Source organism: Rhinolophus hipposideros (genome assembly GCF_964194185.1).
Source record: "Rhinolophus hipposideros genome assembly, chromosome: 22".
In the NCBI taxonomy this organism is placed as follows: Eukaryota; Metazoa; Chordata; class Mammalia; order Chiroptera; family Rhinolophidae; genus Rhinolophus; species Rhinolophus hipposideros.
In genome coordinates, this window is record NC_138068.1 from 42,066,174 (window position 1) to 42,138,262 (window position 72,089).

At 38.3% G+C, this 72,089-nt stretch overlaps 1 protein-coding gene and 1 pseudogene across 2 annotated transcripts; one reads left to right on the plus strand and one right to left on the minus strand.

Annotated features, from left to right (window-relative positions):
• Positions 1-14,216: 14,216 nt before the first annotated feature.
• Positions 14,217-15,267, minus strand: LOC308491078 (bifunctional methylenetetrahydrofolate dehydrogenase/cyclohydrolase, mitochondrial-like; annotated as a pseudogene). The gene has a single exon. The product of its transcript is annotated as a bifunctional methylenetetrahydrofolate dehydrogenase/cyclohydrolase, mitochondrial-like (transcript).
• Positions 15,268-43,798: 28,531 nt separating this feature from the next.
• LOC308491101 (elongation factor 1-alpha 1-like) lies at positions 43,799-45,500 on the plus strand. Its single transcript, XM_081034024.1, has one exon. It carries the CDS (start codon positions 43,814-43,816, stop codon positions 45,200-45,202), a length of 1,389 nt encoding a protein of 462 aa, XP_080890150.1. The 5' UTR covers positions 43,799-43,813; the 3' UTR covers positions 45,203-45,500.
• The last annotated feature ends 26,589 nt before the right edge of the window (positions 45,501-72,089 follow it).

Consider the following 72,089-nt stretch of genomic DNA (forward strand, 5'->3'; position numbering starts at 1 on the left):
CATTACTAAATAATGAATGGGTCAAGCAGGAGATCAAGGAAGAAATCAAAAGATATCTCGAGACAAATGAGAATGAGAACACGACGACCCAAAATCTATGGGATGCCAGGAAAGCAGTCCTAAGAGGGAAATTGATAGCACTGCAGGCCTACCTAAAGAAACAAGAAACATCACTAATTGACAGTTTATCTTCACACTTAAGGGATCTGGACAAAGAACAGCAAAATAAGCCCAAAGGGAGCACAAGAAAGGAGATAATAAAGATCAGAGCAGAAATAAATGAAATAGAAACCAGAAAAACAATACAAAAGATCAATGAATCCAAGAGTTGGTTCTTAGAGACGATAAACAAAATTGACAAACCTTTAGCCAGACTCATTAATAAAAGGAGAGAGAGGACCCAAATTAATAAAATCAGAAATGAAAGAGGAGAAGTGACCACAGAAACCGCAGAAATACAAAAAGTTTTAAGAAATTACTATGAGCAACTATATGCCAACAAATTTTACAATCTGGAAGAAATGGACAATTTTCTAAAGGCGTACAACCTTCCAAGGCTAACATAAGAAGAAACAGAGAAGCTGAATAGACTGATTACCATCAAGGAAATTGAATCAGTAATCAACAATCACCCAACAAACAAAAGCCCTGTACCAGATGGCTTTACAGGTGAATTTTTCAAAACGTTCAAAAAAGAATTATCACCTATTCTCCTGAATCTATTGCAAAAAATCCAGAAGGAGGGAAGACTCCCAAACACTTTTTACAAAGCCACTATCACCCTGATCCCCAAATTAGAAAAAGACACCACAAAAAAAGAAAAGTACAGGCCGATATCACTAATGAACATAGATGGAAAAATCCTCAACAAAATATTAGCGAACAGAATTCAGCAATACATTAAAAAGATTATTCACCATGATCAAGTGAGATTCATCCCTGGTATGCAAGGGTGGTTCAACATCTGCAAATCAATTAATGTGATATACCACATTAACAAAATGAAAAATAAAAATCACATGATCATATCAATAGATGCAGAAAGAGGATTTGATAAAATCCTGCAACCATTTATTATAAAAACTCTTAAGAAAGTGGAAATAGAGGGATCATATTTCAACATAATAAAGACCATATATGACATTCCCTCAGCTAACATAATACTCAATGGGGAAAAGCTAAAACCATTCCCCCTAAGATCAGGAACAATGCAAGATTTCCCACTATCTCCACTTCTATTCAACATAGTGCTGGAAGTTCTAGCCGCAGCAATCAGACAAGAAAAAGAAATAAAAGACATCCAAATTGGTAAGGAGGAAGTAAAATTATCATTATATGCAGATGATATGATACTATATAGAGAGAACCCTAAAGACTCCACCAAGAAACTATTAGAGCTGATAGATGAATTTAGTAATGTAGTGGGATACAAAATTAATATTCAGAAATCAGTTGCATTTGTATATACCAATGATAAAATATCAGAAGGAGAAATTAAGAAAACAATTTCATTTACAATTGCTCCAAAGACTATAAAATATCTGGGAATAAATCTAACCAAAGAAATAAAAGATCTGTACTCAGAAAATTATACGACACTGAAGAAAGAAATGAAAGAAGACATAAATAGATGGAAACACATTCTATGTTCATGGATAGGAAGAATTAATATAGTTAAAATGTCCATACTGCCTAAGGCAATATACATATTCAACGCAATTCCTATCAAACTACCAATGACGTTTTTCACAGAAATAGAACATATAATCCTAAAATTTATATGGGACCATAAAAGACCCCGGATAGCCTCAGCAATCTTGAGAAATAAGAACAAAGTGGGAGGTATATCGATACCTGACTTCAAATTATACTACAAGTCTACAATAATCAAGACAGCATGGTACTGGCATAAAAATAGACACATAGATCAATGGAACAGAATGGAGAGTCCAGAAGTAAATCCATGCCTATATACCCATCTAATCTATGACAATGGTGTTGGGAAACCTTGACAAACACATGCAAGAAAATGAAGCTGGACCACCAACTTACACCATATACAAAAATAAATTCAAAATGGCTTAAAGACTTAAATGTAAGATCTGAAACCATAAAATATCTAGAAGAAAATATAGGAAGAAACTTCATGGACATTACCCAGAGTAAGATTTTCACTGATATATCACCTCGCACGAGGGAAGTAAGAGAAAAAATAAACACGTGGGATTACATCCAACTAAAAAATTTTTTCACAGCAAAGGAAACCATCACTAAAACAAAAAGGGATTCTACATAATGGGAAAGGATATTTGCCAATGATATATCTGATAAAGAATTAATATCACAAATCTATAAAAAACTCACTCAACTCAACTCCAAAAAAAGAAACAACCCAATTAAAAAATGGGCAGAGTACATGAAGAGACATTTTTCTAAAGAGGACATACAGATGGCAAACAGACATATGAAGAAATGCTCAACCTCACTAACCATCAGAGAAATCCAAATAAAAACCACAATGAGATACCACCTCACCCCAGTCAAAATGGCTATCATCAATAAATCAACAAACAACAAGTGCTGATGTGTGGATGTGGAGGAAAGGGAACGCTTGTGCCCTGTTAGTGGGATTGCAGATTTGTGCAGCCTCTTTGGAAAACAGTATGGAGGTATCTCAGAAATCTGAAAATGGAATTACTCTATGATCCAGTAATTCCACTCCTAGGCATCTACCCGGAGAAATCCAAAACTCCAATTCAAAAATCTTATGCCCTCCTATGTTTATTGCAGCACTATCCACAATAGCCAAGACATGGACACAACCGAAATGCCCATTGGTAGATGATTGGATTAAGAAACTGGTACATTTATACAATGGCGTATTACGCAGCCATTAAGAAAAAAGAAACCTTACCATTTGCAACAACATGGTTGGATCTAGAGAACATTATGCTAAGTGAAATAAGTCAGAAAGAGAAAGACAAGTACCATATGATCTCACTTATATGCGGAATCTAAAGAAAACAGTAAGTGAATGAAATAGTCAGAAACAGTTTTGGGGACAAAGAGGAAAAACTGAGGGTTTTTAGATGGGCGGGGTGTTGGGGATAAGGGGAAAGGTGAGGGGATTAGAAAACAGTTGGTAACCACAAAATGGCCTCAGGGATTTTGAAAAATAATTTGGGGAACATAATTAATAATGTTGTAATGATTTTGTAGGGTATCTGATGGACACGTGTCCCACATGGGAGACCACCTTAGGGAACATGTAGGTGCTTGATCAATGTACTGTACATCTGAAGTTGAACAATAATGAATGCCAACTATAATTTTATATATATAATATGATGGCTCGGTGTGAGGTCGGAGGGATAGTGGATGGGGGGACAGGGGGAGGGTGGTCCACAGTGTGAAGGATATAAATAATGAACGTCTAAGTATTACCTTGTCTTGTGCACCTGAAACTAATAAAAAAAAAATAAAGTGAGTCTCTTGTAGACAGCATATCTTGTTTTCTATGTCTTTGATTGGAGTATTTAATCCATTTACATTTAAGTAATTGTTGATAAATATGTAGTTATTGCCATTTTCTTATTCATATTTTTTATTTTTCCCCCCTCTTCTTCTTAGGGAAGTCCCTTTAACATTTCTCGTAATACTGGTTTGGAAGTGATGAATTCTTTTAGATTTTTCTTGTCTTGGAAGCTCTTTATGTGTTAGTTGATTCTAAATGCTAGCTTTACTGGGTAGAGTAATCTTGGTTTTAGGTCCTTGTTTTTCATCACTTTGAATTTTTCCTGCCACTCCCTTCTTGTCTGCAAAGTTTCTGTTGAGAAGTCAGTTGACAGTCATATGGGAACTCCCTTGTAGGTAACTAACTGCTTTTCTTTTGCTGCTTTTAAGATTCTTTCTTTATCTTTAACCTTTGGAATTTTAATTATGTTGTATCTTGGTGTGGACCTCTTTGGGTTCACCTTACTTGGGACGCTCAGCACTTTCTGGGCTTTTATGTCTGTTTCCTTCACCAGGTTAAGGAAAGTTTTCATCATTATTTCATTAAGTAGGTTTTCAATTCCTTGCTCCCTGTCGTTTTCTTCTGGTACCCCTGTGATGCAGATGTTGGTATGCTTATACTGTTTCAGAAGCCCCTTAAACTATTTTCAGTTTTTTGCATTCTTTTTTCTTTGTACTGTTATGATTGAGTGTTTTCTGCTACTACCTTATATTCCAAGTCTCTGTTTCTATCTTCTGCTTCATCTAATCTACTGTTGCTTCCCTCTAATGTATTCTTCACTTCTGACTGCTTCTTTTTAGTGTTTTCTATCTCCATTTTTATCTTTTCTATCTCTTTGTTAAAGTTCTCACTGAGATAATTGGGCATCCTTAAAACCAGTGTATTGAACTCTGCATCTGGTAGATTGCTTGTCACTGTTTTGTTTAGTTCTTTTTCTGGAGCTTTGTTCTGATCTTCATTTGGGACATGTTTCTTTGTCCCCTCATTTTGGCTACTTCCCTGTGTTTATTTTTATGTCTCTTGATCTCAATAGAGAGGCCATATGTAGTAGGTGTCCTGAGGGGCCTAATGGCACAGTCTCCTGGTCTCCTGAACTGGGTACTCCAGGTGTGTCTCTTGTGTGGGTTGTGAGTGCCCTCCTGTTGTATTTGAAGCTTGATTGCTGTTAGCACATCAGTGGGATGGACTGACCTCCAAGTTCATTAGTTGTGAGGACTGGCTGTGACTACAGAGGAAAAGCTGTTGGCAGGAGCTGACTCTACAGAGCAGGATTCACATTAGTAGGGCTCTGGCGTCTGTTGAGTCTATTCTTTGTGCGTGTCATTTGTGCAGGTGGTTGGGTGGTGCTCTGATGTGGTCTGAAGCTGACCATTGGGTGTGTTCTTTCTGAGGCCTCTTGGGAGGGGCTTTGATGCAGGGCAATTTCAGCTGCTGCTTGAGTCCTGCCTGGGGCCATTTAGTACAAGCTACAAAGTGATCTTTCAATGGCTGCCACTTGTCCTGGGCTTGGAAGTGCCTAGGGGAATCCGGCTGCCTAAACCAAGGCTGGTTGCCCCTAGGACTTGGCTTGGGGCTGCTTAGCAAGAGGTACAGGGCATGTCAAAGCCAGATGCTGCTTGTCTGAGGTTTGTGAACCTTTTAGAGATTTTTAGGAAAGTCCACAGCATGAGCCAAGACAGGATGTACCAGTGGAAAAGCCAATGGAAGTAACTTGGGTGGGCTTGCAAGTTGGGGGTGGGAAGTGGGCTCTCAGGGAATCACTGATTGCCTCAGGGTGGGGCAATTGGTGTGAGCCAGGTTGATAGGATCTCAGACTTAAGGACTGCCTGTGTGTGCAGGCTGAGTGTGGGGAGGGATCAACAAAGGAACAATGGCTTCTGCCAGCACTTCTGTCTTGGAGAAGATTCTCCCTCCTGCCCTCTCTCTGAAGCCAGACAATTCAGTTTCTCTCCATATGACCCTGGCACCTTTCAAGCTACTTTTCCAGTGCTGGAGCTCAGAGAGAGTGAATCCATCTCTGAGTAAGTCAGCGCATAGTCCCTTTACAAGGAATTCCTGGGACTCCTGCAGCCCTCCATGTCATTCAGCCAGAATCTTCCTTGTTTTCACAGCCAGAAATTGTGGGGATATCTCTTCCCAGCACTGGAGCCCTGGGCTGGTGAGTCCAGTGTAAGGCTAGGACCTCTCATTTCTCATGGGGGATCTCAGCAGTGGATATATATCTCCCATTTCTTAACTGCCACACGTGAGTGTGGGATCAGCCCGATCTGAGTCACCACCTCTCTTACCATTCTCAACATGGCTTCTTCTGTATATCTTTAGTTATAGGACTTATGTTCTACTAGAATCCGGGCAATTCTCAATGATAGTTTTTCTGTAGTCTAGTTGTAATTTTGACGTGGTCCTGAGCTGTGGGAAATACATCATTTATTTCCTCCACCATCTTGACCAGAAAGCTAGTTATCTTTTTTATATTTTTTTCTAGCTTAAAGCTACTGTCATCAGAAAACATGCCATCTTTGGTTTAAAATCTCTGGCATGTATTGAGACTTGTTTTGTGATTCCCCATACTTAATTTTACTTTAACATCTACTTTTGTAATCTTCCATATGGATTCAAAAAGGATGTAGATTCTGCAATTTTCTATCCAGATTTAATAAGTCAAATTTGCTAATTGACTCATTAAAATCTTCTGTATTCTTACTGATTTTTTCCCCCTGTTTGCTCTATGTAACAGCACCATGATAGGCTAGATGTGGTTTTCTTTGTATGTTTTTCTGTTTGGGTGCCTCGCCCTTCCAAATCTAACACTTGATGTCTTACATCACTTTTGGTAGGTTTTTGGTCATTATTTCTGTAAGTAATGTTTCTGCAACATTTTCTCCTTTACTTCTGAGATTCCAGTTATATTATGTTATACTTCTCTGTGTCACATATTTCTTTTATGTTTTTTTTTTTTTGTATTTTCCATTTTTTTTCTCCCTGTGCCTCAATTTGGCTAATTTGACTGATCTTTCTTCCAATTCTTACCTGCTTTTGAACTCATTTATTTAGCATTTATTTTCAGTTTATTTTTTATTATTGAATCTGCATTTAATTCTTTTTAAAATGTTTTTTAATTATATGCTAATATCCTCCCTCTTTTATTTTCTAGAACATGTTTGTCACAGGTGTTTAAAAGTCTTTTTCTGGCAACTCTTTTACTTAAGTTTTCTGTAAGCTTAGTTTTTAAACTTGTGTATTGTTATGTTGACTCATGTTGACTTGTCTCTTGGTAAATTATTTTAATTTTTTTCAAATTAAATTTTATTGGGGTGACAATTGTTAGTAAAGTTACATAGATTTCAGGTGTACAATTCTGTATTACATCATCTATAAATCACATTGTGTGTTCACCCCCCAGAGTCAGTTCTCCTTCCATCACCATATATTTGATCCCCTTTACCCTCATCTACCACCCCCTCCTTCCTTATCCTCTGGTAACCACTAAACTATTGTCTGTGTCTATGAGTTTTTGTTTCTCATTTGTTTGTCTTGTTCTTTTGTTGTTTTTGGTTCATATACCACATATGTGTGAAATCATATGGTTCTCTGCTTTTTCTGTCTGACTTATTTTGCTTAGCATCATACTGTCAAGATCCATCATGTTGTCACAAACGTTCCTATTTCATCTTTTCTTACCGCCGAATAGTATTCCATTGTGTATAATGTACCACAACTTCTTTATCCATTCATCTATGGAAGGACATTTTGGTTGTTTCCATGTCTTGGCCACCGTAAATAAAGCTGCAATGAACGTTGGAGCACACGTGTCTTTATGGATAAATGTTTTCAGATTTTTTGGGTAGATACCCAGGAGAGGGATTGCTGGATCATATGGTAATTCTGTTCATAATTTTTTGAGGAACCTCCACACTGCCTTCCATAGCGGCTGCACCAGTCTGCATTCCCACCAACAGTGTATGAGGGTTCCTTTTTCTCCACAGCCTCTCCAACACTTGTTACTATTTGTCTTGTTGACGATAGCCATTCTAACTGGGGTGAGGTGATATCTCATTGTAGTTTTTATTTGCATTTCTCTGAGTGATATTGAGCATTTTTTCATATGTTCATTTGCCATTTGTGTGTCCTCTTTGGAGAAATGACTCTTCAGGTTTTCTGCCCATTTTTCAATTGGGTTGTTTGTTTTTTTGTTGTTGAGTTGCATGAGTTCCTTGTATATTTTGGATATTAGCCCCTTATCAGAGGCACTGTTTGCAAAAATCTTCTCCCATTCAGTTGGTTGCCTCTTTATTTTATCGATGGTTTCTTTTGCTATGCAGAAGCTTTTAAGTTTCATATAGTCCCATTCATTTATTTTAGCTTTTACTTCCCTTGCTTTTGGAGTCAAATTCATGAAATGCTCTTTGCACCCAAGGTCCATAAGTTTAGTACCTATGTTTTCTTCTATGAAGTAGATTGTTTCAGGTCTTATGCTTAAGTTTTAGATCCATTTTGAATTATTTTTGGTACATGGTGACAGATAGCAGTCCAGTTTCATTCTTTTGCATGTGGCTTTCTAATTCTGCCAGCACCATTTATTGAAGAGGCTGTCTTTTCTCCATTGTATGTTTTTTGCTTCTTTGTCAAAATTATCTGTCCATATTTATGTAGTTTTATTTCTGGGTTCTTAATGCTATTCCATTGGTCTATGTTTAATTTTTAATAAATGACAGACATAATTTTTGGTAAATATTAGAGATAAATTGTGGCTCTGGAAAGTCTTATTTTCTTCTCCATAGACTTCACTTGTGCTTCATGCAGACTGCTAAAGAAAATCATCCTGGTCTCATCAGGCGCTGCATCCAGCTTTGTCCTACTGGTTTATTTCTGATCTGCCTTTACTTCCATTGTGTATATCTCCTGTGGTCCCATCCCAAAGCCCGTGCTGTTACTCAGGGCTTCTCCTTTTTGGCATGCTCATTCTAATTTTTGATCCCTCCACCCAGCTTTGTGTAACTGCTTAACGTGACACCTAACATAATATATCTCAGACATCTGGCTGTCATTTTCTGCTTTTTGTTTTCTTTTTCCCCCACTGAATTTTCAGGACATAGGCGGCTGCTTCGGAATCCAGAAATCTCTCAAGGAGACAGGCTCTACCAAATGTATACTCACCTCTGTTTTTCTTCTTTCTTGGATCATGACCCCTCAAATTCTTGCTGCCTCCTTAACTCACTGATGCCTCCAAACATGTTTTTAAATATTCTATCTAACTTCTTTAGTTGTCCTATATGGGAGGTTTGGCTTATTATAAGCTAGTCCACCAAAGCTGGAATCACGTATGAAATTTTTAGTAAAAATTCTTACTTACCCTCATCTTGCAGGTCATAAATCTGAGAGTAAGAGGACTGACTGATTTTCCCAAGGTGACATGTCTAGTTAAGTGCAGAACCAGAATGTGGACTGGGTTTCCTTCCAGTTGTCTTCTCAAGATTTCACAGCTTCCTGTAGCAACCACATCTAAAGATTGACACTTCAGGCATGGCAACAAAGAGAGTGTTTGAATATGTCAGAAGGGGAGAAGAGAAGCAAGCTGAGTTGATGGCTGCAGTGCCAAAAAGGGTCAACCAGCTTGTTTGTTCACCTTAGCTGCTATTCTCATCCTGAGCTTGGCCAAAGACACACTTTTAATTGAGACAGTCACATTTATCACTCATTCATGGATACAACCTAAGACTTGTGGCCACACCTGTGACCACCTGCATCTGAAGAGGTACAAACAGTAGGAAAGCTTCTCAGGTGATATTGGTCTCTAGTGATTAGTTGATTTAGAAAACTGGGCAAGGATTTATATTGCCTTTTGGACATGTATTTTGTGAGGCAAATTTTACCTTGGGCATGAAAGACAATTGGCTTGGCCTAAAAGAAATTAAGCACATAAGTGCTTTATTCATAACACCAGGGAGTACAAGCCACAGAACTCCCTAGTTACCATTTTTTCTTCTGTAGGAAATGAACCAATAGACATCACCAATGTGACTTGAAGTCTGACTTTAGTTGGCGGCTGAATAGAGAATGCTATGTCAGGGCAGAGTGTGGAAGGGGAGACAGCAAGAAGAATGAAGGCAGAAGCTAGTCTGATATTTTATGGAAGAGGTTAAATCATACAACAAATTTTCAGTGGCCCCCAAATAGCTTGGGATGGCATGGTAATGGTTATTCCCATTATTTCCCCCCCAAAAGTCACGGTGGCTGACTAATGGTGATTGTCAAGATGGGGGCTGGGATGAAGTTCTTGCCCAAATTCCTTCCCTCTGCATCCTCAAGAATGAGAATGTCCATAATTAAAATAGTATCATAAATGACCTTACCCTCTGACAAATGCATGTAAAATGGGCACTTATTTCACTCCTCACATTTTATCTCCACTTTTCAGTGGGGGAGCAAATACAGAATAGAAACTTTCAGCCTCTCCCTTGCTTACTCTTCCCCAGAGGAAGGAGCCAATATGATTGGTGACAGTTTGCTGCCCAAGGGTGGGGTTACTGGGCCTCAACAGCAAAAACAAAACAACAACAAAAAACAAAACCCAGGCCCCACTTTTTCCTTCTCTCTTGTGCTACCTCTATAATGAACCAAAAAGTGTTCCAGGACCCCTTACTCCTATGCTATTAGCAGCCCAGGACAAGTCTTTTTCTTCCTCTTTTCACTTTCCTGAAGCCTTGTGCAGGGAGATGCAGCTACCTTATCTGGAGCTGGATGTGGAGCCATGAAGGTGTGAATCACTAATTTCAGGACAGGCCTAGGAAACTCATCTTGGCCTCTAATCCAATCTATATCCTCCTGTCCAACTACTGCCATATGGCCTACTAAAACTACTATTTTGATCCCCATTGGGTCATGTAACATTTTTTGGGGAGAATCACCTTGAACATAATCCCTCACAGGAAGAACAGCTGTTCCTACTTTTTCAGGCATTTTTGTTCCCAGTGTCTAGATGTGCATTTACTGGGTCTTTGACAAAAGTAGGACATGCTGTTAATATTTCTTAGTGTGCTTATGTATTTATTCAACATGTATCATATAAAAGGCTTAATCATCATGTTGTAATTATAAACAATATTATATTTTAAAACGTGTCATCTTGGTATTCTAGGTTCCTAAAATATAAGTCTGAAAACATTTCAGTAAATTGATATACCAGAACATTACAATTGTGACTATCAATAAGAGAAAGAAAGGAAAAAGAGAAACCACAGTGGAAGCAGGACTGAACAATCCAAGCAAACATGTGTGAAGAGAAGCAGCATATATAATGCTGACTGGTGTTCAAGCAGCCCTTTGAGCTCCTTAGAGGAAAGTGCTACCTGAAATAAATATAAAATAGATATTTTCCCCACATTCCTCATATCCTTTTTCTGGTCATAGTCACAAAATGTATAGGGCTTCAGGTTACTGTTCAACCAAAATTATGTTATGGGAGAACTTAAAACAGTTTCTCTTCAGAACTTGTAGGCTAATCCACTGTATCTTAAGATCACCTTATTTTTCCATCAGTTCCCATGCCTGAGGCCTCTGGCAGTGAGATATCTGGATTTTTGGAAGAGGAATTTGAAGACTATGTGCCAAGCTGCATCCTTGTCAAATCCTCATTCAGGGCAGTGACTTGCAACGTTATTTACATTATCCAAGGACACACATCCACAGTCATAATGATGGAATTACTGTTGGAAAACTGGACTGAATTCCTCTGACTTAAATTGCAGATGGTTGTGTGAATTCTACACTGGTGAGGCCAACAGATTTTGGAATTCTGCTCTCATTTGTCTGTCTTGCTCAGCAATGAGTCCCTAGCACCTGGCAGGGAGACCTGGAAGGTAACAGTTACTCAATTCTACTTGCTGAATGAAGGCATGCACAATTTACCCACTGAACTCAACCTATGCTGAGTGGGAAAGGGATACGTGGAAAAGGTGAGAAATTTACAGCCTGAAGGAGGAAAAGGGGTCATGGACCAAAGGGGTGCTCCTCTGTAGGAGCTGGCTTTATCTGAGGGCACCACCAATTTTCCATCTTGTCTCCAGACCATACACATATTCTATGTGCATGTTGACTCATCAACACCAACTAGGTCTCTAACATCCTCCATCAAAGAAAGAATTTGTTTCTCAGTTTTTGAAGCAATGACATCCTGAATGGCTTGGAGAGATTCAGCAACCAAAAATTGGGTAGAATATATTCAGCAACAGAAAATATTCAAAATATCGGCTCAGTTTGATTTCCCCAGTGAAACCCCAAGAAGCACCTTCCTGAAGATTCAAGAAGACCTCCACTGATTCTTTCTTCTCTGTTCATGCTCTTCTATAGTACATCTCCCTTGGGTAACCTCTGACCCCAAGCGAGAGGAAGAACTATAGATGTTTCTCTATGGGCTTCTGAAACAACACAAACATTTGTACTTCTTCTAACATGTTCTTGGTTAACTCTATGCTCATAGTCTGTATTTATTTCAACATTTCTTCAAATGCTTTTCTTTCATAGTAATCATATCTCCTAAGACCCCTGGGCTATTTGACCCCTCAGGGAATGTATCTGATTCCACATTAAGAAGAATATGCATGATTTAACCAATTGTTTTAACATAATTTATTAAATATTTTCCCCATCTCATTCATGTTTGATAATTCTTTTATAATATATTAAATTAAAGGTGTTTGTTTCTGGGTTGTCTATTTTACTCACTGAGTTTGCCTGTGTATTTTTGCGACATTACCATACTCATTGGATTTTTGTGCTTTTTCTGGTATGTTTTGATATATAATCAATTATAGGGATATTTGCCTCTCCTACTCCTTCTCCCCCTCCTCCTCCTCTTCTTTGTTGTTCTAAAAGTACTAGCTTTTCTTGTCAATTTATTCTTTCTCATAAAAAAATAGAGATTAAAAGATAGGTGTGAAGAAATTATAGATCACATAGGATTCTGTAGATGTTAATTACACAGCTAATTTCTTTCTTGTCTTGCACTCACAATTAGTGCCTTTCTTTCCTCCTTCCACTCCGCTTTCTTCTTTCCTCTGTTTTCATCTCTCTTCCTCTGTTCTCCACTTATATTCTTGAGTTTGCATTTCTTGCTTATTGATTTGCTGGTGTTCTGTTTGATCTTTCCTGCATTTACTATCTCTTATGTCAGAGTTATTTACAATCTCTTAATTGTTTATCAGTCAAAAGTGTTTTATTTAAAAAGAAGGAAAGAAAGAAAAAAAAGAAAGAAAGGAAAATCCTTTAATCAGAAAGTCTGATTAAATTCAATATTAGCTCAAGCTCTCAGAAACCTATCAGAGAAAATCAACAGGTGCTTCAGAGAAAAGCAGGCAGCTGCTGACAATTCACTTGTGGAAAAGTAAGTGGCATACTTATACAAGCTGCCTTAATGAATATGAAGCCCAAGTTTTTTGTTTTTTTTTTCCAAAAATAGGTTTCAAGATCTACCAAAGAAAGCATATATACACTTCCACAGTACAAAAATTTAACAATGAAGTTTATGAAGTTTAGGATTGCAGTGAAGTTTATTAAGTTTATGAAGTTTAGAATTGAAGTTTAGGAAAAACCAAATATGACAATACATACAAATTATTTATAAAACAAGCCTTTCAAGCCTTGCATTCTATTTATTCCCATATGGAGAGACTTCATGAATGGTAACACACATAAGACAAAGGCTAATAGCACATGGAAAACTAGACATTTTTCCAATGACCAAGCCATAAAATGACAATTCAGGATACTAATAACATGTAGTTTTTCTTCTGGTTATCAGTCAATAAGTATAAAATTAGGGTAAATTTTTTTCTATTCAATCATTTCTTCCTTTTTACCTTTTCCCTAATTTTCTCTAGCAACATTTTCTCTTTGGTTTGACCAGTTGAACTCAGAAAGTTTGGAATTTAGAGTATCAACTCTTATTGGAATAACACTTGGGAAATGCAATCCTAGAAAAGGCAAATTGTAACTGAATTGGTCTGGCAAAGTTAAGTAGCCATTTTCAATGTGACACTGTCCCCCATGTTAAACATGAGGATAATGGCTTATCTTATGGCTAGATCACATGATCCAGTATGATACTGGCATGTTCCATGGTGAGGAGCTGCAGAGCTATGTGCCCAAACACCCACCCATTTAAGCTTTCAATAAATGCAAAGTGTCGTGCGGGGTGTCCGGCAAGGCAGCCTGCGGGGTCTCTGCTCCCGCTCCCCACATAAGAACGCAGGACATGGTGAGGCCAAAAAGGAACATCCACGGAGCCATAGGTAGGGAAGTCATACCACTATGGACTCATTGAAGGGTTTACACGACGTGTGACCTGCTGTCCGCTTTGCTGCCAACTGACCAACTCTCCTCGACTCTCCTTACTCTCCTTTAGTCTCCTCCTTCACTCTCCTCGGCTCCCCTCCATAGCCGCGGCAGTTATATCAGTGGCCAATGGCTTAATGGCTACAGCTGATGGCCAACCAGCCACAGCTGACGGCCATCCACTATCTGAGCCAGCACCTCTCCACATGAGGCCGAGAGCCTGGAAACTGCTTTCTGGGGCTCTGTCCCCACACAAAGCATCATTTAAAAGCATTTCAGTAGAATAAATAAAAAAACATTGGATTTCTATTGGCCTGTTTTCCTCTTGAACTGGCATGGATTATTGTTCACAACACAGAAGACACAACAGTTAATTAGTTTCCATTCCAAGCTCCTTAGATTTCAGTATTTCCCAATCTTCAAGTTCCAGAACCTTTTTTGCAGTGATAATGGCACTCTTAATTAGCATTGCCACTGTCATGGGACCATTACCCCCAGGGACTGGAGTGACCTAACCAGATTTCTTCCTGACTCCTTCAAAATCCACATCTCCAACCAACTTGGGTTTAGCAGTGATAGGATCTTGCATTCTATTTATTCCCATATCAATGACTACTGCTCCTTTCTTGATCATATCTGCTGTGATCAGATTTGGAACGCTTGCAGAGGAAGCCACAGGGTCTACAAGAATTGTATGTTTCTTCAGCTGCTCTTTGGAAGTGTATTGAGGAGATATGTTAACAGTGGCATCACCTCCAGGACATTCCTGCACCCCATTTGTGTGTAGTAACATTGCAATGGGCATTCTAACTTTTTTTGTCCTTTCAGATACAACCACATTCTTCCTTAGGATTAGAATGCCAGGTTGCTTAATTATTTCCCACACACCCCATGGAGTAGCCAGTAATATGGAATACTGGTCCAAACACATTCACTCTACATTAATTACATGAAAGCCATCAATATCCTTGTCTGGAGAAACAGTATCACAGATTTGTCTCATCAGTATGCTCTGGAAGAGGCAGGTGAACAAGGAGACCATCTATATTGCCATCATTATATAGTTTATTGATAAAATTCAACAGTTCTTCACCTGCAATTGAAGCTAGTTTCACAATTTTCTCACTGTTGATTCCCACATCTGCAGCAGCACTGGTTTTGTTGAGGACATAGGAATGATTTGCAGGATTCTCTCCAACCAGAACCATGCTCAGGTCTGGCTGTTTGTTGTCTGATGCCACCCACTCTTCCACCTCCTGCCACACTTCCTGCTTGATCTGCTGGGCATGTTTCCTTCCAGAAATGAAAACAGTTTCATTTCAAACTTCTGAGAGGTAGAAGAGACGATGGTGGTCGTGGCAGTTTTGTGCAGGCCAGAGCAGCTTGGTTGTGAATGTAGACACCAGGGGAGCAGTAGCCATGACCCACACCGGTGTTTGTGCTGAGAGAGCTCTTATTTCTTTATTTTAAATATTTAAAAAATTGAAGATTAGCATAGATACAGTAAAATGTAGTACTAGTACACTAATCTGAAGTGTACAGCTTGATGAAATTTTAAAAACGTGTACATCCATGTAACCACCACCAAGATTAAGAACCTATAAGGTTCACTCATTCATCTTCCCAGTTTATCTCCATCTACACCCGGAATTAACCACCACCCTGACTTCCATCACCATATGTTAGCTTGCCTATTCTTCAACTTCATATAAATGAAATTACACTGCTACCACTCTTGTGTCTGGCTTTTTTTTGCTCAACATTATGTCTGTGATGTTCATCCGTTTTATGGGTACCAGTAGATTATTCTTTTCTATTGCTGTGTAGTATTATAATGTAAAAATAAGCCACAATTTATTTATCCATTCTCTTGTTGATGGGACAGCCACATTCTTAAATAACATTTTGGTAAACTTTATTATCTACACTGTTCCATATATCCTTGCACAGTATTAAAAAAACTTTCTAGATTCTTTCATCGTTTTCCAGATATATCTAACTCAGCGAATTTGGACCACCCTTTGCAGTAAATAGTCACAGAATTTGACCTAAGTATGTATCTTCTCACTTGTGAGATAAAGCATCATTTTTTCTTCTTTTTATTCTGGTGACCTTGAGATACTGAGGCTTAAATATACTTTCTTAAAGTTCCATAGACAGCTGGGGAAAAGTTGTGGTCAGCAAGGACAGAAAAACTGTCAAAAGCTGGTTTGAATATCTTCAACATTTATTTATTAACTATATTTCAGGTAACATTTTTTTCTTGCCATGAAGAGTTTAAGGTGATGTGGGATATTTGAAATGGAGGAATTTATGTAAATTTTAAGAGATTAAGCAATTCACTATCATTTCCTGTGATCACTTGAGACAGACAGCAAAGAAGCCAAAGGTTTGACAGCTGGTAAAACAGGTTTGCTGATGGCAGAAATGGGCAGACACTGCCTTATTTTCTTTGGAAGCCATTTGTCACTGTCAGGCACAGAGTGGCCTCTCATTTAGCACTGTTCAAACAAGAACACAGTTTGCATCCTGACATTTCTGTAAAACAGACAAGTTTCATTTATCACCACAGAAATTTTCAAGCTTAACATACTCTGTTGTAAAGGTGACTTGAGTTTTTTAAAAGTGGCTTTGTTAGGTCATCAAAATGGCGGCGTGAGGTGAGCCTCTGGAAATCTTCCCAAGGATTTACAACAAATTAAACAGCTATAACTCCACAAAGGACTCCCTGCACAGCAGACAGACAAGACAAAGAGGCTCACTACTGAATTCAACTAAAGGTGGGAAAATTGCGCGAGCAGGGGAGGAGGGAAGGGAGAAGTGCAGAGACGGAGCCACGCGGGCGCAGGATGCAGACCTAGCTCAATGCTCCGAGCTTGCTGCATCCTGAAACTACTGCTGATGTGGGAGAGGGAAGAACTCGGACTACTAGGGCTCCGATTATGGCCCACAGGGCTGAGGGGACAGCACATAACATGGCTGAACTCAACGCTCATGGCAGAGACCTCGGAGAAAGACTGAGGGAAGAAGGCTGAAAACGGTGGTTTAAGCACTCACTGCCACAGAGAATGGAAGCATTAGGCACTGAGACTATCCGCCCCCTCCCTACCCACCCATAGCTCGCCCTACCCCCACCTGCCCAGCGCTAGAAGAAGAACAGCAGCAATGTCAGATCAAAAGAACAGAATATTTGCAGTTCTGAGAACTGTGGTCCACAGACTCAGATTTGCAGCCCAACTAGTTCCAGCTAAGGGGAGGGAGCTGTGGAAGCAGGATCCGTGGTGGTGGTGGTTGCCGCCATTGCTCTGGGCAACCTCTCACAACTCACCCTGCCCCTGTCCCCACCTATCTGGGTGGATCCCTGCAGGAGTACACAGAACTGCTGCAACACACAGGCTCTGAATCTGGTGCAGGACGAGCTTTGGAACTTCAATAGTTCTCTGCATCCCCCAAAAGATGCGGCGCCTTATGACCTACGTGAATTCTTAACAGAGGAGAAGCCTGCCTTCTAGGGAATCCCCCCACTGTGTGAGAAGCTGAAATAGTGCAGAGAAAACATAACACTACAGTGTGAGAGAGAAAAAAGGGCTGCAGCCAGAGAGAAAATAAAACATTCTACCAACACGTACTGGAAAACAAAAGAAAGACCTCTTCCTATCAACCTGTTGCAGAATCCACCCCTTTAGATGTCTAGGCAGAGAAATAATATATCACTAATTGCCATGAATAACCAAGGCAACAGGACAGCTCAGAAAGAAAGTGAAAAGTCTCCAGAAAATGAAGTTAAAGATATGGAAATATGTGACTTAAGTGACAGAGAACTCAAGATTGTAGTTCTGAAAAAAATCAATGAGTGCTTGCTTCGGCAGCACATATACCAAAATTGGATCAATACAGAGAAGATTAGCATGGCCCCTGCACAAGGATGACACGCAAATTTGTAAAGCGTTCCATATTTTTTTTTTTTAAAGAAAAAAAATCAACGAGATGCAAGAAAATACAGAAAGGCAGATTAATGAACTCGGAAACACAATCAAATAACAACAGGAGAATTTTACGAAAGTGATTAAAATTTTAAAAAAGAACCAAATAGAATTTCTGGAGATCAAGAACTCAATAAAGAAATTAACAACGAAATGGTCAGTTTAGGAAGTAGAGTTGACCAGATGGAGGAAAGAATCAGTGACATCAAAGATAGATAACGGAAAAAGACATGGAAGAAAAGAGATGGAAGAAGAAATAGACTTGAGACTTAAAAGAAATGAAAGAACTCTAAACGTATATCTGACTCCATCAAAAAGAGCAATATAAGAATAATGGGTATACCAGAAGAAGAAAGAGAGAAGGGAACAAACAGTATATTCAAACAAATAGTCGATGAGAACTTCCCAAACTTGTGGAAAGAACTGGATCCTCGAATCCAAGAAGCAAATAGAACACCTAATTACCTCAATCCCAACAGGCCTTCACCAAGGCACATTGTATTGAAGCTGTCTAAAATCAATGACAAAGAAAGAATCCTCAAGGCAGTCAGGGAAAAGAAGACGGTAACTTACAAAGGAAAGCCCATTAGATTATCATCAGATTTTTCAGCAGAAACTCTACAAGCTAGGAGGGAATGGAAAAAAATATTCAAACTATTGAAAGAGAGAAATTATGAGCCAAGAATAATATATCCAGCAAAGATCTCCTTTAGATATGAATGAGAAATAAAGACCTTTCCAGACATCCAGAAGCTGAGGGAATTTTCTAATATATGACCTGCACTACAATAAATACTAAAGGAGGCTATTCGACACCATCAACAGGCAAAACTTGTGGCAACCGAGACATAAAACAGGGGAGTGTAAAGGACTGAACTGGAATATGGGAATAGAAAAAGTAAGTGTACTGAAGAAACTGGAATACTCTAAATATCAAACTGTCTTTTACATAAACTTAAGGGTAACCACTCAAAAATCATCCAGAACTGAAATATACACTGTAATAAAAGAAGAAACAGAGGGAAACATCATAGAATACCACCACAAAGAAATAATAGAGAACAACAAAAAGGCAAAGAAACAATGGAGACACAGCCTTACCAGAAAACTAGAGATAGAATGACAGAAAATCCTCACATATCAATAATCACCCTAAATGTAAATGGACTGAACTCACGAATAAAAAGGCACAGAGTAGCAGATTGGATCAAAAAACTAAACCCAACCATATGCTGTCTACAAGAGACACATCTCAGCTACAAGGACAAGCATAGACTCAAAGTGAACGGGTGGAAATTGACACTCCAAGCAAATGGTACCCAGAGAAAATCAGGTGTAGCCATAATGATTTCCGATGAAACAGACTTCAGGGTGAAAAAGATAACAAGAGACAAAGATGGACATTTCATAATGGTAAAGGGGACTATACAACAAGAAGACATAACAGTCATCAATATTTATGCTCCCAATCAGGGAGCATCGAAATATACCAAGCAACTTCTAACAGAACTAAAGGGAGAAATTGACCAAAACACAATTATACTAGGGGACTTAAATACATCATTGACAGCTATGGATAGATCATCCAAACAGAAGATAAATAACGAAATAGCAGCCCTAAATGACACATAGATGAAATGGACATCATTGACATATATAGAGCACTTCATCCTAAAACATCAGAGTATACATTCTTTTCTAGTGTACATGGAACATTCTCAAGGATAGACCATATATTGGGACACAAAATCAGCTTCAGCAAATTTAAGAAGATGGAAATTATACCAAGCATATTCTCTGATCACAATGCTTTGAAATTGGATATCAACTACAAAAAGAAAGCAGGAAAAAACACAAATACATGGACATTAAACAACATACTTTTAAAGAACGACTGGGTCAAAGAAGAAATTAGAAGAGAGCTCAAAAGATACATAGAAACAAATGACAATGAAAATACATCCCACCATAATGTTTGGGATGCCGGGAAAGCAGTTTTAAGAGGGACATTTATATCATTACAGGCCTATCTCAAGAAACAAGAAAAATCCCAAATAAATAACCTCATGATACACCTTAAAGAACTAGAAAAACAAGAACAAGCGAAACCCAAGGTCAGCAGAAGAAAGGAAATAACAAAAATCAGAGCAGAACTAAATGAAATAGAGAACAAAAAGACAAGAGAAAAAATTAATGTGACAAAGAGCTGTTTCTTTGAAAAGATTAACAAAATCGACAAACCCTTGGCTAGACTAACTAAGATAAAAAGAGAGAAGACACTAATTTACAAAATCAGAAATGAAAAAGGGGAAGTTATCACGGAAACTACAGAAATACAAAGGATTATCTAAGAATACTATGAAGGACTATATGCCACCAAATTTAAAAACTTAGAAGAAATGGACAAGTTCTTAGAAACATACAGCCTTCCAAGGCTGAATCATGAAGAACTGGAAAATCAAAACAGGTCTATCACCAGTAACGAAATTGAATCAGTCATCAAAAACCTTCCCAAAGTCAAAAGTCCTGGACCAGATGGCTTCACCAGTGAATTCTACCAAACCTTCAAAGAGGATCTAATACCAATCCTGCTCAAACTCTTCCAAAAAATTGAAGAAGAGTCAGTACTCCCTAACTCATTTTATGAGGCCAACATTACCCTGATACCAAAACCTGGTAACACAAAAAAAGAAAACTACAGACCTATATCTCTGATGAATACAGATGCTAAAATCCTAAACAAAATTCTAGCAAATCGAATACAACAATGCATTAAAAAGATTATTCATCACGACCAAGTGGGGTTCATCCCCGGGGCACAAGGATGGTTCAACATTCGCAAATCCATCAATGTGATACATCACATAAACAAAATAAAGGACAAAAATCATATGATTCTATCAATTGATGCAGAAAAAGCATTTGATAAGATACTACATCCATTTATGATTAAAACACTTACTAAAATTGGTATAGAAGGAAAATACCTCAACATAATAAAGGTCATATACGACAAGCCCTCAGCTAATCTCATAATTAATGGTGAAAAACTGAAGCCCTTTTCTCTACGTTCAGGAACACGACAAGGTTGTCCCCTGTCACCTCTGCTTTTCAACATAGTGTTGGAAGTCCTTGCCAGAGCAATCAGGCAAGATAAACAAATAAAAGGCATCCAAATTGGGAATGAAGAAGTTAAATTGTCATTCTTTGCAGATGACATGATGCTATATATAGAAAACCCTAAAGACTCCACCAAAAAGCTATTAGAAACAATCAATGAATACAGTAAATATTCTGGGTACAAAATCAACGTACAAAAGTCCATTGTTTTCCTATATACCAGCAATGAAATCTCAGAAGAAGAAATAGAAAAAACTATTCCTTTTGCAATTGCAGCAAAAAGAATAAAATACCTAGGAATAAACTTAACCAAGGATGTGAAGGATTTATATGCTGAAAACTATAAGACATTTTTGAAAGAAATTGAAGAAGACACAAAGAAATGGAAAGACATTCCGTGCTCATGGATTGGAAGAATCAACATAGTTAAAATGGCCATATTACCCAAAGCCATATACAGATTTAATGCAATACCCATCAAAGTCCCAATGGCATTTTTTAAAGAAATAGAACAAAAAATCATCAGAATTGTTTGGAACCACAAAAGACCCCGAATAGCCAAAGCAATATTAAAAAAAAAAAGAACAATACTGGAGGTATCACACTCCCTGATTTTTGCTTGTACTACAGGGCTACAATAATCAAAACAGCTTGGTATTGGCGGAAAAACAGACACATAGATCAATGGAATAGAATTGAGAACCCAGAAATAAAACCACATAAATATGGACAGATAATTTTTGACAAAGAAGCTAAAAACATACAATGGAGGAAAGACAGCCCCTTCAATAAATGGTGCTGGCAGAATTGGATAGCTACGTGCAAAAGAATAAAACTGGACTGCTATCTGTCACCATGTACCAAAATTAATTCAAAATGGATCAAAGACTTAAGCATAAGACTTGAAACAATAAACTGCATAGAAGAAAACATAGGTACTAAACTTATGGACCTTGGGTTCAAAGAGCATTTTATGAATTTGACTGCAAAGGCAATGGAAGTAAAAACTAAAATAAACAAATGGGATTATATGAAACTGAAAAGCTTCTGCACAGCAAAAGAAACTATTGACAAAATACTGAGGCAACGAACTGAGTGGGAGAACATTTTCGCAAACAGTGCCTCTGATAAGGCGCTAATATCCAAAATATACAAGGAACTCATGAAACTCAACGACAAAAAACAAACAACCCAATTTAAAAATGGACAGAGGACCTGAAGAGACATTTCTCCAAGGAGGATATACAAATGGTAAATAGACATATGAAAAAATGCTGAACATCGCTAATCATCAGAGAAATGCAAATGAAAACCACAATGAGATATCACCTCACCCCAGTCCGAATGGCTTTCATCAACAAGACAAATAGTAACAAGTGTTGGAGAGGCTGTGGAGACAAAGGAACCCTCATACACTGTTGGTGGGAATGCAGACTGGTGCAGCTGCTATGGAAGGCAGTGTAGAGGTTCCTCAAGAAATTACGAATAGAATTACCATACGACCCAGCAATTGCTCTCCTGGGTATCTACCCAAAAAATCTGAAAGCATTTCTCTATAGAGACACGTGTACTCCAATGTTCATTGCAGCTTTGTTTACGGTGGCCAAGACATGGAAACAACCAAAATGTCCTTCGATAGATGAATGGATAAAGAAGTTGTGGTACATTATACACAATGGAATACTATTCCGCGTTAAGGAAAGATGATATAGGAGCATTTGTGACAACATGGATGGATCTTGAGAGTATAATGCTAAGTGAAATAAGTCAGACAGATAAAGCAGAGAACCATATGATTTCACTGATATGTTATATATAAACCAAAAACAACAAAAGAACAAGACAAACAAATGAGAAACAAAAACTCATAGACACAGACAGTAATTTAGTGGTTACTAGTGGGTAAGGGGGTGGGGGGTGGGTGATGAGGGTAAGGGGGATCAAATACATGGTGATGGAAGGTGAACTGACTCTGGGTGGTGAACACACAATGGGATTTATAGATGATATAATACAGAATTGTACACCTGAAATCTATGTAAATTTACCAACAATTGTCACCCCAATAAATCTAATTAAAAAAAAAAAAGAACTGACTCTGGGTGGTGAACACACAATGTGATATATAGATGATATGTTACAGAATTGTACACTTGAATCTTATGTAACTTTACTAATCATTGTCACCCCAATAAACTTTAATTTTTTATGAAAGTAGCCATACAGTATAAATTGCAACTTCGGGAAAGTTCCTGCTTTATTATTCCAAATAATTTTTGCCTTATAAAATAAATATCCGATAGTTCCTGGTATGTGGGTAGATAATGTTTGTTAAAGTCACAAGCCTTATTTTTGGAAGCTTGGCTATATAAACAGCACAAGTTGAGAAAAGGTTAGATTCTATGAAGTGAGATCAGTAATGGCTACTTTGGGACATTACAGGAGGTCTCATTCCCAACCAAGGTCATGTGACTTTCCTGTACTGTTAATGTTCATTGTAATAAAATGAGAGAAAAACATGTTATTTTATTAATAACTTATCTGTAGACACTGCCTCAGAGGTTTGTACAAACACATGCCACATTAGATGTCCACATAATAAGATTATATGTCCACATAATAAGATTCATAATTACCAATGCAAAAAAAAACCCAGAAAAACTTTAATTCAATTATATTTTTTTCTAAGGGAGTGGCTAAAACTCAAAATGTTACCACAATGAACAATGAAGAATTTTATCATAAAAATTATCAAGTATGTAGCAAAGATAAAGATTTCTGTGGTAATCTCTGTTATACCCACTTTTAACCTAGATTCTGCCTTTAACCTTTTACTGTCCTTCATCATATACCTATCTATCTGAATATGGGGATTTTATTATGATTTATGACTCTTCATAAATTGATTTCGACTTACCACAGTTCTTTTCCACCAAGCTCATGTAAAACTATCCAGAATAATTTGAGAACATGTGATTAAATTTATATTTGATAAAAATAAGAACGCCATAAATATTTCTGAAGAACAAAATATAATCAATGCCTAATTTTAGTCTCCTTAGAGTTCTTTTTTTAAAAAAAATTTTATTGGGGAGTATTGGGGAACAGTGTGTTTTCCCAGGACCCATCAGCACCAAGTCAAGTCATTGTTTTCAATCTAGTTGTGGAGGGCACAATTTACTGGCCCACGTGGGAATCCAACGGACAACCCTATTACCATGAGCACAGTGCTCCTATCAACCAAGCCAACTGTCTGCCCTCTCTTTGTAATTCTTGATCTCAGATAGACTATAATTCCTTGAAAATGAAATTGGAAGATTCTGACTCTTGATCCATTGGCCAGTTCCATGGGAGCATTCAATTTGTTAAGCTGTATATTTATTATATATATTAATATATTCATAAAATTGTACATTGAATTATTATACATAATTCAATATTATTTATAGTTCAAAGCACAATTTTATAAATAAACAATAAAAATAAAACTGTATAGCAATTTTATATTTTGGGAGGAGATGCTCATCTCTTCACATAGTTTTCTACTGGTCCAATGGACCCCAGTAACCTGGGCGCAACCCTTCCATAGACAAGGAATAGCTCTCTCAGAGAATACGTTGTCTACATGGGGTCTTCTGGGGATTATGTCTTTACATGGTTTGGGGCTTAGGATTTCCATCTGTTCATCTTTGACCTACATGGCACCAAGAATTTGAGCTCTTTTGGAGATAAATTTACCTGTAATCTGTGCTGGGAAATCTTACTAGTGAGGTGCAATGAGTGAGGTGGTATGGAATTGGGGAGAACTAGTTTTGCACCAGGGATATGACACAATGTTTAAATGTTGCCCCTTCTCTCTCATCACCTCCTGCCTTCCCCTGTAGTCCTCTGGGCCTAGAAACGCAGAGCTATACCCATGGTTTTCTCCAGTTATTCTGAGAACTGGGAAGATGTGGCTTATCTGATGAGGAAGGTGGGGACCAGGAGGCATCATTTGGAGGTAAAAAAGGTGGTCTTAAGCACAGAATATCAAAGAAGGACACTGTAGGAATTTATTGAGTTGTAAGATATCATTTATGTTGATTTTGGACAGATAGGAGAAATATCTTTTGCATATTCTCATTGCCTTGGCTTGTAAAAGAAATCCCATTATACAACAAATTTATAAAAACACAGAGACATGACCTTAGGCTCTCAGAAAAAACAGCTGGTAAGTTTCTTCTTCCTTTGTGGTCTTTTGGAGTTTGCGTTGGTTAGTTTGGGTGCCTGAAGGGTTGGTATCTTCCTCAAACAGGGGTGATATTTCTCCAAAAAGCCCTGCCCTGAATTTTTTCTAATTATTCCTTGAATCAAAGATAACAATTAGTTATCCTCCATTTTTTCCTGCTCCTATTTGTAATAAGGATCCCAGAGAGATATTCTCTGTTCCTGGCTTCTGTCTCTCCTCTATGTTCTCAAGTCTGGTTTTGTCATCCCCACCACTACGCTGTCTCTTGTCAAGGACACTGGTGGCCTGGTCTTGGCAAAGCCAATGTCTACATCTTACCTGATCTCTCAGCAGTTTTGACTTTGTAAATCACCTTCTCATTCTTAAAGTGCCATCATGATCCTCGTCTGGTTTGCCTTCAGTGTCCTGGCTTCTCCTCTGCTTCCTTTGAGGGCTTCTCCTCTTCCTGTCAGTCATTACATTTTGGCAAGTTTTGGAACTCTGTTCTTGGTATTCATCTGTACTTTCTCCCTAGATGACATCAGCAAAGTAATGGCTTTAAATACCATTATTGTAGACGTCATAAAAATGGCAGTGTGAGGTGAGCCTCTGTCAAGCTCCCCTGGAATTTACAACTAATCGAACAATAATAACTCAACAAAAGACTCCCTGAACTGCAGACAGGCAAGATGAAGAGGCCCACTACTGAATTCACCTAAACATGGACGAATCACGCGACCAGGGGAGGAGGGAAGGGAGAAGTGTGGAGACAAAGCCGCGCAAGGGCACAGAACGCAGAACGCAGACCTCGCTGAGTGCTCTGAATTTGCTGTATACCGGAACTGCCACAGCTGCAGGAGGGAAAAACTTCGACTGCTAGGGCTCCACTTATGGCCCACAGGGCTGAGGGGGCAGCATATAACACGGCTGAAGCCAATGCTCACGACAGAGACCTTGGAGAAAAGACTGAGGGAAGAAGGCTGAAAACGGTTGTTGAAGCCCTCACTGCCAAGCAGAGAATGGAAGCCTTAGACACTGAGACTAGCCGTTCCCTCCCTACCCTCCAGAGCTCGCCCTGCCCCCACCCGGTGCTAGAAGCACAGTTATAGTGTCAGATCAAAAGAAAATAATATTTGCTGTTCTGAGAACTGTGGAACACAGACAAATATTCACATTCAACTAGTTCTGGCAAAGGGGAGGGAGCTGTGGAAGCAGGACCGACTCTGGTGGTGGTTGCTGACATTGCTCTGAGCCACCTCTCACAACTCACCTCGCCCCTGGCCCCACCTATCTGCAGGAATAAACAGAACTGCTGAAATATACGGGCTCTGAATCTGGTGCAGGACGAGCTTTGGAACTTCAAAAGCACTCCGCATACCCACATGGACACTGTGTCCTGTGACCCAGGCGAACAATAAATAGCGGAGAAGCCTGTCTCCCAAGGAATCCCCCCATTGTGTGAGTAGCTGGAATAGTGCAGAGAAAACATAGCACTACCATGTGACAGAGAAAAGAAAGGCTGCAGTTGGAGAGAAAATAAAATATTCTACCAACAAGTACTGGAAAACAAAAGAAAGACCTCATTTTATCAGCCTGTTGCAGAAGCCACTCCTGTAGATGTCTAGGAAGAGAAATAATAAATCAGTAATTGCCATGAATAACCAAGGCAACAAGACAGCTCAGAAAGAAAGTGAAAAGTCTCCAGAAAAGGAACTTAAAGATATGGAAATGTGTGACGTAAGTGACAGAGATTTCAAGACTGCAGTTCTAAAAATACTCAACAAAATCCAAGAAAACACAGGAAGGTAGTTTAATGAACTGAGAAACACAATCAAAGAACAACATGAGCATTTTACGAAGAAGATTGGAATTTTAAAAAAGAACCAAATATAATTTCTGGAGTTTAAGAACTCAATAGAAAAAATTAAACATGAAATAACCAGCTTAGATAGTAGAGTTGACCAGATGGAGGAAAGAAACAATGACATCTAAGACAGAAACCTGGAAATTACACAGATGGAAGAAAAAAGAGTCTTGAGACTTAAAAGAAATGAAAGAACTCTACGAGAACTTTCTGACTCCAAAAGATGGAGCAATATAAGAATAATGGGCATACCAGAAGGAGAAGAAAGAGAGAAGGGAACAGAGAATATATTCAAACAAATTGTTGATGAGAACTTCCTAAACTTGTGGACAGAACTGGATCCTCAAATCCAAGAAGCAAATAGAACACCTAATTACCTCACCCCAACAGGTCTTCTCCAAGGCACATTGTATTGAAACTGTCTAAAATCAAAGACAAAGAAAGAATCCTCAAGGCAGCCAGGGAAAGAAGACAGTAACCTACAAAGGAAAGCCCATTAGATTATCATCTGATTTTTCAGCAGAAACTCTACAAGGCAGGAAGGAGTGGAACCACATATTCAAACTATTGAAGGAGAGAAATCATGAGCCAAGAATAATATATCCAGCAAAGATAGCCTTTAGATATGAAGGAGGAATAAAGACCTTTCCAGACATACAGAAGCTGAGGGAATTTTCTAATACATGACCTGCAGTACAAAAAATACTAAAGGAGACTATTCGACCACCATCAACAGGGATAATTTGTGTCAACATAAAAAGGGGGAGAGTAAAGGCTTGAACTGGAATATGGGAATGGAGAAAGTAAGCGTTTTGAAGAAAATGGAATACTCTAAATATCAAACTTTCTTTTACATAAACTTAATGGTAACCACTCAAAAAAAATCCAGAACTGAAATATGTACTGTAATAAAAAAAGAAACAGAGAGAAACATCATAGAATACCACCACACAGAAATAATAGAAAATAACAGAAAGGCAAAGAAACAATGGAGACACAGACTTACCAGAACACTAAAGATAGAATGACAGGAAATCCTCACATATCAATAATCACCCTAAATGTAAATGGACTGAACTTAACAATAAAAAGCACAGAGTAGCAGATTGGATCAAAAAATTAAACCCAACCATATGCTGTCTCCAAGAGACACATCTGAGCTCCAAGGACAAACATAGACTCAAATGAAAGGGTGGAAATTGACACTCCAAGCAAATGGTACCCAGAGAAAATCAGGTGTAGCCATAATGATATTATTGAAACAGATTTCAGAGTGAAAAAGATAACAAGAGACAAAGATGGACATTTCATAATGGTAAAGGGGACTATACAACAAGAAGACATAACAGTCATCAACATTTGTGTGTCCATCAGGGAGCACCAAAATATACCAAGCAACTACTAACAGAACTAAAGGGAGAAATTGAGGAAAACACAATTGTACTAGGGGACCTAAATACGTCATTGACAGCTATGGATAGATCATCCACACAGAAAGTAAATAGTGAAATAGCAGCCTTAAATGACTCATTAGATGAAATGGATATAATTGACATATATAGAGCACTTCATCCTAAAACATCAGACTATACATTCTTTTTGGGTGTACATGGAACATTCTCAAGGATAGATCATATATTGGAAGACAAAATCAGCCTCAGCAAACTTAAGAAGATTGAAATCATACCAAGCATATACTCTGATCAGAAGGCTTTGATATTGGATATCAACTGCAAAAAGAAAGTAGGAAAAAACACAAATACCTGGAGATTAAACAACATACTATTAAAGAACGACTCCGTCAAAAAAGAAATTAGAGGAGAGATCAAAGATACACAGAAACAAATGAAAATGAAAATACATCCTACCAAAATTTTTGGGATGCAGCGAAAGCAGGTTTAAGAGGGAAATTTAAATCATTACAGGCCTATCTCAAGAAACAAAAAAATTCCCAAATAAATATCCTCATGTTACACCTTAAAAAACTAGAAAAAGAAGAACAAGTGAAACACAAGGTCGGCAGAAGAAAGGAAATAATAAAAATCAGAGCAGAACTAAATGAAATAAATGAAATAGAAATAAATAGAATAAATGAAATAAATGAAATAGAGAACAAAAAGACAATAGAAAAATTTAATGTGACAAAGAGCTCGTTCTTTGAAAAAATTAATTTTCAAATTAATTTGAAAAAATTAATTAATTAATAAATTAATAAAATCGACAAACCCTTGGCTAGACTCACTAAGATAAAAAGAAACAAGACAATAATTAACAAAATCAGAAATGAAAAAGGGGAAGTTATCATGGACACCATGAACACCACAGAATATAAAGGATCATGCAAGAATACTATGAAGGACTATATGCCACCAAATTCAATAACCTAGAAGAAATGGGCAAATTCTTAGAAACATATAGCCTTCCAAGGCTGAACCATGAAGAACTGGAAAATCTAAACAGACCTATCACCAGTAAGAAATTGAATCAGTGATCCAAAACCTTCCCAAAAGCAAAAGTCCCGGACCATATAGCTTCATTAGTGAATTCTATCAAACCTTCAAACAGGATCTAATACCAATCCTGCTCAAACTCTTCCAAAAAATTGAAGAAGAGTCAGTACTCCCTAACTCATTTTATGAGGCCAACATTACCCTGAAACCAAAACCTGGTAAGGACAACACACACAGAAAAACTACAGACCTATATCTCTGAAGAATACCAATGCAAAAATCCTAAAAAAAAATTTTTAGCAAATCGAATACAACAATGCATTAAAAAGATTATTTTGTGCCCTGGGGCACAAGGATGGTTCAACATCCGCAAATCCATCAATGTGATACATCACATAAACAAAATAAAGGTCAAAAATCATATGATTATATCAATTGATGCAGAGAAAGCATTTGACAAGATACAACATCCATTTATGATTAAAACATTTATAAAATCGGTATAGAAGGAAAATACCTTAACATAATAAAGGCTATCTATGACAAGCCCTCAGCTAATCTCATAATTAATGGTGAAAAACTGAAGCCCTTTACGTTCAGGAACATGACAGGGCTGTCCCCTATCACCTCTGCTTTTTTTTTTAATTTATTAGTTCTAGGTGTACACGACAAGGTAATACTTAGACCTTCATCATTTATATCCCTCACACTGTGGTCACCTCTGCTTTTCAACATAGTGTTGAAGAAGTTAAAATATCATCTTTGCAGATGACATGATGCTATATATAGAAAATCCTAAAGACTCCACCAAAAAGCTGTTAGAAACAATCAACGAATACAGTAATGTTGCTGGCTACAAAATCAACAAACAAAAGTCCATTGCATTCCTATATACCAACAATGAAATCTCAGAAAAAGAAATACAAAAAACAATTCCCTTTGCAATTGCAGCAAAAAGAATAAAATACCTAGGATTAAACTTAACCAAAGATGTGAAGGATTTATATGCTGAAAGTATAAGACATTTTTGAAAACATTGTATGTTTTTAGCTTCTTTGTCAAAAATTATCTGTCCATATTTATGTGGTTTTATTTCTGGGTTCTCAATTCTATTCCATTAGTCTATGTGTCTGTTTTTCTGCCAATACCATGCTGTTTTGATTATTGTAGACCTGTAGTACAAGCTAAAGTCAGGCAGTGTGATACCTCCAGCATTGTTCTTTTTTCTTAAGGTTGCTTTGGCTATTCGGGGTCTTTTGTGGTTCCAAACAAATCTGATGATTTTTTGTTCTATTTCTTTAAAAAAATGCCATTGGGATTTTGATGGGGATTGCATTAAATCTGTATATTGCTTTGGGTAACATGGCCATTTTAACTATGTTGATTCTTCCAATTCATGAGCATGGAATGTCATTCCATTTCTTTGTGTCTTCTTCAATTTGTTTCAAAAATGTCTTATAGTTTTCAGCATATAAATCCTTCACATCTTTGGTTAAGTTTAATCCTAGGTATTTTATTCTTTTTGCTGCAATTGCAAAATAACAACCCAATTGAGAAATGGGCACAGGATCTGAAGAGACATTTCTCCAAAGAGGACATACAAATGGCAAATAGACATATGAAAAAATGCTCAACATCAGTAATCATCAGAGAAATGCAAATAAAATACACAATGAGATATCACCTCAACCCAGTCAGAATGGCTATCATCAACAAGACAAATAGCAACAAGTGTTGGAGAGGCTTGGAGAAAAAGGAACCCTCATACACTGTTGGTGGGAATTCAGAGTGGTTTAGCCACTGTGGAAGGCAGTGTGGAGTTTCCTCAAAAAATTACGAATAGAATTACTATATTCCAGCAATCCCTCTCCTGGGTATCTACCCCAAAAATCTGAAAACATTTATACATAAAGACAAGTGTGCTCCAATGTTCATTGCAGCTTTATTTACGGTGGCCAAGACATGGAAACAACCAAAATGTCCTTCCATAGATGAATGGATAAAGAAGTTGTGGTATATATAAACCATGGAATACTATTCGGCGGTAAGAAAGATGATATAGGAACATTTGTGACAACATGGATTGATGTTGAGAGTATGATGCTAAGCGAAATAAGTCAGACAGAAAAAGCAGAGAACCATATGATTTCACTGATATGTAGTTTATAAACCAAAAACAACAAAAGAACAAGACAAATAAATGAGAAACAAAAACTCATAGACGTAGACAATATTTTAGTGGTTACCAGAGGGTAATGGGGTGGGGGGTGGAGGGAGAACTGACTCTGGGTGGTGAACTCACAATGGGATTTTTAGATGATGTAATGCGTAATTGTACATCTGAAATCTATGTAATTTTACTAACAATTGGCACCCCAATAAATTAAAAAATAGCATTATTACTCTTTGATTCATAATTAATTTCTCCAGCCTTAGTATTTACTTGAACACCAGCCTCATGCGTGAAACTGCTTCCTTGGTGTCTTCTAGGAAACTCCAGCTTAACCTACATTCAAATGAGCATTTTATCCTTTCTACAGCCCCCCTCTTATACCCCACAATTTCTTCTTTGCACTGACACTGCTTTCCTTTCAAGTGCCATTTTTTACCTGCTGAACCCCAGTTTCTTAACTCTCTAATGGAGCTATGTGAATAGTACTAGCCTTACTTTCTCAGTTTCTTAGTTTGTAAAATGAGGACAATTTTGATGTCTGTTTTGCTTACTTTATTGGGTTTTTGTAGAATAAAATAAAAATGCTTTGCAAGTTGCAGAGTGATATATAAATGCAAGTTACTGTTATATCAGTGAAGCCTATTATATAGATCCCTCTCAGAGTTGTGTTTTTGCTGGTAAGCAGATTGTCTTTTTTGACAAACTGGGACATTTCCTTCTGTCAACTAAAAAGTGCACTGCAACTCAATGTTTGTTTCTTTGGTTTCATTTACAAGCTCAGAGCAAGCTCAGAGCAAAATGTCATGTTTAAGCATACTCACTATTCTTGAGTTAGTTTTCAATTTAATCATTCTTTCTCTTTCAAATGTTTTCTTAATTTTTAATCACTATTTTAATGTCACTGTTGTATATCCATCTTACATTAAAACCTTTTTATTTTGAAGATTCTAGGTACATGGATCAATAAATGAAATCCCATAACCATGACCTAATTGATCTTGGGGTCATTATATTTTATTATCATTAACCTGAAATGAAATTTTCACTCAAGTCAGAAGGAATATTTTCAAAACATTTCTTTTTGGGCAATGACAATGAAATAATTATTAGTTCATATTTAAGATCTTTCTTTTAAAAAATTGATATTTTTGGGTAAATTAGGTCATTTTTTTTTTCAGATCATTACAAAGCCAACTTACTTTTAAAAGAGTAAATATAAACCCTGTTTGTAATATGTGGAACTGTGGTAATACAAACTGCAAACTCATATAATTTGTTTTCTTTAAGAGTTAGGAAATTTATTTAGCTGTATAGGCACAAAACTTAAATAACAGCAGCTCTTTCTTCTTAAGGAACAGGAAGGCCAGAGGTGGGTGGTTCAGGGCCAGCATAGGGCATCCCAGACTCCCTCCTTCTTTACATTCTGCATCATAAATTGGGGACTTTTGCCCTCAATGTCACAGGATGGGCCCTGCATCTTCAGGCATTGTGACTGCATTCCAGGTGCTGAGAGGAGGTAGCAGCAATGGTAAAAATCCAACTGAATCTGAACCTAATTATCTGGAAAACAATATTTCCCTGGAAACTCCAATTGGCATATTTCTGTTTATGTCAAATAGGACAGAACTAGCTCACACAGGAATCCCTATCTGCAACAGAGTATACAAGGCTGAGTATTTTTAATTAAGCACATTGTTCTACCAAACAAAATTAGCTATTTCTTAATAAGGAAAAGGGGAGAATTGATATTGAGGAGGCAACTAGCAGGGTCTGCACATTCCCTAAGGTCTTTTGACTGCTAGTTAGATTTCTGAATACAGAAAACATTTCTAGCAATCCAATAGTATTTAAGGCACTTCTTATACTTTATTTAACTTTTTAAATGAAAATTTCACTTCAACAGTTGTTTTGAGAATTGAATAAATAATGAAGGTGAAGGATCTTATGTAGATTTCCCTCACATAATGACTGCACAGATATCAACTTTTCACCATAACAGCTCTTGAAAAATTATACCACTTTCCAGGCTTTCCCCTACTTTCATTTTTTAAATTTTTTTAAAAAATAATAAGCTTCTTACCCCAAAATGCACTAAATAAATATTCTGTAAGCAGTAAGGTTTTGACACTACAGTTTCAGGCAAAGGCACACACATCAATTTACTGAATTCCATAGTCATTAGCCAAAGAACATCAATGGGATACACTTGAACTGTGTGTCCTATTTAGTGAGCCCACAGTTTTGCTGTGTGCATTGAGGCCAAATGAGGGATGAAGTGGCAGCCACTTAAACTAGTGTCAGTCCCTTATCCATGTATGCCATTCCCATACATGTTGAAGTACTTCCATGTTCAGCCTACATTTTGTCCTGTTTTTCTGCACGGTGCATTTATCTTCAGTTTGTGTGCAAGATCACCATTACCTACCCCAAAGTTAAGAAATTAGTGAAGAAAATGTGCAGAAAAAAGGAAAGAGAATAAGAGTAATAAATCTTTACTTTATATTTTATGTGTAAACAATTTGTTATTTTTACATTGTTGCTTATTACTAACGTAAAGTTGCTTTGTTTTTCAAGTGGCATATTTTTCTATTTGTAATTTTTTTTTATCTTGGATTGAAATGGAATGCATTATATAGTATTAATACCCCTAATTAATACTAAAGAAAAAATTAAGAGCTAACAGCTTTTCACTTATGGACAGATTTTCAAGAATAAATTATAGTCGTTAAGCAAGGGATACTTGTATGTTGTAAATCTCTGTGCAGACTTACATTGTACAGAGAATGGTGGGGAAGGGGGTTGTTATACTAGTATGCATTATCTTGTTTAATTGCCCCAGCTGCCCTCCAGGGGACAGGCACACCAATTCATTATGCAGGGAAGTTATGATGGCTTGCTCCTCTCTCCGTGTAGCTTACATGGAACTGTGTAGCTTGCATGGAACTCTGTTTCCCAGAACTCCCTGCCACGCATTGTTCTAGTTTTTGGTTGTGTGAGACCTAAAGGCAGACAGAAGAAGCAACCTTTTTGTGATGCTCAGTTGTGCAGGCTCACCTAGTGCGTACCGACTCCTCCAGCTCCCACCATCTCCTCTTTCACCTTCTCCAAATTCTGGGCTGTGTGGGTGCAGAATTTGCACTTCACCTTTGTGGTAAAAGTGCCAGTTTCTTCTAAAAGTCACCGGTGTCATCAAGATTGAAAATTGAGAGATTTGGGCTCCAGTGTGTCCTGTGGGTTCCTTATTCATGTCCAGCTTTTCTTCCAGGTATCCCACCTTGCTAATCTCAGTGACTTCAGGCCTACAACCAGATACAGAAGCAATGGCCTTTCTAGATTTTCCCACAAGCTTCCACATTGCATAAGATCTAGTCCCTGTAATAAATAAATCCCTTATTCGATGTCACTCATGGGACCCAAGATCGCTGAATGAAAGCTGACGGATATAGAAGTCATTAGACTCAGAGAGATGTTTCTTACACTTGGTCATACAACCCCTTAAGGGACCTGGGAGAAGTGAATAAAACTTATTCAACTCTTGTCCTATGTCAGGCCTTGGGCTCGGTGCTGTTAAGGCATTTAATCTTTACAACAGGTATTACCATTTTATAGGTGAGGCAGCTCATTTTTTCTTAGGGCTAGTTCTACGAATTTTTTTTTTTTTTGCCTTAGGGAAAACTCATGTCCAGAATTTATTTTTTATGGAGAATCCGTCTTTGTAAAAATATTACTCTGGAGACAAATTTTCTGAAAGCAGTAAATACCAGAAGCCAAGCCCAAAACTTTAGTACCCTGTTAAGATTGGGAAAAGGCAACATTAGATTATTTTGACTTAAATTTGTGAGTTGGAAAAAAATCAACAAAGATACTTTTCTTCTTGTTCCATTTAAGGTCAGTGGTTGCAAATGTTTTGTATGCCCATTTATTCCACTAAAGAAAATGGTATCCCAAAGGTGCTTAAGATACATGGGTTACAAAATTCTACATTACCCAGAATTCAGAGGAGTGCAGTGTTCAATTGGGTACACATCACTTCCACGGAAATTAAGTTTACCCAGGTTTTGTATTTGAATATTAAGCATACCCTGTGATGAATCAGGCTTGCTAGTTGAGCAGCTTGCTAACCATTTCTTTGTGTTCAGTCTTCCTCATGTCTTTTGATACTTCAGGCTGGCATTCAAATGCCAGGTCCTGAGCATGTTTTGAAAGAATACATTTGAATGCAATTACTAAAGCCTCCTTTAGAAGTCCAGCAGTCCTGGCCATTATAATAATTGATAGTCTGCAAACTTGTTAGAGAGAAAGGCATTTAATCAAGGCTAAAAGTAATTTATAGGGTAAGTCCGACATCCACGTACTTTCTCTAATCTTTAGTTTGATTGGTTTTCATTTTTGGGATGTGTATTTGACATTTGAAACAATTTTGGTCAATAATGATTTCATTTGAGTCTGAGAGTTCTTTGACCTGTGTATAGAAAATGAGAGAGAGCGCCAAGAGAAATTTGGTGTTGGTGGTGACTGTTGAACTTTCAGGATCATTAAAGCATACTGCTAACTACACGAAATACGCACATTTGACTCAGATTTCTCCTTTGGGGTGGTATTGGCCAGTTTTCCAGGAGAGAAAATTCTCCCTTCCCAAAGATTCTATCTTCAGTTGAACAGACTACTTCACTTATCAGTGGCTGCAGCGGATGCTGTTGGGTGTCGCACCGATGTCTTCTTACTGAAACCAGATTCTTCCTGAGCTTTGCCCTGACTTAGAAACATGTAGGCCTGGACACATGCAAGCTGTAAATTCTGAGGGATTAATGCATCAGGAAGTAGCCTTAGCACAATGATGGACTAGAACTGGTGGGTAAATACACAACAATGCAGTGCTTTCTTTATAGTCTCCCATGGCTCCCAGTGGGTTTGACTACAGAAGGAACTTTTTCATTTACACAATCCTTTACTGGTTGACCTCCTCTCCCTGACTCACTTTCCCACTTCCCTGATCACCTACCAAGTAATCTATGTATGTGAATCCTTGTCTCAAGATCTGTTTTGGGGGATGTGGGGACAGAACCCCAGAAAGCAGTTTCCAGACTCTTGACCTCACATAGAAAGGTGCTGGCTCGGGTAGTAAATGGCCACCAACTGTGATCAGATGGCCTTCAGCTGTGGCTAGTTGGCCTTCAGCTGTAACTCGTAAGCCATTGGCCACTAATGTGACTGCCGTGGTTATGCTAGCAGAAAAAAATGGGAGCTAGCAAGAAGATGGTGGCTGAGCCTGCAAGGGGTGCAGTGAGGGTTGTGAACAGTGTGGCTTCTGCTTCCTGTGTCTCCAACCCAGCCGCCAGCGAGAATATAGTGATATGACTCCCCTACTTATGGCTCCGTGGGTGTTCCTTTTTGGCCTCACCATGTCCTACTTTCTTATGTGGGGAGCGGGAGCAGAGACCCTGAAGGAAACCCCGCCGGACGCCCTGCATGACACATGGCGCAGCGAGCAGGGTCCCCCGCATGACAGGGGAATTCAAATCAAGATAGTGGCCTTGATCTCTGGTCCTCCCAGGGCTATCTTGGTTCAACCTGAGGAGTAAGGTCTCTTGTGCGGAGCAGATGATTAGATAATTACTGGTGGGCCTGTCTGCAGAAGGAGCCAGCCAAAAGCAGTTAGGAGAACTGAGTCCCAAAGCCAGCTTCTGCAAAGGCAAGGTAGAGATGGGAGTGAAGAATTGGGTGCTGATCAGCAGGGGGATGGATAAAGAGGAACAGAACTTTAATGACTGGGAGCAGAGGTTTAAAGGGGCCCACAGGACACTAGCCAGGAGACTCTTAGGTTTTTCTTCTTTCTCCACATACTTGATGAAGTACTTCATCCTCTTCTGTCTCTTTACCTATCATCTGTAAGCTTATTTGACAACTCTCAAATGGCTAGCCCCACCTCTACAAAACCCCACATGGATTTTTACAGTGTTCTTCACCATTATTGACAACAAGTGCACCCAGATGCCCTATGGGTACCTGAAACTCAGTATGTCCTGAAACAAATTCATTTCTCTGTAGTCCTCCCTTTCACCCACACCCAAAATGTCCCAGATCTTTACCTTTTTCAACACTATTTTCTTAAATTAAAAGCAAGCTCTACACTCCTGAGCTGTGTGCTATTACTTCTCCCCTATCTTCCACCCACTCTTCACCCAAACCACTTGATCCTATCCTCTGAAGTCTTTCTGGATGAGTCTTCTCCTCCCCATCTCCTGTTTCATAACCGCATTATCTCTCATTTCACCTTTTCAATAGTCTCATGACTCCGTCCACTTCTCACCCCATTTGTCCGTCCTTCATTTTGCAACCAGAACTGTATTTCTAAATGACAAATCTGTTCATATCATTTCCACCCCTAAAATCTTCAATAGCCTTCCATTATCTACAAATAAAAGTTTCGATAATTGAGTCCTGCATTTGAGGTTTTTCATGTCCTTGTTTTATTTCTTTTCCTACCTTGCATGGATATCTATGTTCCTTGTGCTCCAGACATGCATTTCCCAAAATGTATTCAAGGAATGTGGATACTTTGAGATGCTCCTCTGTGAAAGGGTTCTCAGGGCAAGAAGTTGGACAAAACTGCCCATTCTGTCTCACTTGTGCATGTTCAAAATGTGCATTAGCACATTGTAGACTCAGAAGTCCGGAAGTGAAAAAAAATCTGTTTAATTTCACTTAATTCAGTGCTTATTTAGCCATGGAATCTCTTTTTTGCCTTCACAGAACGGCAGCTATTATTAATATTGTGAAGAGCTAGTGTTCCTGGGATACATGCCACTTTTTCTAACCACACCAGTCTTGACATCTGAAATACACGTCAGACTCCAGAACTAGTTTTGTTTGTTCCATTTTCCCCTCAAGCTGTACTCTGAAATGATTTTACTTCAGTGTTTCACTCAAACGCCTAACTCATTCTTCAGGGTCTAGCTCAGATGCCACACTCACCACAAAGCCTCCTCTCACAAACACTAACATCCTTGCCTTTGGTTGCTCTCACCCAGCACTTCTTGGTACCTCTGTTACAGGAGTGATTTTTTTCCTTTTTGCTTTGTAATATAATTAAGTTACATACTTATTTAACTTCAAGATCTTTGAGGACAAGGGAGTTTTATTTTCCTTTTTTTAAATGTTACCTACAGTGCTGTGAAAGTACATCGACCTCAGATAGTTTGTGAGCAAGTTCTTTTTTGAATTGATTTCACAATTATTTCATTATTCCCTGTGATGTCTGTCCAAGCAACAGAGGAGAATGATTTGTTTTCAGTCAGATCTGGTTCAAATTCCAGCAGGGCTGATTAACAGCTGGTGACTTCGACAATCTATGGAGCTTTTCTGAGTCCCAGTTTTCTTATAGGGCTGTTGTGAAAGTTAAATGAGCTAATGTATAGAAGGGGCTTAGCACTGTACTTGGAATCCAATCAATCTCAAAACCACAACTATGGACAACATGTATTGAGTGGTCTCCAGGTGCCAGGCCTGGGGCTAAATACATTACAAGCATAATTTAATTAAATCATCACAACAACTTTATGTGATGTGTTATTGTTCTAATTTTACAGATGACAAAATCGAGGCTGGGATCTGAGCTTTTTAGTCTCATTCCAGAGTCCCTAGTCTACTGAATCACTACATGATACTGTAGACTGAGGCAGTTAAAATATTTACTAGTTGTGTTATTTTTATTCACAGAGATTGCAAGAGATGTGGAATTCAACACAGAAAAGGGAATTCAAAAACTGCTGGATTGAAGGAGACTTAGGTGTTAAATCTTACATTTGTCACCATCTCTTACTAATTGTGAGGTGTGGGGCAAAATAATGTTTTTAAAATCTCAGTTTCCTTATCAGTAAAGTGGGGATAATGGTGATATACTTTATTGGGCTGTAAGAATGAAATGAGACAGCATATGTACAGTCCTTAGCCCAGTGTGTGGCTTGTTTTTGATGAATGGTAGCTATTATTTACCATCTCATCATCTTCATTATACAAGAAGATGAATGACCTCAGATGAAAACCTGCCACCTTGTGGTTATGCAAATTAGAAGCACTGCACGTAGGTTGTCAGTAATCTTTTCACTAGATGGAGTGAAAGGATTAATTCAACCATGAAATTTTATTCCAGTTTCCTCCGAAGAACAATAGAGAAGAAAACTTCCCTCTTTAAAACTCCAAGACTTATGACAAATGTACCTGGAAAAAATTGAGTCCATACATTGCAGGAGCAGGTGCAACCACAGATCTTTACTTGAGAGTATGTGGAGCCAAAGCGGGTGAGTCAGTGTCAACCGCCCATGCAGGCTTTGGAGGGTGTGTCCACAGTGCTGCTCCTATCCAGCTTCTTGTCTCTAACACCTACGCCACTGCTCAGCTGCAGTCCTTCTTACTTCTCCCGAAACAGCACATTACATCCCTAACTGGTCTCCCTCCTGCCAGCCATTAATCCCACTGTGTCCATCATTCTCATAGCTGCCTGAGTTACATGTGAATCATAGGGCCGAGCATGGCAACCTCTTTCCATAAACTCTGAAAGAGGAAAATTTAAAGGTGTTAGTATGGCATTCAAGGTCTCTCACATTTGACTCCAGCTCACCTACCAATCTCACTCTCCACTATCCATCTGCTCACATTCTGTGTCCATCACCTCCCGTCTCTCACAGCTATGATGTAATTTCTTCCAAAGTTTATTATCTACTCAGCATTTTTACTTTTTCTTAAGCTAATTTTGATAATTAAAAAATTCTTCTCTATAACTCTGTTTCCTTTCTTATTCCTCAACTTGTTTGTTTCTTCTTTTCCAATTTCTAAATCAGATTTTCCTAGACTTTGCCTGTTTTATTGGTCTTCAAATAAGTAGCTTTGGCTTGATAGATTAATTCTACTTTGTTTGGTCTACTATTTTAATATTTTTTTACCTTTATTCTTTTTTTATCTACTACTTGTAGGTTTCTTTTGATCTTTTCCTAGCTTCTTGAGTTAAAAGTTTAGATAATTTATTTTTAGTCTTTCTCGTTTTTGTATAAATGCAGTAGAGCTGTAAGCTCTCTGGAGTGCACCTCAGTCTTCCTCCATATAGTTTGATATCAAATATTTCGTGATTTTTAAAAAAAGTCTTTATAATTTACAATTTGTTTTTTTTGGTAGCTATTTGAATCAGCGTTTTAAATTTTCAAGCAGTTTTTCTTATTTTCATTTTCTTTTTCTTTATGCTTTCTTTTTTCTTATTATTCTAATTTTATGTCAATGTGGTCACCATATTGACTGTGTGACTTCTTCACATTTGTTTAATTACTAAATCTTTACTGATTTATTTTGTTCTGTAGGCCATATAAATAATTGACAGCAATAATGTGAAATTTTCTACTATTACAATAAATTTGTCAGTGTCTCATTATGGTGTTAAAATATTTTGCTTTAAAAGTTTCAAGGGTACTTTTTCATGTGATTTCAAGTTTAGAATTATTATAACTTTTTAAAGATGTGGATATTTTATCATGATATTCTAGCCTTTTCTGTCCCTCTTAATGCTTTTTGTATTCAAATCTATTTTGTCTGATTTTAACAAAGTTTGTCCATCATATTTTTTTATTATTGCAGACTGTCTAGCTTGTTTTTAATTAATATTTACCTAGCATTTATGTTTCTATCTTTTTTATCTACCTTTACATGTTCTTAGCTTAAATTGTATGACTTACAGTATAGAGCAAGATTTAGTATTTTGTTTTATTTCATCTCATAAGTTCTACTTGATCGATGAGTTACATCCATTCTTGTTTGTTGTGATTATTGATATGACTGAACTTGTCTATTTTCATCCTACTTTTTAATTTCAATTCAACCCAAATTTTCTATGCTTCTGTTTCCTTCTTTATTGCTACTGATGAGATGGAGTAAAGTTTTATGATTTACTTTTTATTATATTTTCCCCTCTCTCTGTGGGTTTAGAATTTATGTATTTATGTAATTTACATACTTTATTTCTGTTATTTTAATGGATCTTCAGTGATATTTAATAATATGTATAGGATATAACACTGTTTAAAGCCCAGCTCACATTTTGGGGTATATAGGTGGGTGAGTGAAAGAGAAGGCAAGGTGTCCATGATTCGTAGAAACCTCTGACTAGCATCCAAGTAGCAGGGATATTCTGGTGTTTTCACAGGGTTTTAAGGAGAAAGAGGAGGAGTAAACAAGAGAGGCAAAAAGAACAACCTGAAAAGCACAGAAGAGCACAGAATTTCAGAGGCATAAATGTGCATTTCCTATTGGGACACAGTGTACTAACTTGCCAGAGTGTGTGTGTGTGTGTGTATGTGTGTGTGTGTGTGAGTGTGTGTGTGTGTGTATGTGTGTGTTATGCTGAGCACTGAGAACAGGGAGAGAGTGGGAAGGAAGCCAGAAAACACATTGGACAGTAAACAAGGGTTCATTTTCACTTTACTTATTACCAATGACAGCAAAATTTGAAGGGAAATAAAGCAGTGAGGGGGCTGAGCAAGTAAAGTCCATTCTTGTCACAGTGGAAGAAAATGCTAAAGGCAGGGTGTGAATTGTGGGTTCCTTTCCAAAAGACAAATGTATCAGACAAATAGAATTTATTTGGATCAGAGGTTATGGGTTGACAGCAAATAGTGACCTAGACAGACCGGACTGGCGTCAGTCAAAAATATCTTCTCTTCCACAATGAAAGCCCCAGTGGCATTATTTCCTAGACTTTTATCGTGTGTTATTGGTATTCTGTTTTGTACACTAGGTATCAGTACAAGAATCAATTTGTTGGTGATGGTTACTAAAGAAGTTTCAGGTCTCATCTCAGCGTAATCTATACCCTGATTAAATTATAAACAGATTTCTAGCATTCAATAATGATAGTCCACATGTGTAGAAAAGTAAAATTCAAATAGAATATTCTTTTGTACAGTGACGAGAGTACTAGTGACATATCAGCTTATGAGAAACAGACATGGTAAAATAAAGTACCCCGTTGTCTAGTTTATTTTTCTCCACAAGTCAGTTATGAAATCTTTTCCTGAACTGACACTCGGAATAGAGTTAATTAGTGGGATTTAACAAAAATACTGTGTTTTTCATTCTAAACTGTATTTTTTTGTTGCTATTAGCACTAAAATCTCAGCATAAGCACTTCCAACCCCAAACAAAATGTGACCTTTCAGTGTTACATGGGCTAACTTTGTAGTCTATTTCCCATCACAGTCTATGTTTTAGTGAATGAGAGAAGGGCTGAAACATGTCTTTAAACACCTTGGTAATAAGTGTAATTGAGAAGTGAGGAAATGATACTTATTTTCCTGTTATCATGTGAAGATTGAAGGGATTTTTAAAAAATACTGTTTTATCATCTAAGTCAACTGAACACTACCAATAGGCCCAAAACACACATGGACAGCTATGCAATATTAGAGAATACTAATATGCTAATGGAGGAAGCACAAGTTTGAAACCAAGGCTACATGTGTGTTTTATTTAAATAGCCTATGAGTATTCTTATGACAATTTAGAAAGTACCAATTATTCTTAAAAAAATCAAATAATTTGAAGTCTATATACCACATACGAGTGAAATCATATGGTTCTCTGCTTTTTCTGTCTGACTTATTTTGCTCAGCATTATAATCTCAAGATCCATCCATGTTGTCACAAATGGTCCTATTTCATCTTTTCTAACTGCCGAATAGTATTCCATTGTGTATATATACCACAACTTCTTTATCTATCAAGGGAAAAAAGTCAGACAGAAAGAGCAGAGAACCATATGACTTCACTGATATGTGGTATATAAACCAAAAACAACAAAAGAAAACAGACAAACAAATGAGAAATAGAAACTCATAGACACAGACAATAATTTAGTGGTTACCAGAGGGTAAAGGGCGAGTGGGGGTGGTAGATGAGGGTAAAGGGGATCAAATATATGGTGATGGAAGGAGAACTGACTCTGGGTGGTGAGCACACAATGGGATTTATAGATGATGTAATACAGAATTGTACACGTAAAATGTATGTAACTTTACTAACAATTGTCACCCCAATAAACTTTAATTAAAAAAAAAATTGACTTTTTCGCAACGGGTTTGCCGCCAGAACACAGGTGTAGTGAAAACCACCGCTGAATCTAACCCAAAATGGGAAAGGAAAAGACACACATCAACATCGTTGTCATTGGACACGTAGATTCCGGCAAATCTACCACTACTGGTCATCTGATCTACAAATGTGGTGGGATCGACAAAAGAACCATCGAAAAATTTGAGAAGGAGGCTGCTGAGATGGGAAAGGGCTCCTTCAAGTATGCCTGGGTCTTGGATAAACTGAAAGCTGAACGCGAGCATGGGATCACCATTGATATCTCCCTGTGGAAATTTGAGACCAGCAAGTATTATGTGACCATCATCGATGCCCCAGGACACAGAGACTTTATCAAAAACATGATTACAGGCACATCTCAGGCTGACTGTGCTGTCCTGATTGTTGCTGCTGGTGTTGGTGAATTCGAAGCAGGTATCTCCAAGAATGGGCAGACCCGTGAGCATGCCCTTCTGGCTTACACACTGGGTGTGAAACAACTAATTGTTGGTGTCAACAAAATGGATTCCACTGAGCCGCCTTACAGTCAGAAGAGATACGAGGAAATTGTTAAGGAAGTCAGCACCTACATTAAGAAAATTGGCTACAACCCTGACACAGTCGCATTTGTGCCAATTTCTGGTTGGAATGGTGACAACATGCTGGAGCCAAGTGCTAACATGCCTTGGTTCAAGGGATGGAAAGTCACCCGTAAAGATGGCAGTGCCAGTGGAACCACACTGCTTGAAGCTCTGGATTGCATCCTGCCACCAACTCGTCCAACTGACAAGCCTTTGCGTCTGCCCCTCCAGGATGTCTACAAAATTGGTGGTATTGGTACTGTCCCTGTGGGCCGAATGGAGACTGGTGTTCTCAAACCCGGCATGGTGGTCACCTTTGCTCCAGTCAATGTTACAACTGAAGTAAAGTCTGTTGAAATGCACCATGAAGCTTTGAGTGAAGCTCTTCCTGGAGACAATGTGGGCTTCAACGTCAAGAACGTGTCTGTCAAAGATGTTCGTCGTGGCAATGTGGCTGGTGACAGCAAAAATGACCCACCAATGGAGGCAGCTGGCTTCACTGCTCAGGTGATTATCCTGAACCATCCAGACCAAATCAGTGCCGGGTATGCACCTGTGCTTGATTGTCACACAGTTCACATTGCTTGCAAATTTGCTGAGCTGAAGGAGAAGATTGATCGTCGTTCAGGGAAAAAGCTGGAAGATGGCCCCAAGTTTTTGAAATCTGGTGATGCTGCCATCGTTGACATGGTTCCTGGCAAGCCCATGTGTGTTGAGAGCTTCTCTGACTACCCTCCTCTTGGTCGTTTTGCTGTTCGTGACATGAGACAGACAGTTGCTGTGGGTGTCATCAAAGCAGTGGACAAGAAAGCAGCTGGAGCTGGCAAGGTCACCAAGTCTGCCCAGAAAGCTCAGAAGGCTAAATGAATATTATCCCCAATACCTGCCACCCCAGTCTTAATCAGTGGTGGAAGAACGGTCTCAGAACTGTTTGTCTCAATTGGCCATTTAAGTGTAATAGTAAAAGACTGGTTAATGATTACAATGCATCGTAAAACCTTCAGAAGGAAAGGAGAATGTTTTGTGGACCATTTGTTTTTTTGTGTGGCAGTTTTTAAGTTATTAGTTTTTAAAATCAGTACTTTTTAATGGAAACAACTTGACCAAAAATCTGTCACAGAATTTTGAGACCCATTAAAACAAAGTTTAATGAGAAAAAAAAAAATTGAAGTCACTTTGAAATGCCGAGTTTTTTTTTTTAATTTATTGGGGTGACAATTGTTAATGAAATTACATAATTTCAGGTGTACATTCTGTATTACATCATCTGTAAATCCCATTGTGTGTTCACCACCCAGAGTCAGTTCTCCTTCCATCACCATATATTTGATCCCCCTTACCCTCATCTCCCACCCCCCCATCGCCCTTACCCTCTGGTAACCAATAAACTATTATCTGTGTCTATGAGTTTTTGTTTCTCATTTGTTTGTCTTGTTCTTTTGTTGTTTTTGGTTTATATACCACATATCTGTGAAATCATAGGGTTCTCTGCTTTTTCTGTCTGACTTATTTCACTTAGCATTATACTCTCAAGATCCACCCATGTTGTCACAAATGATCCTATATCATCTTTCCTTAACGCCGAATAGTATTCCATTGTGTATATATACCACAACTTCTTTATACATTAATCTATCGAAGGACATTTTGATTGTTTTCATGTCTTGGCCACCGTAAACAAAGCTGCAATGAACATTGGAGCACACGTGTCTTTATGTATAAATGATTTCAAATTTTTTGGGTAGATACCCAGGAGAGGGATTGTTGGGTCATATGGTAATTCTATTTGTAATTTTTTGAGGAACCTCCACACTGCCTTCCAAAGCGGCAGCACCAGTCTGCATTCCCACCAACAGTGTATGAAGGTTCCTTTTTCTCCACAGCCTCTCCAACACTTGTTACTACTTGTCTTGTTGATGAAAGCCATTCTGACTGGGGTGAGGTGACATCTCATTGTGGTTTTCATTTGCGTTCCTCTGATGATTAGTGATGTTGAGCATTTTTTCATATGTTTATTTGCCATTTGTAACTCCTCTTTGGAGAAATGTCTCTTCAGGTCCTCTGCCATTTTTCAATTGGGTTGTTTGTTTTTTTGTTGTTGAGTTTAATGAGATCCTCGTATATTTTGGATTAGACTCTTATCAGAGGAACTGTTTGCAAAAATCTTCTCCCATTCAGTCGGTTCCCTCTTTATTTTGTCGATGGTTTCTTTTGCTGTGCAGAAACTTTTAAGTTTCATATAGTCCCATTTGTTTATTTTAGCTTTTACTTCCATTGCCTTTGGAGTCAAATTCATAAAATGCTCTTTGAACCCAAGGTCCATAAGTTTAGTACCTATGTTTTCTTCTATGCAGTTTATTGTGTCAGGTCTTATGCTTAAGTCTTTGATCCATTTTGAATTAATTTTGGTACATGGTGACAGATAACAGTCCAATTTCATTCTTTTGCACGTTGCTATCCAATTCTGCCAGCACCATTTATTGAAGAGGCTGTCTTTCCTCCAACGTATGTTTTTCGCATCTTTGTCAAAAATTATCTGTCCATATTTATGCGGTTTTATTTCTGGGTTCTCCATTCTATTCCAATGGTCTATGTGTCTGTTTTTCTGCCAATACCATGCTGTTTTGATTATTGTAGCCCTGTAGTACAAGCTAAAGTCAGGCAGTGTGATACCTCCAGCATTGTTCTTTTTTCTTAAGATTGATTGCTTTGGCTATTCGGGGTCTTTTGTGGTTCCAAACAAATCTGATGATTTTTTGTTCTATTTCTTTAAAAAATGCCATTGGGATTTTGATGGGGATTTCATTAAATCTGTATATTGCTTTGGGTAACATGGCCATTTTAACTATGTTGATTCTTCCAATCCAGGAGCATGAAATGTCTTTCCATTTCTTTGTGTCTTCTTCAATTTGTTTCTAAAATGTCTTATAGTTTTCAGCATATAAATCTTTCACATCCTTGTTTAAGTTTAATCCTAGGTATTTTATTCTTTTTGCTGCAATTGCAAAGGAAATTGTTTTTTGTATTTCTTTTTCTGAGATTTCATTGTTAGTATATAGGAATGCAATGGACTTTTGTACGTTGACATTGTAGCCAGCAACTTGACTGTATTCATTGATTGTTTCTAACAGCTTTTTGGTGGAGTCTTTAGGGTTTTCTATATATAGCATCATGCCATCTACAAAGAGTGATATTTTAACTTCTTTATTCCCAATTTGGATGCCTTTTATTTCTTTCTCTTGCCTGATGGCTTTGGCAAGGACTTCCAACACTATGTTGAAAAGCAGAGTTGATAGGTGACAGCCCTGTCGTGTTCCTGAACGTAGAGCAAAGGGCTTCAGTTTTACACCATTAATTATGAGATTAGCTGAGGGCTTGTCATAGATGGCCTTTATTATGTTGAGGTATTTTCCTTCTATACCTATTTTATTAAGTGTTTTAATCATAAATGGATGTTGCATCTTGTCAAATGCTTTTTGTGCATCATTTGATATAATCATATGATATTTGTCCTTTATTTTGTTTATGTGATGTATCACATTGATGGATTTGCGGATGTTGAACCATCCTTGTGCCCCGGGGATGTACACCACTTGGTCATGATGAATAATCTTTATAATGCATTGTTGTATTTGATTTGCTAGAATTTTGTTTAGGATTTTTGCATCTGTATTCATCAGAGATATAGGTCTGTAGTTTTCTTTTTTTGTGTTGTCCTTACCAGGTTTTGGTATCAGGGTAATGTTGGCCTCATAAAATGAGTTGGGAAGTACCGACTCTTCTTCAATTTTTTGGAAGATTTTGAACAGGATTGGTGTTAGATCCTCTTTGAAGGTTTGGTAGAATTCAATAGTGAAGCCATCTGGTCCAGGACTTTTGCTTTTGGGAAGGTTTTGGTTTACTGATTCAATTTCGTTACTGGTGATCGACCTGTTTAGATTTTCCAGTTCTTCATGGTTAAACTTTGGAAGGCTATATGTTTCTCAGAACTTGTCCATTTCTTCTAGGTTATTGAATTTGGTGGCATATAGTCCTTTATAGTATTCTTGCATGATCCTTTGTATTTCTGTTGTGTCCGTGATAACTTCCCCTTTTTTCTTTCTGCTTTTGATAATTAGTGTCTTGTCTCTTTTTATCTTAGTGAGTCTAGCCAAGGGTTTGTCGATTTATTTAATTTTTTCAAAGAACCAGCTCTTTGTCACATTAATTTTTTCTATTGTTTTTTTTGTTCTCTATTTCATTGAGCTCTGCTCTGATTTTTGTTATTTCCTTTCTTCTGCTGACCTTGGGTTTCACTTGTTCTGCTTTTCCTCATTCCTTAAGGTGTAACATGAGGTTATTTATTTGGGATTTTTCTTGTTTCTTGAGATAGGCCTGTAATGATATAAATTTCCCTCTTAAAACTGCTTTCGCTGCATCCCAAATATTTTGGTAGGATGTATTTTCATTCTCACCTGTTTCTATGTATCTTTTGATCTCTCCTCTAATTTCTTCTTTGACCCAGTCGTTCTTTAAAAGCATGTTGTTTAATCTCTATGTATTTGTGTTTTTTTCCTGCTTTCTTTTCGCAGTTGATATCCAATTTCAAAGCCTTGTGATCAGAGAATATGCTTGGTATGATTTCAATCTTCTTAAATTTGCTGAGGCTGCTTTTATGTGCCAATATATGGTCTATCCTTGAGAATGTTCCATGTACACTCGAAAAGAATGTATAGTCCAATGTTTTAAGATGAAGTGTTCCATATATGTCAATTATGTCCATTTCATCTAATGTGTCATTTAGGGCTGCTATTTCGTTATTTATTTTCTGTTTGGATGATCTATCCATAGCTGTCAATGATGTATTTAAGTCCCCTAGTATAATTGTGTTTTGGTCAATTTCTCCCTTTAGTTCTGTTAGTAGTTGCTTGCTATATTTTTGTGCTCCCTGATTGGGGCATAAATATTGATAACTGTTATGTCTTCTTGTTGTATTGTCCCTTTTACTAATATGAAATGTCCATCTTTGTCTCTTGTTATGTTTTTCACCCTGATGTCTGTTTCATTATGGCTACACCTAATTTTCTCTGGGTACCATTTGCTTGGAGTGTCAATTTCCACCCTTTCACTTTGAGTCTATGCTGGTCCTTGCAGCTGAGATGTGTCTCTTGGAGACAGCATACGGTTGGGTTTAGTTTTTTGATCCAGTCTGCTTCTTTGTGACTTTTTGTTGTTGAGTTCAGTCCATTTACATTTATGGTGATTAATGATACGTGAGGATATCCTGTCATTCTAACTTTAGTTTTCTGGTAAGGCTGTGTCTCCATTGTTTCTTTGGCTTTTTGTTGTTGTCTATTATTTCTTTGTGGTGGTATTCTATGATGTTTCCTTCTGTTTCTTCTTTTATTACAGTGTATATTTCAGTTCTGGATTTTTTTTTTTGAGTGGTTACCCTTAAGTTTATGTAAAAGAAAGTTTGATATTTGAGTATTCCATTTTATTCAGCAGGCTTACTTTCTCCATTCCCATATTCCGGTCCAGGTCTTTTCTCTCCCCCTTTTTATGTTTCGGTTGCCACAAATTGTCCCTGTTGATGGTGGTCGAATAGCCTCCTTTAGTATTTTTTGTATTGCAGGTTGTGTATTAGAAAATTCTCTCAGCTTCTGTATGTCTGAAAATGTCTTTATTCCTCCTTCATATCTAAAGGATATCTTCACTGGATATATTATTCTTGGCTGATGATTTCTCTCTTTCAATAGTTTAAATATTTTGTTCCACTCCCTCCTGGCTTGTAGAGTTTCTGCTGAAAAAATCTGCTGATAATCTAACGGGCTTTCCTTTGTAGGTTACCATCTTCTTTTTCCTGGCTGCCTTGAGGATTCTTTGGTGTTAATTTTAGACAGGTTCCGTACAATGTGCCTTGGAGAAGGCCTGTTGGGATTGAGGTAATTAGGTGTTTATTTGCTTCTTGAATTCGAGGATCCAGTTCTATCCACGGATTTGGGAAGTTCTCATCAACAATTAGTTTGAATATAATCTCTGTTCCCTTCTCTCTTTCTTCTTCTTCTGGTATGCCCATTATTCTTATATTGTTTTTTCTGATAGAGTCAGAAATTTCTTGTGGAGTACTTTCACTTCTTTTAAGTCTCAAGTCTCTTTCTTCTTCCATCTGTGTAATTTCCAGGTTTCTGTCTTCGATGTCACCGATTCTTTCCTCCATCTGGTCAACTCTACTACCTAAGCTGGTTATTTCATTCTTAATTTCTTCTGTTGAGTCTTAATCTCTAGTAATTCCATTTGGTTCTTTTTTAAAATTTCAATCTCTTTCGTAAAATGCTCATGTTGTTCTTTTATTGCATTTCTTAGTTCATTAAATTGCCTTTCTGTGTTTTCTTGCATCTCTTTGAGGTTTTTCAGAACTGCAATGTTGAATTCTCTGTCATTTAAGTCACATATTTCCATATCTTTAAGTTCCTTTTCTGGAGACTTTTCACTTTCTTTCTGAGCTGTCTTGTTGCCTTGGTTATTCATGGCAATTACTGATTTATTATTTCTCTTCCTAGACATCTACAGGAGTGGCTTCTGCAACAGGCTGATAAAATGAGGTCTTTCTTTTGTTTTCCAATACTTGTTGATAGAATGTTTTATTTTCTCTTTGACTGCAACCTTTTCTTTTCTCTCTCACACAGTAGTGCTATGCTTTCTCTGCACTATTCCAGCTTCTCACTCAATGGGGGGGATTCCCTTGTAGATGGGCCCTTCCTCTGTTAACAGTTTGCCTGGTTTATAGAGTGCCACATCCCTCTGGGGGTGCGGTGAGCTTTTGAAGTTCCAAAGTTCTTTCTGCACCAGATTCAGAGCCCGTATGTTTCAGCAGTTCTGTTTACTCCTGCATATACCTGCCCAGATAGGTGGGGCCAGGGACGGGGTGAGTTGTGAGAGGTGGCCCAGAGCAATGGCGGCGACCACCACCACAGCTAGTCCTGCTTCCACAGCTCCCTCCCCTTTGCCAGAACTAGTTGGGCTGCAAATCTGTGTCTGCGGTCCACAGTTCTCAAAACAGCAAATATCCTTCCTTTTGATCTGACAGTGCTACTTTATCGTTTCTAGATCTGGGCAGTTGGGGGTGGGGCGAGCTCTGGGAGGGTAGGGAGGGGGCGGCTAGTCTCAGTGCCTAAGGCTTCCATTCTCTGCTCGGCAGTGAGGGCTTAAACCACCGTTTTCAGCCTTATTCCCTCAATCTTTGCTCCGAGGTCTCTGCCGTGAGCGTTGGTTTCAGCCGTGTTATATGCTGCCCCCTCAGCCCTGTGGGCCGTAAGCGGAGCCCTAGCAGTCCGAGTCCTTCCCTCTCCCACAGCTGCGGTAGTTCCGGGATGCAGCGGGCTCCGAGCACTGAGCTAGGTCTGTGTCCTGCGCCCCCGTGGCTCCGTCTCCGCACTTCTCCTCTCCCTCCTCCCCCGCTCGCGCGATTCCCCCACCTTTAGGTGAATTCAGTAGTCGGCCTCTTCGTCTTGCCTGTCTGCTGTGCAAGGAGTCCTTTGTGGAGTTATTGTTGTCCGATTCGTTGTAAATTCCAGGGGAGCTGTACAGAGGCTCACCTCACGTCGCCATTTTGATCAATAAGTCCATTTTAGAATTTAAAAGCAAGTTTACATCTTCAAACTTTACACTCCTTCATGTATCACCTGGGGCAAATATTCTCCAGAGAAGGAGGTGGATAGTTAAAGAGATTCCACATGGCTTGATGAGGGCTGAAAGCTGGATGTTCCACTCCACAGTGAAGACAGTTCTCCTCTCTCACCTTCTGTCTTTGATAATGCAATGATATTTTGAATTTAGATGTAAACAACATTTAGATTTTGATACACTTCTTGGCTTATTCTGAAAAAGTTTGTTCATAAAAATTTCCTCTCAAAGGGACAATTATTGACAAACCTCCTGCTGCTTAGTGGCAAATCAACCACTGATTTGACTCTGCAGCAAGGACTCGGTTCCTGACTGCAGGTCATGCGGACTGGGGCCTTTAGTACATTGCTTTCTGCAAGTCACGACTTCAGCTTCTCCAAGGAAGTGGCATCCTCATTAGAGTGAAAATGAGAAATCTGTAAGAACTGCAAACTGTTTGAACATTTACTCTAGTAGGCATTGGGGAAACTGACCAACAGTAGGTTTCTATGGTTGTAAAGTTTCAATCTAGTTTCAACTCTTAAAAGTAGGTGGTAATCCCATTTTACAGAAGAGAAGATAGAGACTCAGTGAGTTCTAGTAACTTGAGCAAAGGCCCACAGCAAGTTGACAGCTGAGTCAGGATTCCAACTCAGGCCAAAATTTGATCCCAAAGTCTTTGCTCTTCCACCACATGGTTTCAGAGAGTGGAATATCCTATTTTGAGGGAATGTGGTACCTTTAAAATCTCATCTTTAGTAGTGTCTTCTCACCAAACATATTTGAAATTTTATGTACTAATTTTTTTGCTATCTCCATTTGGGCAGGGACTGTGTCTTATAAGAATTTTAATCCCCTGAAGCAATTGGATAATAGTACATACATAAAAATATCATTAATGTTTTTTTTAAATGCTACTATAGCAACAAAAAGTATACCCTGAATTGCAAAGCCATATAAAATTGTTCTTGAAATGATTTGTTGCTTTGTTTTTGAAGGGCTTCTGGATTACCCACATTATTGTTCTATTCTTGAGCATTAAATGTCAAGAGATGAAGGATCAAATGGAAAAATTAGCATCAAAATCAGGTTAGAAAAAAGGCAAGTATCCAATAATTTCATTGCTCCCAAAATATACATTCCTTCCCTTTCTCTACTCTATTTAAAGACTTCATTGACCTTTTCTAAAGTCTCAATTTCAATTTAATTTAATCTCTGTGCCAATCAATATAACAGTCCTGAGTCCCTAACCTTCTCCTTCCACGCAGTGGTCACCCTTTGAAGTCACTGAAAGTGCCATGCACAGAAGGAAGCCATTAGTAGAGGGAGTCCCAACCTATATATCCTACCATAAATTAGAATGCTAAGGAAGCATTTTCAACCACTGCAAAGTCACTCGGGCTGACTGCTAAAAGTGCCTTCCCATTGATGACAGGTCACCAAAGAGTTCTCTCTACACAGCTCATTTCTGGTGGCAGTAATATTACTGTTTGACTTCTGAAATGATTTTTTTGTAGCATACACAGCTGCTGGAGGCAGGGATCTGGAATCAGAGTTTCAGCAGCCCCTCCAGTTTGATCCTTTTCCACTGGGGAGAGGCTGGAGGGGCAGGCTTGTGTGGGGGCCCCTCAGTTCCTTTCTTATTTTAATCAGGAGCCTTACAACTTAGGTACATACTTACATTTCTAAGCCAATTTCTATTTTGTTTTGTGTCCTTCAGTTCAGATTTTGAATTTACTCACAAATCTCCAAAAAGTAAAAGTGTGTTTTGAATTTTGGTAAAGTGTTAAATTGGCATATAATGATGAAATCAACTCCCTGAAGAGTTTCATATATGTTAATTATTAGAAATTATTGAAAATAAAATACGTTTCTATGAATATGAAGTACTTACTTGTTATTCTAACCCTCTAATCAGAGGATGATTAGGATATAAAATTCTAAGAAGATATTTGATCACCTCATTCTCAAGTTGAATCCAGAGAGAGGAGGTGTGCTGGAATAAATCCTGTACTAAGAATTATTGCATTCTTGGGAAATGAGATACTTCTTGAGTTTCAGTTTCTCCATTTGTAAAAGGGGAGTGGATGGCCCCTCTATTTCTTCCAAGTTCTAATAATTCTATTACTTTGTCTTGGTTTGAGTTGACCCAGAAGCAAAGAGAAAAGTTAATTTCCAATGATCTCAGGAAATACTGTTAGGGGTGCAGAGAAGTGAGATAGAAAGAGATAGAAAGAGAAGGAAGCCATTAATGGGTGTATCATTAATCCATTTTTCTCTGTGGGTCACTGGAGAATAACCCATGTGGAGAACCCTGCAATACAGTGGGAACGTGCCTTAGAAGGAAGGAGCTGGGGTATTTACACACCAAGACCCACTGGTCATGGTTGAGGGCTGTTCCTAAGAGGCACCTCTGGCCTGCATAGTAGAAGAGGCTTGGGAAGTCCCTGAGACTGAGAAGTGCAGAAATGTTGATGGTTGGAAGGTGGGCAGTGCTTACTCTTTGAAGAGGTGGAGGTGAAGGGATGTGGATGAAGCACCAGCTGTGTCTGCCACACATTCGCTTTCCAGATCTGCATGTGATTTGTGCCTTGTAGACAAAAGTGGTGACTCTGTCTAGTTAAAGTGAAAGTCATAACAGAACCACAACCTGTATCTTCATGACAACTATACCATCCCATTTGGTTTCACCCAGAGCCTCACAACACTGGTATTGTCAATGTATAATTTTGCCAGTAAAGATATAAAAACACATGTTCAAATTATTTATTTTTATATGATAGAATAAATCCATGTTACTCCCATGATGTCTTGCTATCAAGATGTCATCCTCACTTGGATTCTGGTGGTGGAACCACCACAAAAAAGAATTCAGGTAGATTCTAGTGCTTCTGAGCAATTTCAGGAACTTCTAGGACACAGAGAATTTGCTTCAAATCAGATACTAATAACTGTCCCTGATAATAATAACAGGTACTTAATAAGTGAAAATTCCTGCCAGCAATATGGAAAAAAAGACTGACAAATTTCTACTTGTATTTTTCCTTTCCTCTGTTTTTCAGTTCGAGGGCCTGCCATGCTCCAGGGTTGGGGACATAGCAGTGAACAAAACTGATAAAATCCTTCCCTCATGGAGGTTCCTTCTTGGCCACACGAGACAGAGAATAAACAAAGAAACAAACAAACAAGTGACTAAATACTGTGTCAGGAACAAGAAATGTTAGGAAGAGAAATAAGACAGGGTGGGTAGATGGAGAGTGGAGAGATTTAGGAGAGAAGAGTTTTTATTTAGATCGTGGCCAGCAGATAAAATGCCTCTGAGGCTAGACTTAGTAGGATGGATGAAAGGGCTGCAGAGAGCCATGCAGACAGCTGACAACAGAAAGGCCCAGTTAGAGGAAACAGAAAAATCAAAGAACCTGAGGCCAGGCTAAAAGCCAAGGGTGGAGCTGAGCAGGGGAGAGGAGAATAGAATGCCTGGAGGTAGGCCCATCAATCACATAAGGACCTTGTGAGAATTTTGGTTTTTATTTTGAGCGGCATGGAAAGCAGAGGCTGACATTCTCAGACTTTGGTTTGAAAATGATCACTAAAGAGTTCAAGAGGAGCAAAGCTGGGGGAAGAAGCAATAAAATTGTGGAAACTGTTTAATGCAGATTTTATTCACATCTCCCATATGCATAAACTTCTCTGGCTCTATTATCTTTCCCAGCACTACAGACGGAATTGTGCCACCCCTTCACATGTTGAAGCCCTAATCCCCAGTGTGATAGCCTTTGGGAGATAATTAAGTTTGGACGAAGTTATGAGAGTGGAGTCCCCATGATGAGATTAGTACCTTTATAAGAAGAAGAAGAAACACCAGAGCTCTCCGTACCATCTGAGGACACAGGGACAAGGTAGCCATATGCAAGTGAGGAAGAAGGTCTTCACCAGGAACCTACCATCCTGGCACCTGCTCTTGGATTTCCAGCCTCCAGAAAGAAAATAAATCTCTGTTGTTTAAAGCTTCCCAGTCTATTTTTTAAATCACACCCAAGGATTTTTTTTTTATCACTGATAATATTAACAGAATTTAAAATTCAAAATGTAAAAAAAAATTTCTTGTAAGGACCATACAGATGCATCTGCAAGTAGAATATGATTTAGACAAATAAAACCCAGGATGGCTGTCCTAGAGAGGTATGGAGATAGAACGGAGGGTGCAGTCGACTTTGCTGTATGCAGGGGCTAGGTCCTCTGACGAGAAATGCAATAAGAGTCCAGGTGGTAAATGCATTACAGGCTTGTAACAAGCAGTCGATGTCTGGGAAATATTTCCAGTACTAATACAGGAGATTGAGAACTGAGAAAAAATAAATTTCGGTTATTTAAAGCCACACACTCTTAGAGTACTTCGTTACAATAGCCTAAGCAGATTGAAACATGAAACAATTTTATTTATTTTCCTTTTAATTGCCTTGCTGAAGTCAGTGGGGATAGGAGTTCTCCAAGTAGAGTTGCTTATGGTCTTCTGGAGACTGCCGGGCTAGAATAGGGAGGATGTGGGTGTGGAGAGGCCAGACTGTGTAGATCCAGTGAGGGACTGGGATTTGCCATTTTCAGGAGAGGAGTTTTGTAGGGGTATAGGCAAAAAAGTCAGCTACTGATCTTTGTTATAACACGATGGTTGTGGCTGCTGAGGAGGGAGAACAGGTGGAAGGAAAGTGGGACTGAAATTGTAGCGTCCAGGACAGACATTCAAACGAAGTGCAGACATAGGACTGCCTGCGGTGGCCAGTCAGGGACAGCTGCAGTGTAGATGAGGGAAGGTGGAATCGGGGAATATTTGGAGGTATCAAGACTTGTAGACTGAATTTGTGTATGTGTGTGTGCGTGGGGGTGGGGGTGGTGGTTATGTGGTTGGGGGAGGAGGAGATAGCCAGGGAGAGCCCCAGGCTCAGGCTTGAACAAATGGCAGGGTGGAATAGCAGGCAGGAGAGGTGTATCCACCAGAACTTGTACAGTGCTGGTCACAGAGACGTGGCTAGAATCAGACACTGAAGGGAGGCATGGAGAAACACTATGAGCCAGGGTTCAAATGTGCAGCAGTAAAGAGGGTCGAAGTAGAGAAGATGGGGGTGGAGGGAGAGGGAGGAGGGGGAGGCTCTGGGGCCAGTCTTGTTTGGGTTTCCTGGGATCCTCAGACACCAGCAGGTGGGAAACAAGTGCCATATGGTGATCACTGCTATAGTAACTAGAGTCCCATATCTTTCTGAATGTGGGGTTTTAAGAGCCAAACATTAAATTCTTTTTTGTAAACAGAATTTTCAAATATGAACTGGTTCACCATCAGGAAAGAGCTGTTCAAGATGACTCCTAAAGCCCCTTTCAATTCTAAAATTCTAATGACTTGATGTCCAGAGCATTAGCAATGCTAGATATATATTTCTTAAACATAAAAATCCACTTACACGTATAACTTAATGTTAATAAATTTGTTTCAAAATGAACCAAAATGAATGGCTTTCTATGAACTTATTACATGTGCCATTGAATTTCTGACAGGTGAAGTATAATTTTAAACCTTAGTTAAGAAAAAATGTTGCTGTTCTGTTGCCAATAATAATTGGTATATAATAGTAAATATACATTACATATATATTTTATATATGTTCGTATATACATACTCATGATTTCATGAATGAATTGTATTTTTGTATTTAATTTATGAATTTCATATATATATATGAGGTGAGACAAAAACTATAGTGAATGTTTAAATATAATAAATTTATTACAGTAAAAGACACATTGCCATTAATTTCCCTCAAAATACTCCCCCATGCTTTGAACATACTTACCGTGTTTCCCCGAAAATAAGACATTAATTAATTTACTTTCTATTTTTTTTATTAGTTTCAGGTGCACAAGACAAAGTAATACTTAGACGTTTATCATTTATATCCCTCACACTGTGTGAACTCCCCTCCCCCAACCACTATCCCTCTGACATCGCACCGAGCCATTACATTTCCACTGTCTCTATTCCTAATGCTGTACTCCACTTCTTGTAACTATATACATACATATATATATACATGTAAAATTATAGTTGGCATTCATTATAGTTCAGCTTCAGGTGTACAGTGCAGTGATCAGGCATCTACATCATCCCTGAGGTGCTCTGCCAATGGGACACGGATACCCTACAAAATCTTTACAACCTTATTATTTTTTGTATTTTAATTTATTAATTCAGGTGTACAAGACAAGGTAATACTTAGACGTTCATCATTTATATCCCTCACACTGTGAACCCCCTCCCCCTATCCACTATCCCTCCGACCTCACACCGAGCCATCACATTATATATATAAAATTATAGTTGGCATTCATTAATGTTTAGCTTCTGGTGTACAGTGCCATGATCAGGCATCCACAGTATCCCTGAGGTGGTCTCCCAAACAGGACACATGTCCATCGGATACCCAACAAAATCTTTACAACATTATTTATTACATTCCCCAAATTAATTTTCAAAACCCCGTGGCCATCTTGTGGTTACCGAATGTTTTCAAATCCCCTCACCTTCCCCCTTATCCCCAAACCCCCGCCCATCTAACAACCCTCAGTTTTTCTTCTTTGTCTCCAAAACTGTTTCTGATTAGTTCATTCACTTAGTCTTTTCTTTAGATTCCACATATAAGTGAGATCATATAGTATTTGTCTTTCTCTGTCTGGCTTATTTCACTTAACATAATGTTCTCCAGGTCCATCCATGTTGTTGCAAATGGTAAGATTTCTTTCTTCTTTATGTCTGCGTAATACTCCATTGTATAAATGTACCAGAGTTTCTTAATCCAATCATCTACTGATGGGCATTTTGGTTTTTTCCATATCTTGGCTATTGTGTATAGTGCTGCAATAAACATAGGGGTGCATAAAGATTTTTGAATTGGAGTTTTGGATTTCTCCGGATAGATACCTAGGAGTGGAATTACTGGATCATAAGGTAGTTCCATTTTCAGATTTCTGAGATACCTCCATACTGTTTTCCATAGTGGCTGCACCAATCTGCAATCCCACCAACAGTACACAAGCATTCCCTTTTCTCCACATCCACACCAGCACTTGTTGTTTGTTGATTTATTGATAATAGCCATTTTGACTGCGGGGAGGTGGTATCTCATTGTGGTTTTTATTTGGATTTCTCTGATGGTTAGTGAGGTTGAGCATTTCTTCATATGTCTGTTTGCCATCTGCATGTCCTTTTTAGAGAAATGTCTCTTCATGTCCTCTGCCCATTTTTAAATTGGGTTGTTTGGTGTTTTGGAGTTGAGTTGAGTGAGTTATTTATAGATTTGTGATATTAACTCCTTATCAGATATATCATTGGCAAATATCTTTTCCCATTCAGTAGGATCCCTTTTTGTTTTATTGATGGTTTCCTTTGCTGTGAAAAAACTTTTAGTTTGATGTAATCCCACGTGTTTATTTTTTCTCTTACTTCCCTCACGCGAGGGGATATATCAGTAAAAATCTTACTCCGGGTAATGTCTGTGAAGTTTCTTCCTATATTTTCTTCTAGGAATTTTATGGTTTCAGATCTTACATTTAAGTCTTTAAGCCATTTTGAATTTATTTTTGTATGTGGTGTAAGCAGGTGATCCAGCTTTATTTTTATGCATGTGTCTGTCCAGGTTTCCCAGCACCATTTATTGAACATACTGTCTTTACCCCACCATAAATTCTTGCTTCTATTCTCGTAGATTAAATGGCCATATAAGCATGGATTTATTTCTGGGCTCTCTTTCTGTTCTATTGATCTATGTGTCTGTTTTTATGCCAGTACCATGTTGTTTTGATTACTGTAGTCTTGTAGTATAATTTGAAGTCAGGTATTGCTATACCTCTCACTTTGTTCTTATAGCTCAAGATTGCTGAGGTTATCCACGGTCTTTTATGGTCCCATATAAATTTTAGGATTATTTGTTCTATTTCTGTGAAAAATGTCGTAGGTAGTTTGATAGGAATTGCGTTGAATATGTATATTGCCTTAGGCAATATGGACATTTTAACTATATTAATTCTTCCTATCCATGAACATGAAATGTGTTTTTATCTGTTTATGTCTTCTTTCATTTCTTTCTTCAGTGTCGTATAATTTTCTGAGTACAGATCTTTACTTCTTTGGTTAAATTTATTCCCAGGTATTTTATAGTCTTTGGAGCAATTGTAAATGGAATTGTTTTCTTAATTTCTCCTTCTAATATTTTATCATTGTTATATACAAATGCAACTGATTTCTGAATATTAATTTTGTATCCTGCTGCTTTACTAAATTCATCTATCAGCTCTAATAGTTTCTTGGTGGAGTCTTTAGGGTTCTCTCTATATAGTATCATGTCATCTGCATATAATGACAATTTTACTTCCTCCTTGCCAATTTGGATGCCTTTTATTTTTTTTTTCTTGTCTGATTGCTGTGGCTAGAACTCCCAGCACTATGTTGAATAGAAGTAGAGAAAGTGGGCAACCTTGCCTTGTTCCTAATCTTAGGGGGAATGGTTTTAGCTTTTCCCCATTGAGTATGATGTTAGATGTGGGTTTGTCATATATTGCCTTTATTATGTTAAGATATGATCCCTCTATTCCCACTTTCTTAAGGGTTTTTATAATAAATGGCTGCTGGATTTTATCAAATGCTTTTTCTACATCTATTGATATGATCATGTGGTTTTTATTTTTCTTTTTGTTAATGTGGTGCATCCTTCTTTATGTCTTCTCTAAGCTCCTTAAACATTCTTATCACCAGTGTTCTGAACTCTGTCTCTGATAGGTTGGTTACCTCTGTTTCATTTGGTTCCAGTTGTGGAGGTTTCTTCTGTTCTTTTGTTTGGGACATGTTTCTTTGTTTCCCCATTCTGGCTGACTCTCTGTGTTTGCTTTGATGTATTAGGTAGATTCCCTAGAGTTCTTAGTTCTTGCTGGGTTATCTTATGTAGTTGTGCCCTTTATATTTGACTTGCACTACTTCGTTCTTCTCCTCTCTATGTGCTCCAATGGTGACTCTTGTGTTGTGTATATTGTCCTGTTAAAGAAGATCTTTAATTGCTTTTCGCTTGTGAGTAGGTGGGGTTAACTCCTAGGCTGACTAGTTGTGAGACTTGGCTCTGCCCACCGCAGTGTGCTCTGCTGCATTAGGGTTGACAGCTTAAATGTTGTTTGGCCTCTATAGGCTCTTGTGCCTGTAGAGAATTCCCTTTGTGTGTGTCACTTATAGGTCAAAGCTGGTAGTACTCTGGTTTTGTCTGGAGTTGACCTCTCGATACTTTGAATCTTGTGCCTCTCATGCTGGGCCTTGGTATGGCAATTTCAGAACAAAACAAATCACCAAGCACAACAACCAGAACAACATAGAAAAAAATCAAATACGTTCACATGTAAAAACAACTGATAACCCCCACTCAACATAGGCAAAGATATCAAAGATATAAAGACAAAACAAAACAAAACAAAGCAAAACAAAAAGCAGCGCCAGTCTTGGCTTAAGCCCACCAAGTGATCTCCAGGTTGTCCTCTGCTCTACCAAAGAGTCCCCTAACTATTGTGCAGGCAGAGCCGGTCACCTGGTGCCCAGAGTGACGTTGGGACTGCAGATTTAGATGTGTGTGGATGAGGGCTCTGGATGGTAGTTTTTACAAAGTCAGTGTAGTTTCTGCTCTTGTCTGCACATATGCACACTGAGAGTAGCACCACCAGCCCTGTGTCCAGTTCTCCTGAGTCTTAGGGTACTTCTTCCGTGTGTGTGTGTGTGTGTGTGTGTGTTTGGCGGGTGGGAGATTTCTGAACTGCTAAAAGTTGAGAGCTTGGTCTGCCGCTTACTGCTGATCCCTGGGAGTGCCTCCGCAAATGTAATTGCCCCGCCCTAGGCAGGCCAGAAAGAGTGGGGACTGGGGATGGAGGGGTCTTCTCTCTCCCAGCCCAGTCGTGTCACACTCTTCCTGCAGGCCAGAAAAGGTGGTGACTGGGGGTAGAGGAGTCTCTACTCTCCAAGCCCAGCAAAAATCACACTCTTCCCAGACTCTTCCCTTGGTCAGAGCTGCCTACCAGTCTTCCCAGAGCCTGAACACTAAGGCTCCTCTGTAATCTGACACTACTCCTCAGTTGAGGGGCCAGTTTAAGTCTCTGGAAGGGCGAAGGTAGGATTGGAAGAGTGGGAGGGAAGGTCCCAGGTATTAAGTTTTGTGTCCTTTGTCCTACCTACAGCCCAACTTAGCTGCCCCCTCTGTTGGAGAGATCAGCTGTGGGATGCAGGGAAAGAGCCCACCTCCTAGCTTTTGTGTTTTCTGTTTCATCCTGGGGTCCCAGGTATGGAGTTTTGTGTCCTTTGTCCTACCTACAGCCCAACTTAGCTGCCCCCTCTGTTGGAGAGATCAGCTGTGGGACGCAGGGAAAGAGCCCACCTCCTAGCTTTTGTGTTCTCTGTTTCATCCTGGGATTCCCTGCGTCTCTGCAGCTTCAGATGCTGGCGGCGTTTCCACCGCCGCAGATTCGGTCTGTGTTTCCACAGCTGCAGATGTGGGCTGCGTTTCCACCGCCACAGATGCGGTCCGCATCCCCACAGCTGCAGATGCGGGCCGCGTCTTCACTCTGCTCCCTTCCCTCTTCTCTCACTTGCCCAAGTTTCGCACCTTCAAGTAATGCTTGCACGTGTCTCTTAGCTGTTCTGCGTGATGAGTAGAGAGTCCTTTGAGGGGTTATATGTCTCATTTGTGATAAGATCTGGAAGAGAACTCAAAAAGTGTGCCCGCTGCTGCCCTTCCTATGATGTCACTAAGACATTAATTTTTGCTCCAAAAGACGCATTAGGGCTTATGTTCAGAGGATATCATCCTAAAAAATCACACTAGGGCTTATTTTCTGGTTACATCTTATTTTTGGGGAAACACGGTATCCCATCGTTCTTGCCACTTTCTGAAGCAGTTCTGGAAGTCCTCTTGCATGAGTATCTTTAGTTGCGCTGTGTTGGCTGTCTCCATGTCTTGAATAGATTCAAAATATTTTCCTTCCATGGTCATTTTGACTTTGGAGAAGAGCCAAAAGTTGCACAGTGCCTGATTGTGTGAATAAGGTGGATGAGGAAACACCATAATGTTTTTATTTGATAAAAATTGCCATACCAAAAGCAATGGGTGACATGGAGCAATGGGTCATGATGGAGGATAAAGTAAGACACCCCTGAAAGAGGACTTCCAAAACTGCTTTAGAAAATGGCAAGGACAATGGGATAAGTGTGTTTGAAGTGAGAGGGAGTACTTTGATGGGTATTAGTGGCAATGTGTCTTATACCGTAATAATTTTTGTATTTAAATATTTACTGTATTTTTTGATCACACCTCATATATCATTTCATGAATAGGTCTGTATTTGATTTTTAAAGTACTGAGAACATTGCAATAAATGATTTAACTGATTTTTTCAAAATCACAAAGAGGCAAAAGGAATTTTGCTTTCACAGTCTACTAGCTGTCTGAAGCAATTTAGAAACTTCCTATGCTATTTTCCTAAAGTTCCTTTGAGGTAAGAAGGTGGGAACTGCAATTTCACTTTTTGTATCAAATAAAAAACTAAATGAAGGGTATGACACATTGCTTGTCTAACCCACATTCTACATAGATGTTGCACCTGACAGAAGAGGGGATTATTTGCATCCATTTAAGGACATACTAGATGACACAGTATGTTTCCAGTTATCATGTTGGCTGAAATCTGTCTGGATGCTATGAAATGCTGGTTGACATTTGTTAATTTTTAATGTACTAAAACATTTCTTATTGTTCTAGAAACAAAAAAAATGTAGGCTATTACTTTATTAAAAAATGATCAGAAAACCTCATTCAGTGACGCACTGGCAAGAACCTTTAATCCTAGTTATGGCTAACCTACAATGCCAATCTTAAATTTTTTCTTGAGCAAGGTATTTATAAATCAGTACAAAAAGGAATAACATAAAGTAAATTGAATGGTTAGAAAGGGAAGTTCAGGTGACATGGTTATTTGGCATTATCAAATAAGGTTTTCAGAAACACTCAGTTTCTATACTGCAGAAATAAGTCTCCAAAACTCAATCCACTGAAATTGATTTGCATGTGGAGTTTAATGCTGTCAATAGTTCATACAAAATTGGCTCAGGTATTCCAAGTTATAGACATTTTCATACTGTTTTAAACAAATATAGCTTATTTGCAAATGGTTAAAAACACCATAAAAATCGCTAGATTGCCCTTTTTTAGTTCTGAAGATATTGCTTTATTTTAAAGCATCAAGGATGATTTAGATTTTTAGAAGAACCAAGGAGGCATGAAGACTCATGTAAATGCTAACCACGATGGGGAGGACCAGCCTCAGGAAAGCTGTGGTCTATAAGCCAAATCAGTGCAAGAGCTGCTGTTTTTTTGAAAAACAACAACAAAACCCCTCCAAACTGAAGCTGGGGAAGAACTAGAAACATTATTTTTCTACTAATGTGAGGTTGGAAACATATTGGCTTTCAAGTGAATTGGCCATGACCACACCAACACTTGGATATTACTGAAGCTGGAATTGCAGGCAGATGTGAGTTTGGCACTTGCATGGCCACATTAAAAAAACTTTCTTCCTTTCTCCTGCTAGCACACAGAGGCTAGCCATGCTGAAGTAGCACAAACTGATTGCACATTACCTGGAAGCATGCTGTTTGGATTAATATGAGATCTGTATACTTAGATTCTGATTTATAGAAATGCAACATTACCCAGGATATTTGACAAATGCTCAGAAATGTGCATTGCCAGACAGCTGTAAAAAAGCAGCCTCCTCCTATGGAGAGTTCATTAACCCCCTTTTCCATTTATGAATAAGATGCTCTGACTTGTTCAGGAGGGATCATAATACCAAACTTTAAGGCTTCAAAGGGAAGAGTAATGAAAGGGACAGAAGCATGAGAAAACCAAAATTTTGGAGCACACATGTCTTTATGTATAAATGATTTCAAATTTTTTTGGTAGATACCCAGGAGAGGGATTGCTGGGTCATATGGTAATTCTATTTGTAATTTTTTGAGGAACCTCCACACTGCCTTCCATAACGGCTGCACCAGTCTGCATTCCCACCAACAGTGTATGAGGGTTCCATTTTCTCCACAGCGTCTCCAACACTTGTTACTATTTGTCTTGTTGATGATAGCCATTCTGACTGGGGTGAGGTGATATCTCATTGTGGAAACAACAAAATGTCCTTCAATAGATGACTGGATAAAGAAGTTGTGGTATATATACACAATGGAATACTATTCAGCCGTAAGAAAAGATGATATAGGAACATTTGTGACAACATGGATGGATCTTGAGAGTATAATTCTAAGCGAAATAAGTCAGACAGAAAAAGCAGAGAACCCTATGACTTCACTGATATGTGGTATATAAACCAAAAACAACAAAAGAACAAGACAAACAAATGAGAAAGAAAAACTCATAGACACAGACAATAGTTTAGTGGTTACCAGAGGGTAAGGGGAGAGGGGAGAGGGAGATGAGGGTAAGGGGGATCAAATATACGGTGATGGAAGGAGAACTGACTCTAGGAGGAGAACACACAATGGGATTTATAGATGATGTAATACAGAATTGTACACCTGAAATCTATGTAATTTCACTAACAATTGTCACCCCAATAAATTAAAAAAAAAAAAAAAGCCTGGAAAAAAAAACAACTAAAATTTGTTGCTAGGACTCAAAGACTAGCCCATGCTTTCCCAAATATGTGTTTTAAGTGATCATTATCTACTTGTTTCATCTGTCTATGCATGTATATATTTATTCATCTCATTTCAAAAAAGGCTTTGATGATATAGCATAGCATTGATATACCATGTTTCTAAACTAATTTCTTTAATATGTAAAAAAATCTTATAAGTCAATAAGAAAAAAAAATGTTTCCAAAGGATATGGACAAAAAGAAAAATAGAAATGATTTAAAAATATTTCACTTATCCATTGGGCAGATATGAAAACTTTGAAAATACATTGAGGGTAATCTGTGACAATACACAGTGCTGGTGGTGAAGTTGTGGGAAGAAAGCACTCTCATACACTGCTAATTGGAGCTTGATCTAATACGAGCTTTTTTGGAAAACAATTGGGCAATATTTTTCAAAATTTAAAATGCATGGATTTTCTTGTCCCAGAAATTCCACTGGAATTCTTCCAACAGATAACAATCAAGTTCACACAATTTGAATATGGTATATAGTCTTGTCTGGGGTGGAGAGTAATATGTGTGGAGGCATACTAGTCTGGGAGAGAAACTCATTTATTCACTGCATGACATTTGTATTGTTAAAATTTCTTAAACATGTGCCTGTATCTTAGTCAAAGAAAGAAATGTAAAATGTATATTTGTTGGATTTATAAATAACTATAAATTACCCTACAAAAGAGGAAATACCGTACAAAAATACACTTAGATCAAATTAAATAACGAGAGATGATGTCATAGGAATGGCGGCAGCGGGGTGAACTTTCTGAGTTCTCCGGATCTTATTACAAACGGGACATATAACTCATCAAAGAACTCTTTGCTCATCATTCAGAACAGCTAAGAGACTCTTGGAAGGATTACTTGAAGGTATGCAAATTGGGTGAGCAGGGAAGAAGGAAGGGAGTGGAGTGGAAAGGTGCGTGGAATCGTGGCCAGTGTCGGTGGCTGCCGGAGGCGGTGGTAACACGGCCTGCACCCGCAGCTCTAAAGACGTACCAGGACCCCAGGGTGGAACAGAGAACACAAAAGCCAGGAGGGCCCAGCTTAAGAGGCACAAGATTCAACATATCCAGAGGCCAACTCCAGACCAAACCAGAGTACTACCGTGTTTGACCTACAAGTGACACACCCAGAGGGAATTCTCTGCAGGCACAAGAGCCCATAGAGGCCAAACCTAATTTAAGCAGTCGATCGTCATGCAGCAGAACACCCTGTGGTGGGCAAAACCAAGTCTCACAACTAGTCAGCCTAGGAGTTAACCCCATCTATTCACAAGGAAAAAACAATTAAAGATCTTCTTTAACAGGACAACATACACAACACAAGAGTCACCTTTGGAGCACACACAGAGGAGAAGAATGAAGTAGTGCAAGTCAAATATAAAGAACACATACTACATAAGATAACCCAGCAAGAACTAAGACCTTTGGGGGATCTACCTAATACATCAAAGCAAACACAGAGAGTCAGCCAGAATGGGGAAACAAAGAAACATATCCCAAACAAAAGAACAGAAGAAACCTCCACAACTGGAACCAAATAAAGCAGAGGTAACCAACCTGTCAGAGACAGAGTTCAGACTGGTGATAAGAATGTTTAAGGAGCTAAGAGAAGACATAAAGAAGGATGTAGAAATCATAACGAACAACCAGTTAGAACTAAAGAACACAATTACCGAAATGAAGAACTCACTTGAAGGAATCAAAACCAGGTTAGATGAAGCAGAGAATCGAATCAGCGACTTAGAAGACAAGTTAGCAGAGATCAGCCAAACAGAACAACAGAAAGAAAAAAGAATAAAAACTAATGAAGATGGTTTAAGAGACCTCTGGGATAACATCAAGTGCAACAACATGCACATCATAGGAATACCAGAAGGTGAAGAGAGGAAGCAAGGGATCGAGAACATATTTGAAGTAATAATGACCGAAAACTTCCCTAACCTGATGAAGGAAACCAACATACAAGCCCAGAAAGTGCAGAGAGTTCCAATTAGGATAAACCCAAACAGGTACACACCAAGACACATTATAGTTAAAATGGCAAAGTTTAAAGACAAAGAGAGAATCCTAAAAGCAGCAAGAGAAAGACAGAGGGTTACATACAAGGGAACTCTCATGGGATTATCAAATGACTTTTCTACAGAAACATTGAAGGCTAGGAGGGAGTGGCAGGAGATACTCAAAGTGATGGAAAACAAAGGCCTACAACCTAGATTGCTATATCCAGTAAGGCTATCATTTAAAGTTGATGGAGAGATAAAGAGCTTCCCAGAAAAGAATAAGCTAAAGGAATTTATTACCCCCAAGACAGCACTGCATGAAATACTAAAAGGACTTCTGTAAATAGAAGAAAGATGAAAACAATCTAACTACAAACTTAAAAATGGCAATAACTATGTACCTATCAATAATCACTTTAAATGTAAATGGATTAAATGCTCCAATCAAGAGACATAGGGTGGCTGAGTGGATAAGAAAGCAAGACCCTTGTATACGCTTTATGCAAGAGACTCACCTCAGATCAAAAGACACACACAGGCTGAAAGTGAAGGGTTGGAGTAACATATTTCATGCAAATGGAAATGAGAAAAATTTGGAGTTGCAATACTTATATCTGGCAAAATAGACTTTAAAATGAACAACATATTAAAAGATAAAGACGGGCACTATATAATAATAAAGGGATTGATCCGACAAGAGGACATAACCCTAGTAAACATCTATGCACCTAACATAGGAGCACCTAAATACATAAAACAGATACTGACTGACATAAAGACAGAGACCAACAGTAACACTATCATAGTAGGGGACTTCAACACACCTCTGACAACAAGAGACAGGTCTTCCAGACAGAAAATCAATATGGAAATGACAGCCTTAAGTGACACATTGGGCCACTTGGATTTAATCGATATTTTCAGAGCATTTCACCCCAATGCTGCAAAATACACGTTTTTCTCAAGTTCACATGGAACATTTTTTTAAGATAGACCATCTGTTAGGCCACAAAACAAGTCTTGATAAATTTAAGAAAATTGAAATCATACCAGTTGTCTTCTCTGATCACAGTGCTATGAAATTAGAAATGAACTACAGGAAAAAAACTGAAAGACACACCAATTCATGGAGGCTGAATAACATGTTACTAAATAATGAATGGGTCAAGCAGGAGATCAAGGAAGAAATCAAAAGATATCTCAAGACAAACGAAAATGAAAACACTACAACACAAAATTTATGGATGCCATGAAAGCTGTCCTAAGAGGGAAATTCATAGCATTTCAGGCCTACCTAAGGAAACAAGAAACATCACTAATGAACAGATTATCTTCACACTTAAGGGATCTGGAAAAAGAACAGCAAAAGAAGCCCATAGGGAGCACAAGAAAGGAGATAATAAAGATCAGAGCAGAAATAAATGAAATAGAAACGGGAAAACAACACAAAAGGTCAATGAATCCAAGAGTTGGTTCTTAGAGAAGATAAACAAAATTGACAAACCTTTAGCCAGACTCATTAAAAAAAGAGAGAGAGGACCTAAATTAATAAAATCAGAAATGAAAGAGGAGAAGTGACATCAGACATCGCAGAGATACAAAAAAATTTAAGAAATTACTATGAGCAACTATATGCCAACAAATTTGACAATCTGGAAGAAATGGACAATTTTCTAGAGGTGTACAACCTTCCAAAGCTAACTCAAGAAGAAACAGAAAACCTGAATAGACTGATTACCATCAGGGAAATTGAATCAGTAATCAACAATCTCCCAACAAACAAAAGCCCTGAACCAGATGGCTTTACAGGTGAATTTTACAAAACGTTCAAAAAAGAATTATCACGTATTCTCCTCAAGCTCTTCCAAAAAATCCAGAAGGAGGGAAGACTCCCAAACACTTTTTATGAAGCCACTATCACCCTGATCCCAAAATCAGACAAAAACACCACAAAAAAAGAAAACTAAAGCCCGATATCTCTAATGAACATAGATGCAAAAATCCTCAACAACAACTCATAGACACAGACAAGAGTTTAGACATGCAAAATAACGAAGCTGGACCACCTCCTTACACCACATACAAAAATAAATTCAAAATGGCTTAAAGACTTAAAATGTAAGATCTGAAACCATAAAATTCCTAGAAGAAAATATAGGAAGAGAGTTTACAGACATGACCTGGAGTAAGATTTTTACTGATATATCCCCTCGCATTAGGGAAGTAAGAGAAAAAATAAACATGTGGGATTACATCAAACTAAAATGTTTTTTCACAGCAAAGGAAACCATCAATAAAACAAAAAGGAATCCTACTGAATGGGAAAAGATATTTGCCAATGATATATCTGATAAGAGGTTAATATCACAAATCTATAAAAAACTTACTCAACTCAACTCCAAAAAAACAAACAACCCAATTAAAAAATGGGCAGAGGACTTGAGGAGACATTTTTCCAAAAAGGACATACAGAAGGCAAGAAGACATATGAAGAAATGCTCAACCTCACTAACCATCAGAGAAATGCAAATAAAAACCACAATGAGATACCACCTCACTCCAGTCAAAATGTCTATCATCAATAAATCAACAAACAACAAATGCTGGCGCGGATGTGGAGAAAAGGGAACGCTAGTGCACTGTTGGTGGGATTGCAGATTAGTGCAGCCACTATGGAAAACAGTATGGAGGTATCTCAGGAATCTGAAAATGGAACTACCCTATGATCCAGTAATTCCACTCCTAGGCATCTACCCGGAGAAATCCAAAACTCCAATTCAAAAATCTGTATGCACTCCTATGTTTATTGCAGCACTTTACACAATAGCCAAGATATGGAAACAACCGAAATGCCCATCGGTAGATGACTGGATTAAGAAGCTGTGGTACATTTATACAATGGAGTATTACGCAGCCATAAAGAAGAAAGAAATCTTATCATTTGCAGCAACATGGATGGATCTAGAGAACATTATGTTAAGTGAAATAAGTCAGAAAGAAAAAGACAAGTACCATATGATCTCACTTATATATGGAATCTAAAGAAAAGACTATGTGAATGAACTAATCAGAAACAGTTTTGGGGACACAAAGAAAAAAACGAGAGTTGTTAGATGGGTGTGTGGGGGGGTTGGGGATAAGGGGAAAGGTGAAGGGATTTGGAAGCAGCTGGTAACCACAAGACGGCCTCAGGGTTTTTTTGAAAATTAATTTGGGGAAGGTATTCAATAATGTTGTAAAGATTTTGTTGGGTATCCGATGGACATGCGTCCTATTTGGGAGACCACCTCAGGAATACTGTGGATACCTGATCATGGCATTGTACACTGGAAGCTAAACATTAATGAATGCCAACTATAATTTTATATATATAATGTTATGGTTCATTGTGAGGTCGGAGGGATAGTGGATGGGGGGAGGGGGGTTTACAGTGTGAGGGATATAAATGATGAACGTCTAAGTATTACCTTGTCTTGTACACATGAAACTAATAAATAAATAAATTAATTTAAAAATATCCAAATTATAAAAAAAAATAATAATAAAAATAAAATTTGCTACCTCTTTAAAAAAAAAAAAAAACTCACTCAACTCAATTCCAAAAAAACAAACAACCCAATTAAAAAATGGGCAGAGGACATGAAGAGACATTTTTCTAAAAAGGACATACAGATGGCAAACAGACATATGAAGAAATGCTCAACCTCACTAACCACCAGAGAAATTCAAATAAAAACCACAATGAGATACCACCTCACCGCAGTCAAAATGGCTATCATCAATAAATCAACAAACAACAAGTCCTGGTGCGGATGTCGAGAAAAGGTAACGATTGTGCACTGTTGGTGGGATTGCAGATTGGTGCAGACACTATGGAAAACATTATGGAGGTATCACAAAAATCTTTAAATGGAACTACCCTATGATCCAGTAATTCCACTCCTGGGTATCTATCTGGAGAAATCCAAAACTCCAATTTAAAAATCTTTATACACTCCTATGTTTATTGCAGCACGATACACAATAGCCAAGACATGGAAACAACCGAAATGCCCATCGATGGATGACTGGATTAAGAAATTGTGGCACATTTATGTAATGGAGTATTACGCAGCCATAAAGAAGAAAGAAATCTTACCATTTGCAACAACATGGATGGACCTAGAGAACATTATGGTAAGTTAAACAAGTCAGACAGAGAAATACAAGTACCATATGATCTCACTTATATGCGGAATCTAAAGAAGAGAATAGGTGAATGAACTAATCAGAAACAGTTTTGGAGACAAAGAGGAAAAACTCAGATTTGTTAGATGTGCGGGGGGT

Bases quoted from the DNA above. Each gene is read 5' to 3' on its own strand.
- LOC308491101 (XM_081034024.1), top strand. From the start codon at position 43,814: ATGGGAAAGGAAAAGACACACATCAACATCGTTGTCATTGGACACGTA.